A 72089-nucleotide genomic window follows, 5' to 3' on the forward strand; every position below is an offset into this window, starting at 1 on the left:
AGCGGGGCGGTGACCAATCAGGGTCAGGGTCAGCATGCTGGGTAAGATGTACGTGTGGGGAATATGGAGAAATGTATGGGGTATCATGTGGTGGGGTGACTGAAGTCGAAGGACCTGCTGTGGCTGGCGCTGAACTGGAAGGCACTGACGTGGACGGGACTGATGTGTCTGGAGCAGCTGCTGCAGTGTGTACACCGTAGTCCCCAAAATGCAGACGATCTACCCGATGGGCATGCTGGATCCCCTCGTACAATAACTCTCTGATCTCTACAAGGGCCTGCAGACCAAGCTGTCCATCACGTCTGAAAATGGCGTCCTCAGCCAAGTGATATGACCTCCCAGCTCGAACCACCTGTAAAAAAAATAGATATATTAGGCTATAGTTGACTGAAAATAATCAATTATGATATTAACAATTATCGGAGATATAGTACGCTACTCACCAATGACTCGAGAGAAGGCCCAACTCCCTGATATCCGGCCTCGGACAGGTGGCTCGGATTACCGACAAGTAGGTGTGTATGTCGCCGATACCACAACATGTAAGGGTCGGGAGAGGGGAGGACCCCATCGCTCCAGTCAGCCTGTACAATAGTGTCGCGACGGGCATCCCACAACTGTATGTATCGCATATGATGCTGACTCCAGTCAGTGCTGGCTCGGCCACGTCTATCCGTCGCATGCAACCGCCACTCGGTGTCACACCGATCCGGCACGGCCTGGACCCGACCAAACTGTCGGAGGACACGATCAGGGAGATGCCACTCAACCACGTCAAAACAAATGAGTGGTACTCTCGCCATCCATATATCCTCACCTAGGCGGCAGTAGTCTGGGAGCATGTGGAGGACATCAGCATAAGGCTGCCAGATAAACTACAATAATGACAAGTCTATTAAAAATCGCTCATAAACATATACAATCCATATGACAATTAAAATTTAGGTATTTAAATTTGATACCTCGCCGTCTATCATCCGGTCAAGCTGGTCTCTATACACGACCACTACGTGGGTCGATATGACCTCGTGGCTCATGTCAACCCTCCACCGGCTACCTCGAGGTCCGGCCGGCATCTGCATGTCTCCCTGCCCGATAGGAACCTCACCAGGAGCAACTAGTTGCCGCCTAGACGGGGCAATGCGAATCAATCTCTCCCACGCCCAAATCTGCAATAGTTTGAACGCAATTACAATACTGATATATGTCATACAATATGAATTGACATGTAATAAAATTCTTACTAACCTGTAGCAAGACAAGGGGTCCTCCGATCTGAGTCACACCCACCTGAGTGGCTCGATATAACATCCTATACAAGCATGCCAAAGCCGCGGCGCCCCAGCTGTACTGGCCGATGACGTCAATGTCTCTCAACAGTGGCAAATACATCAGCTTGAGCAGGTTCTATGACTTATCAGGGAGAAGTACCCCCCCCAATAAGCCACAGAATATATGCTCGCGCATGCTGCTGTACTAACTCATCTGCAGCATCATCTGGAAAATCGCCCTGAAAATGCTCCGACAGCCACCTCACCCTCACTCTACCTGCCTGTAAGTCTGCAGGTGTAGGTGCTACTCCCAATAGCTCAGCACATAGCACTATCCACTGCTCCGTCGTCAATGATGGGTCAAGCCCAGTAACTGCTCGCCCATCAATCCGTAGACCGTATAGGACAGATACGTCCTGCAATGTGACGGTGGCCTCACCGGTCGGGAAATGAAATGTATGAGTCTCTGTGCGCCATCTCTCTACGAGAGCAGTAATGAGTGGGTGGTCCAGTCTAATATGGCCTATACGATATACACCATAGAATCCCGCGCGTAGTAGACACTGCAAGACTCTATGATCCAATGGACGATCCCACAGGCCGGAATCTCCCCGTCGGCATGCCACCACGGTGCGTGACTGGTCCTGCATAACAGAATGAGTATTTTAAATTATAGCATTATCAAGGAAATGAAAAACAAAATGCAGTGTATTTTCATTGTACGCGTAAAGTCCAACAAACGTTATTGCATACCGGGTCCTCCCATATACTGTCAGCCCGATGTGGATGACTCAAAAGGGGGACCTCATCAGGTAGATGTGCCATGAAGCCTGTACAGTTGAAAAACAAATACATTTTGAAAAACTGTATTGGTGAGCATGTAATTTAACTATATCAATTAAGCTCAAATTATTATGTACATGACGACTTGGAAAATAAATGTGGTCGATTATTTTAAAAGTATAAATTTGTGTGCCATTAACATGGAAGCAATTAACTAAAATCAAAATTTTGCATATTATGTGCCATTAAATATGATAAGCAATTCAACATAACCTATCGTTATCTATGCTTCGGACTAATATAAAAATCTTTTACAAAGTCATTTTACGATCTCAGTTACATAAGCTTAATAATGACCAATAACATGTGGATAGTTTTTGTATGTCAATATTTACAAACAAAATGGAATGATCATTTTTTTTTCAAAACTTCATTATTGATTTTGGCATATTTGACATAACCTCATTATTGATTTTGACATATTTGACAAAATTCGTTACATTTATGGCATATTCGACAACTTCATTATTGATTTTGTAATTTTTGTTTTGCAATAAAGTAAAAAATTTGTAAATTACGTACATGTAATTCATAAATTCTAAATGTACAAAATGCTTGAATCAGTCGAAATATTAAAATCTTAAAATGAAAGAAGAACTATGTGATTTTAAATAAAATTCTGTAATAAACATTTTGAATGAAGTAGAGAATAAAAACTATGATAGTTGTAAATTTTGTCAAGCAAATAAAACAATTACAATATATAAAGAATTAAACAACAGAAATGATCTATTACAAATAAAAAATGTTCTATTAAATGTATGACCCCGTTTACAAATAATGAATTACAAAAGAAAAGAAAATGATCTATTACAAATAAAGAATTACAAAAAGATCTATTACAATATGTAAGTATTACATAGTCTTCATCGACCAAGTCGCGCCGGACATGTTCGCCTGTCATGACCTGTCTGCTGGCACTCACTGCAACGAGCGGTCAAACGCCTATCTGATATGTCCATCTCATTCGGAATACGAGACATAGATGCACGACCCCGTTTCACTTGTCGCAAACGCAGTACATTAGGCATTAAAGTCCACTGCGGATCAGCCCAATAATCTTGATGCGGTATTGGATTGAATTTAGTTTCCCAAACCCTCATGTATACAGGAAGCCTATATACTAGATCAACGTACTCGAATGGATTGCCACCGCATTCAGACATTACAGCGAGCATATGAGAACATGGATAGTGTCGTATCTCATATTTCCCACAACTGCACGTGGGTTGATTCATCCGCACAATTTGTGTATTGCGATCTCGTCCATGGCGAAAAGATGTTTGCACCTCAAACACGCGGCGTGGCCTATAAAAAAATTGTAATAGAAACTAATGAAGTTCATGTTTTTAGGTGTAGTTAAATTGACAACATAATAACAATAATTTAATTTATATTACAAACTAACCTGTCATATGATATCAACTTGAAAGTATTTGCCCTTGCGATGCCATCCTCAATAGTTTTTTGCATCTGTCTAGGGTATTGGAACTCATTTCGTACATCTAGTTCAGCTTGGGCTCCCATCTCGTCAAAATATTTTACAAGCCGCCGAAATGTAAATTCAACCATAGCTGAGATAGGTAAGTTCCTTGCACCTTTCAAGACGCTATTGAAGCACTCTGCATCATTGCTAGTCAATACCCCCCAGCGATGTCCACCGTCATACGAAAGGGCCCACTCCTCAGGATTCATCTTGTAAACCCAAGTGATGGCTTCTTGGTCAATAGCCTGTATTTGTTGTAAGTAACCATTACACTTTCGTCGTTGATGAGCACTTCCTGCTTTCCATAGAAGTTGTTTCAGCTCCTTATTTCTGAACGTAGTGTTAAAGTTACTACAAACATGTCAAAGGCAGTGCCGATGATATCCAACAAATTGGAGCGAGGGATTCAACCAATGCCGCCTCACAGCAGCTAAAATACTCTCAGCTCGATCGGATATCAAAGTCACTCCCTGTCGGTCCATGACAATATGTTCCTTGATATTTGAAATGAAGAACGACCAAGACTCCAAACTCTCCTTGTCGACAACAGCAAATGCAAGCGGTAGTACTTTGCCATTGGCGGTGACAATCGTTGCTACAAGCAACACACCAGTGTATTTCCCGTATAAGAATGTACCATCTATGGTTATAACAGGCCTACAATGTCTGAATCCATCGATGACGGGTTTGAAAGACCAAAAAACAAAGTGGAAGACGGGCATAATGGTTGTATTTCCGGTATATCTATGCTTCCATTGCACGATGGTGCCAGGATTAGATGTTTGTAATGCATACATGAATTTAGGCAACATCATATATGATTCATCCCAATCTCCGAATACCATTCTAATTGCCTTTGCCCTTGCATGCCACGCCTTCTTGTAATGTATAGTATAGTTCATGGACTTTTTTATGTCTTCGATGACATTCTTAATGGGCATATCAGGTTCGTTCTGCATACAACAATACTTATGAGTCAGATTATTTTGGTGTGAACACTTAAAGACACAATTTTGGTGTGAACACTTTAAATAAACAATGTGTATATAAATGTAAACATTTATTTTGTATACTCACCGCAACTTGTCCCAAAAGATGAGAAGCAATGTAACTGGAGCTAATATTTGTGTGGTCCCTGTTCGTTCGTGGGTATAAACAATGGTGAGGACCCCTATACTGCTTTATTTCAAAAAGCCCATGTCTTTTACTAAGAGATGCACGCAACCACCATCTACAGTCGTGCTTGCAAGCACACACCCAAACGTCTCGCTTGGAGGTTACGACTTTGTACTCTCGATTATTTGTTGCACGGTACAATTTCACAGCATGTACGAGTTGCTTCTTATCAACGAAAACCATCCCTTTGTCCAACTCTGGATTTTCAGCATTCCAGATTCGGTTACGGGGAACGACATCGCGGTTACTAATGTCAAAATCACCACCCATGTGAATGTTTTCAAAGAAAGGGATTTCAGGTCTAGGTGGAATGGGGGCATTCTGAATATCAACGGGAGCGTCGACATCATCTTCTTCATCATCATCATCATCTGATCTGCCCAATAAATTTTTTTCATCACACATTTCATTCTCATCATTGTCTAGGGCGACATCAGGACTGTACATGTCACTGTCAGCAAACTGCACAAAATTAACCGTTTCAGCCATATTACCAGCAACTTCAACTGGAGTCGTATGATGGCTATAGGTGGGCACATCTTGGGTATTATTGTGAAATTCAGTCTCGTATCCACCATGTGAACTTGATTCTCCACCATGGCCATGAAATGTCTGTTGTGTGTAGCCAGCTGCATAACATTCATTTGATTCATACATAGGAGACTGAAATGCTGTCGTGTCAACCCCATGTGTCAGCAATGTAGTGAACGGATGCGAATCTATCTGTGTTATATTCGGAAGATTCTGTACAACCTCTTTCTGAATGTACACTTCCAAACAATTTGGTGGTTCGAAATTTCCACCGATACTTAAAACGGTGTTCAACGCCTCATCGTCATTTATCGGTAATATTTTGTATTTGCTGGTTGCTTGCCACTGGCGATAAGGATATCTACATTTGAAGATCAATCGGACTGTTTCCCCGTAACTTGCGACCTTGGACATAAACATCACCTCCAAATTGCCAAGTGTGGTGCCAAGTTGCACCATATATATCCCTTTCGGCTCAGCATCATATGACACACCTTCATCGGGATCCCGAATTATGTTTCCCCCCCAGTAAAAGATAATTGGAACAGTTGCCATATACTTGCTTCAATGAAACAATAAATATTAAAATATCAACAATATACATATATCGAATTGTACTTGTAAAATAAACATTAAAATTTGCAGAAGCCACAAATAAAAGCAATCCTCTAATTTTTTATCAATTTATATTTTCCAGGGTTGAAGGAACTGTAGAGGTGAAACATTAATTCAATTTGTATTTTGTCAACTATATATTTGTGTCTCAACTTGATTATTACTGTTTATTTTCTCATTTTTTTCACTTATTTTTATTCGTATAACAGAACAGCTGAGATTTCATCTATACGTGGAGTTATAGATTGTGTCTCATTTACTTCCTATGTGAAGACTCTTATCTTTTCAACGTGAATGTTCTTTGTTGTCATTGCTCTATTGTCTTAATCTAAAAAACACATAACAAGAAGTATACTTGTTGTCTTAATTCTTTCGAATTAGTGGCGAAAAATAAAATAGGTTGAGAGATATTTAGTAGAGGGTGACGCGATTGATTTGGACAATATAAAATACAGGGTGCAAACATTGAGAGAGATTTTTTTAACCTGGTGATGTAATTGTTCAGATTTATGGAAAATATAAGTTAATTTGATTTACTCCAACTTGTGCCATTACGGACCTTAATGACAAAGTTATTTCCTATGTGAACTAGTAACCCTCGTCCATTTTGTAGAGGGCATAGAGGCTTTCTTATAAAATTAAAACAACAAACTGATTTTGGATCATTTTGGATTGTTCTGAAAAGTAAGAAAAAAATTAAATTTATTTACTCCTTTTTTTTCTTACACATACAAAAACAAAAAAATAATTACAGAGATAATTTATAATGGCCAAAAATTAGAGATAATTAAATTGAAGTTGGTGGTTAAATGTATGGACTACATTTTGGATAGTTATCCATGTGAATCTATCGGGCCATCCGTACCAATTATTTGGTATTACAAAACACATGCTTACCCATCAAAGTGCCAATTTTTTTTTTCCCCTTCTTACGTACGAAATTGCTATGGACTATTAATTAAAATAATTTATTACTCTTTTCATGCATATATGTCTGCACACCTCTATGGACAGAATAATTATGATATTTGCTTCCGCCAACCCCTAATTTTGTAAATCTATTTAAGTGGCCTTCGGTAATCTTAGGATTACTGGCCGGTCATACCTATAGTAGCGGGTTTGGGTCGTGATAGAGTGGTATCAGAGCACGAGTTATACCGTACACATGAGTCTATATAAGCTACAAGATGTCCTAGAAAGAATTAGGGGCATTACATCAGCATGTGCTAGTGTATGTGAAATTATATGACATGTCTGAAACAATTAGACATGAAATGAAATTGAGCATTGTCAAAACTATAAACGAGCTATTTGCCTATGTTTATTAATGCTCTATTTACCTATAGCAAATGGAGAGAACAAGAAGTGATGATGTGATTGAATCCTTTGATGCTAGAAACTGAAAAATTATTTGAAGTGTTTCCATGTTGGATCATTTTGGATCGTTCTGAAAAGTAAGAAAACCTGATTTTGGATCATTTTGGATCGTTCTGAAAAGTAAGAAAAAAATTAAATTTATTTACTCCTTTTTTTTCTTACACATACAAAAACAAAAAAATAATTACAGAGATAATTTATAATGGCAAAAAATTAGAGATAATTAAATTGAAGTTGGTGGTTAAATGTATGGACTACATTTTGGATATTTATCCATGTGAATCTATCGGGCCATCCGTACCAATTATTTGGTATTACAAAACACATGCTTACCCATCAAAGTGCCAATTTTTTTTTTCCCTTCTTACGTACGAAATTGCTATGGACTATTAATTAAAATAATTTATTACTCTTTTCATGCATATATTGTAACTACTCTAAATTTATTACTCTTTTCATGCATATATTATACAAACATGAATAAACATTATTAAAACATAATGTTTAGATTTTCCTTTTCAATGGTAGTGGACAATCACAAAGTGAAAAAGGCGATAAGTTAGTTCGTTCAATACCCATTTCAAAAACTTTTTCAAATTTTCTTCAGTTTTCTCAGAAAATTTTAATTTGTACTAGAATACTATTATATGTATTACAAATTCAGCTCATTAAATGTTTTAATCATATTTTGGCTGCCTGACCCCAAATATAGTGAAATAAACCAAACGAAATTAAACCAATTTTTTTTTTTAAAAATCAAATAGAGTCAAATTTAAATATTTTGAGAAACCAATAAAAATATTTCTTTTTAATAAAATAGAGTCAAAATTAAATATTTTGATAAACCAATAAAAATATTTCTTTTTAATCAAATAGAGTCAAAATTAAATATTTCAGAGAACATGATCTTTTATTTGAGAGAACATGATCTTTTCATGGAGAGAAAATTAAATATTTTTTTAATACATGATACATTCAAAATTAAATATTTTTTTGTTTAATAATTATATTTTGTAGAAATTAGACATTAACAATTTCTGAACCATAATTTGATTCAACAAATGTAGACATTTTGATTCACAAGCATAATTTCAAAATTCTAATTTCTGATTTCAAATTTCAAAATATAGACATTTCATAATTCCAATTCAACAATTCTCAATTACATGAATTTCGTAATATGACATTAACAATTACGAATTATATGAATTACAATTTTTACTATTTTTATTCTTAATTAAACAAAATTACTTTTAAAACCATAATTTGAAACCCTAATTTCCTTTTAATTCCTGTTAACAAGCAAAAAAAAAAAAAAAAACTCACAAGCATCATTTCAAAATTCCATTTTCTGATTTCAAATTTTAAATTTCAAAATATACACATTTCATAATTTCAAATCAACAATTCTCAAATACATGAATTTCATAATATGACATTAACAATTATCAATTATATGAATTTCGGATTTTTTAATCGCAATTCTTAATTAAAAAAAATTACTTTTAAAACCCTAATTTCCTTTTAATTCCTCTTCACAAGCAAAAAAAAAACAATTTCCAATTCAACAAATGTACGTTGGTTTATTCAATATTCAAAATATAGACATTTTGATTCACAAGCATAATTTCAAAATTCTAATTCCTGATTTCAAATTTAAAAATATAAACATTTCGTCATTTCAATTCTCAATTCTCAATTCTCAATTATATGAATTTCATAATATGACATTAACAATTATCAATTATATGAATTGATGATTTACGAATTTCATCATTCCAAATTTCAATTCTCAATTCTCAATTCTCAATTCTCAATTATATGAATTTCATAATATGACATTAACAATTATCAATTATATGAATTGATGATTTACGAATTTCATCATTCCAAATTTCAATTCTCAATTCTCAATTCTCATATTTATGATTTATTTAAAAAATTCAAAAAATTAAAAAAATTCCAAACCCGATTTATGATTCAAAAGCATAAAAATTCAAAAGCATTACAACCCTTAATAATGTGAACCCTAAAATGATATCCTAATTTGAACAATCCTAATAATGTGAACAATCTGATATCAAACCCTAATTTCATCACCACAACCACACTGACAAAGCATAAACATTCATAACCATATTCAATTTCATAACCACAATGATAAAAACCCTAACATTGACAAAAAAATACATTTAATAATTCCAAAAAATTCAAAAACTAACCCTGATTCCAAAAAATTCAAATACATTTAAAAACCCTAACATTGACAGAAAAACCCTAACCCTGATTTCAAAAAATTCCAAACCCTAATTTCATAACCACAATGATAAAAACCCTAACACATTTAATAATTCACATGTAAAACCCTAACATTGACAGAAAAATACAACACATTTACAAACACAAAAACTAAATACATAAAATTAGGGTTAATGTCATACCACGGAGAGAGAGAGAGAGCAGAGACAGAGAGTGAGAGCAGAGACCGAGAGCAGAGAGCGAGAGCGAGCTGAGATGGAGGAGGGTGAGAGATGGAGGAGGGTGAGAGATGGAGAGGCTGATAGATGGAGAGGTTGAGAGATGGAGAGTGAGCTGAGAGCGAGATGCCGAAAAACCTAAGTCTGAAAAACATATTCTGAAAAACGTATGCAAACGAGGGGGGGCTTCGTATATATGAGGACTGAAATCGCTATTAGAAATAGCGTTTTCATTTAACTGAAATCGCTATTAGAAATAGCGTTTTTTCTGGAAATTTTTTTTTGTTAAAATCACTATTAGCAATAGCGTTTTTTTGGCAACAAAATTGTGTAAAAAGCGCTGTTTAGAACAGCGTTTTTATTGGGAAAAAAACTAACGCTATAAGCGCTATTCGTAACAGCGACTTCTTAATCAAAGTCGCGATTTGTAATAGCGATTTTCCTGTTCATCTACTTTTGCGCTCCTAACAGTAAAAGCACGAATAGTAATGGCGCTTTAGCTTAGTTTTGGAATTCCGTCAGAAGTTGGCCTAGTTTTGGAAATACAATGTAAAAAAGGCTTATATTGGGAAAAGCCTCTAGATTATCACGAATTAAAAATATCTTCAATTAAGATGTCAAATCTTAAGTGACAACTCAGAGTAATATTTATAAATCTATAAATTTTAATCAAAATGCCATTTCCTCAGTGGCATTTGGCATATGAAATAACACATAAGAATTGTTTTATTTGCTGTGTTTGTTATGTAGGATCCACATTAAATAGGTTTTGTCTAAAAATTTGAATAAACAAATTGAAGTTAAGTAGAAAAAAAGAAGATTTAAAGTAAAAATATAACGAAATAATAAAATTTAACATATTGGGTGGAATATTTATTTTTAAAGATGTCAACATGCCACTTAGGCTTTCAAAAAAAATTAGCAATTTTATATTTGAAGGTTTGGTTGAAGATAATCTTGAAAGGTTGTGACTATTATGATGAAACAAATCCAACAAAACAATGTCCCAAGTACTCAAATCTAGTTTAAGGAAAGAACACAACACTTGCTTTGTCTCTTTTGACAATATCTAAAAAAGTTAATTTATTGACTTATTGGCTTATTTAAATTCTATTATCTCTTTACTTTTATGTACTTTTTTTCACAAAAAAAAAAAAAAACCTTCTAAACCATATCCAAAACAAAAATGACTTGATCCAAATCACTACAAATTAAACCAAAATCCAAAAATAGATAATTCATGTGTGAAAGTTATTGGATCATCAATATTATGACAGTGAATAATACCACATATTGATAAAAAGAACTCAATTAAGAAAAAAAATCGTCTACACAAGTTTGTTTTGTAAATAGGATTAAAGGATAGTAAATAAGTACTTTTTTAGTATCATAAAATTATTTGAAGTTATTTATATATCACGAATTATTTGGTTAAAAAGTAAGATAACGAATGAGAGAAAATTCAAGGAAGAAGATAATCCAAGAGGGGAGTCCTAATCCCTTGAATATTCCCTATATGGGCGATTAATAATCTGGTTCTGATGGCTAATCCGACCAAATAAAACTTAGGATTGGTAGTCCCTTGGAGACAAATTCTAAACCATAGGCCTCACATGCTACCCTTAATTCAATACACCCCTCTAATCCCTCCAAACAAATACAGCCTATCTATAACAAAACAAAACTAAACAAAGTTTACTTCTCATTCAAAAGCTAGGAAGAAAATAACGAAAAGGAAAATAAAAGAATACCAAGAAGAAGAAATAGGAGGTAAAATAAAAGTTTAAAAGAACTAACCGCCTAACAACATTAAAAAAGACCGTGATTTCACGAAAACATTACCAACAAAAGTAACTTTTTTCCATTTCTTCTGATATTTGATCTCAAGTGGCAATGAAGGCCTACTTGTATATAGATGTACTTTCAGAATCACAACATAAAGAGCAACGTAAGCACTTTGCCAAGAAGCTATTACTTAAAATGGCATAGACACCCTAGCAAACTAGGATTGCAATTAACAAACCTAACATTACACAACCAAACACAAACTCATTTACAGTCCCAGCCAGCACTCAAAACACGCTCTTGAGTTACCTAAAACATGAAGCTCTATGCACAGGCGTCACGAAGTCTGCCTTTAACTAACTGGATCTGGAACCCCAGACAAAACCGCTTCGCTTCCTTCAATGGTTTCCACAGCAGATAGAGCCACTGGGCTACTACTTACAGGTGTCATGTCAGTGTCAGTCATCGTAACTCTACCAATGTTGTTGATGGGGTCAATATTGCCTCCTGTTATCAAGGAGCTCATACCAGGCAAGTCGGAACCAGAAATACCATTTGGATGTTTTGACCCATTCAGGGCATTGCAGTGGGGGCAATAGTACGTTATGTATGGGAAATCTTCCTTCCTTGCAAGCCCTATGCAAAAACAAAGAGGACAAATTATTTCGTTCTTTTCACCACATTCTGCAACTAAACTGTATATGGTTGGCAGTGTCTCTCTTTTCTTTATTTTAACACAAGATTTTTTTTTTTTTATTTGAGAAAAAAAGGTTATCCTATGTTAGGTTGCATCATTGAAATTAATGTACTAATGGATGCATTAGTGGCGGTGGTGGCAGCAGTGAAATGGAAGTGATGGGGTAGTGTGGCGAACGTGGTGGTGGTGGGGCGATGGTGATGAAGGTCGTGGTAGTGGTGGTGATAGTGGTGGCAATAGTGTGGTGACATTATTAAGACTTCAATTTGAAAAACGTTTTCCACCTTTAGAAGGGGAAACAATTTCTGCCCAAGTAGACATTTTTCGTTGGCTTTTGATTTCAGTTGTACCAAATGCCAGAAAATACAAAAAAACATTTTCCAGCCTAAACAAACAGTCCACTTACCATTGTGTTTATGACAGTTCCCACATATAAGTGCATAACACTGTGTTGGATCCTCACCCACGAGCAATGCTGCAATCCGAGCAAACCATCCTCCATCAAGTGCGGTGGTCGATCCTGGATGATGTTCAACAACCATCTGATTAAGATTAGAAGTAATCTCAGGACTGTTATTCCCTGTATTATGGAGTATTTCTTCTTCTTCATCCCAATGTTGTTGTAATACAGTACCCCCTGTGCTACTGGATCTTGTAAGTGACTGTTTTCGATTTCGGAGCCCACTAGAGTGAACAAATTCGACATCATTGCTCTTTCCTATGGGGGCATGGGCATGGAGCTTAGACTCATCTCCCACATACACTTTCAAGCCAGAATCTGAACCTAACTTGAATGCAAGGACAGTTGCAGCAGCTGCCTTCGCTGCTGGGTCAGTGTCATACCTCTGCATTCAAAATTTTGCAATAAGCACACAATTCAGTTTTAGGTATAGCAAGTTTTACATTTGCAGAACATTTGTACAGTAGACAACACGATGCAATGCTAAAAGATAACCCCTCAAAGATCAACTGTACAAGCATGAATATAGAGACATACCATTAATAGTAAAGAAAAGTAGGCCCCACCCACTAAAACTAATTACACAAGGGGAAATTTCTAATAAGTCCTAATTTTCTCATGAAATTTCCATTTAGTTCTATTAACACATGGAACAGACCTCTCAACCTGGTGATAATAGGGGACTAAATCAAAAATTCATGAGAAAAGTACGACTTATATGATATTTTCCCAAAACAAAATGATAATAACTCAAATACTCTCAAGTCCATCCCAATTCATTTTCCTAAATGAATTTCTCCAACATTTCATTTTTATGAGCTATTTCACCTTGAATATATAAATTCTCATTCCTTCTAACACTCAAGATTTATTTGGTAGATATCTAAAAAACAAAAAATAAAAATCATCAACCTACAATGCATTTCTTCATTAAAATTCTTCACAAAATATCCAATCTCATCTATTAATGTAGATAGAGCAAAAAGAGCCAAAAAAGATGATAAATCTTATGCACTTGAAAACTAATTGCAAAATATAAATATTACAATAAATCTCCACAGGAAGGATTTATCAAATAGTTGCAGGAAACAACAATGAAAGAATAGAACACTACTTGCTCCTTAGTTATATCACCTGAATCAACTGTTGTGTAGTGTAGTAATTTGTCTTCTCTTTAAGATCATTAATTTTTTCTTGCCTTTCAGCCCGAAGCCTTTCCAAGGTTTTCTGGTCTTTACGGTCGCCTATATGATCACATAAGAATACATGAATAAATGAGAACGTCAATATCTAATCACGATACCCTTGTATGGTATTCCACTAAAACATCAGAAATGTGACACATATCAAGCCCTAGACCAAAAGCATCAACATGCAGATGCACAGGCAAGTATCTTTTGCATATCAAGAAGCAAAGGAAAAAAAAATCTTGAATCAATATCATTTTTGGCATGGAAATTGTTCCCATAAACTATTAGAAATAACAAGTACACACAATGACAAGCAATTTAAGAATAACAGGGCAGCACCCGTTTAACCTAGCTCCTGAAATAGTAAGTATGATGAGGGTAAAACACTCGATTATTTAAGATTTGGCAGATAGCAAGATGGTTGCATAAGATGGAGAGTCAAGTTTAGTAGCTTGTGGCAGGAATTGGATTACAGTGAGAGTTCTCAAGTTGTTTGCTCTCAAGATGCACTGATTTTTCAAAAGATGGTAGAGAAAGAACGAGTTTATGACTTCCTTGTTGAACTTAATAAGGAGTATGATCAGATCTAGGTTCAGATTCAAGGTCAACATCCTTTTCCTACAGTGAGACGGGCTTATGCCATTGCTATGCAAGAGGAGAGCAGATGCAGTGCTATGGTTCATGCTTCTACTCAATATCACTCTGCTTCGGCAGTTTCTCCTACCACACAGAATGGAAAGCCAAATCAGCCCAAGTCAAGTGGAAAGAGTAACAATAGAGATCATGAGAGGCTGAAATGTGATTATTGTGGGAAGGATCGTCACACTAGAGAGTACTGCTGGAGATTGAACGGTCATCTTACCCGAGGGCATAGTGGCATTGTGTGTTCCCATGTGCATGTCTGAGGCTTCTTTGAGCACTTCTTGTTCTAGTGATGACTATCAGGTGCATGACGGTTAGGCTTGATTCTTCTACCATAGCTTCTGATCCTACCCCTTCTTCCCACTTTGTTCGTATAGGTATTCTTATGAGTGCATTTAGTGCTTCTTCATCTTGTCCTCGGATTATAGATTCTGGAGCTACTGTCCATATGACAGGTTTGTCTAATCTCTTCTATTCTTACTCTCCTTGTTTTGGTAAGTATAAAGTAAGGGTAGTTGATGGCTCCTTATCTTCAGTGTCTAGAGAAGGTTTCATTCATTGTTCTACTCTTTCCCTCTCTTCTGTTTTACATGCTCCTAAATAATCTACTACTTTAGTTTTTCTTAGTAGTCTTACTCGTTCTTTGAACTTCTCAGTGATATTCTTTGTTGGAAAAATGGTTTAATATAGGCATATTTTTTAGCTCAAATTTGAGTGGGCCCCAAACATCTTTTGGGGTGGGTTCGAAGAGGTGATGTGTTCCTTGCCGCGTGGCAAGTCACAAGTGGGTCCGAAGAGGTGATGTGCTCTTTGCCGCGTGGCAAGTCACACGGTAAAGACGGAACGTCAAAACCATTTATAAGTGAATGGGAAGTTGACGTCGTTTTCAGATTTAACATTAATTTTTTAGATAAAAATTCTTTTGAATTTTTTCAATAAAAAATTATTGTGGGAATTTAATTAAATTCTAAATTCAAATTTTGGATTCCTAAGTGGTTTCCTAAAATTTGTAATTGTGGGAATTTAATTTAATTTAATTTAATTCTAAATTTAAATTTTAGGTTCCTAAGAAGTTTCCTAAAGTTTGTACCTCTTTATTTATTTATTTAACTATTTCAATAGTTTAATATATATATATATATATATATATATATTCATTTAGTATATTATATATATATCTCAATATTTGAGATAGTTTAAATAAATTCATGCTCCAACAGGTTTGACTTGGTCCACCATCAGTAAACAATTTGAAAAAGAAAGTGTTTAAACTATTCAAATAGTTTAACAGTTGCTTTCATTTTGTCTCCAACGGTTTTCTTTTTTTTTTTTTTGAATTGTTTAAATAAATTTGAAACTGTTGAATTCAAATCAGGTGGCACCTGTTGACCACTGTTCATGCCTGTTCGGGCTGTTCTAACAGGCATGAAGTTGCCTATTTATATTGATCCTTTTCCAGCAGTCCGGATGAGATCAGAAAAAAAAAAAAACAGTCTCCAACTTTCTATTTGCTGTCCAAATTATTTTTGTTTGCATTTCTCTACATTCTAGTTTTAGAATTAAAATTAAGAGAGTATAAGAACACAAGGTTTGGTTCGCCGTACAAATTTGTTTGGTGTGCTACAACAATTTTGTGAAGATCATTGTATCCTGGGAGATAGACGCCACTCAACCGTAAGCACCGTAGCGGGGCGAATCTGTCTTAAGGACAGAGTGTCACACACTCGACTTGGTCTTGTAATTTTTATTTGGTTCGACAAAATAAATCCGGTATGTTATTTATTTATTTTGTTTGAATTTATTTCTAGTTATTTTATTTACACAGAAGATTGTTCTCACAATCTTAAGACAGATTCGAATTATTCTGTTTACAGAATTTTTCGTTTGTTTTCCTTTTTTCTTTCTTCGTAAATAATTTCGGAAGAAAATTATTTTCTGTGAATTTACAAAATAATATTCTGATTGGAAAAACAAATAGTGATTATATGCTATTTGATAGATAGTAGTAATATACTGTCTCTTTTCTTTGACAACTAGTAGTACGATACTGGTGTCATTAACAATTCAGAATATATTTTTGTGGAAATTTGTCAGGAAATTAATTTTGATTTTTTAGAAATTATTTTCTGAGTTTTCATTAATTAAAATTCTGTTTTCAGTATTTTAATTATTGAAGTGTTACTGAAATTAATTTTCTGTGTGGAATTAATTTGGTTAAATAAAATTTTATTTTATTTCCAAATTAATTGAAAAATAAAAGTTATAGTTTTATTTCTTTTATTTTACAGAATTTAATTTTCTGTGTGGAATTAATTTGTTTAAATAAAATTTTATTTTATTTTCAAATTAATTGGAAAATAAAAGTTACATTTTTGTTTCTTTTATTTTTACAGAATTTAATTCTGTGAATTTGGTTTAATTTTCTATGTAGTGTAAATTCTAATTATAATTTTGTTTTATATATTAGAATTGATGGCTACTGAAACTAATGCCCAAACAAGTACTACTGTGGTGGCTGCAATGACGCCAACCCCCTCTCCTGTTGTAACAGTACCGGTAAATCACGGTGAAAAGCCAGAGAAGTTTTTAGGAACTGACTTTAAAAGATGGCAACAGAAAATGTTGTTCTATCTTACAACTCTGAACCTGGCTCGTTTCCTCCGTGAAGATGCTCCTATCCTGAAAGAGGATGAAACCGACCGGCAAGTGGTTGCTGCGGTTGATGCCTGGAAACATACCGATTTCCTTTGCCGGAATTACCTCTTGAACGGACTTGACAACACATTATACAACGTCTACAGTCCAATCAAGACAGCAAAGGAACTTTGGGAATCGTTGGAGAAAAAGTACAAAACAGAAGATGCCGGCTCAAAGAAATTTGTGGTTGGCAGATTCATGGATTTTGTAATGGTTGATTCAAAAACTGTGATCAGTCAAGCTCAAGATTTCCAACTCATTCTGCATGACATTCACGCAGAAGGTATGTCTCTCAGTGAATCCTTTCAAGTTGCAACCGTAATTGAAAAATTACCAAAAGGCTGGAAGGAATTCAAGAACTACCTCAAACACAAGGGCAAAGAAATTTCTATGGATGAGTTAATTGTGCGTTTGAGGATTGAGGAGGACAACCGCAATTCTGAAAAGCGGGCTGGTAAGCTTCCTATGGAGTCTAAGGCAAATGTGGTGGAACATGCTTCAAAAACCAAGAAACGAAAGTCTTCTGGAGAAAGTTCATCACAAGGCTCTAAAGGGAGGGAAAATAAAAAGTACAAGTTTAATGGCAAATGTTACATCTGTGACAAAAGGGACATCGGGCCAAAGATTGCCGTAGCAAAGGCAAAAGCAAAAGAAGAACAAGCAAGAAGCCTGCTCAAGCCCACATGACTGAAGTGGACAATATTTCCAATGGTGTCGATGACATCAATCTTTCTGCAGTGGTTTCCGAGGCAAATCTTGTCGGAAATCCTAAAGAATGGTGGGTGGACACTGGTGCTACTCGTCATATTTGTGCCGACAAAAAGATGTTCACATCTTATTCTTCAGTGGACAATGGTGAACAACTTTTTATGGGCAACTCCTCAACTTCCAAAGTTGAAGGACAAGGAAAGATTGTACTCAAGATGACATCTGGAAAGGAACTCACTCTCAACAATGTGCTGCATGTACCGGACATTCGCAAGAATTTAATATCCGGATCTTTGTTGAGTAAGAATGGGTTTAGGCTAGTTTTTTAAAGTGACAAGTTTGTACTTACCAAAAACGGGATGTATGTAGGAAAAGGTTACATGTCTGATGGCCTTTTCAAATTAAATGTAATGACCGTTGTACCCTCAGTTATTAATAATACATCTTCTTCTTACTTGCTTGAGTCTTCAAATTTATGGCATGGTAGACTAGGACAATTATGGATCTTTGCGTAGATTAATTAATATGGAATGTTTACCTAAATTTAACATTGATTCAAATCATAAATGTGAAATTTGTGTTGAGGCAAAATTATCTAAAACTCCTTTTCATTCAATTGAAAGAAGTACGGAACCACTTGAATTAATTCATAGTGACATTTGTGATTTTAAATCAATTCAAACCAGAGGTGAGAAAAAGTATGTAATCACTTTTATAGATGACTATACTAGATATAGTTATATTTATTTAATTCGAACCAAGGATGAAGCTTTGGAAACTTTCATTCAATATAAGAATGAAGTTGAAAATCAACTTGGTAAGAAAATCAAGAAACTTAGAAGTGATAGAGGTGGTGAATATGAATCACCTTTTGGTGAGTTTTGTAAAGAACATGGAATAATTCATCAAACCACCGGTCCTTACTCACCTCAGCAAAATGGAATTGCTGAAAGGAAAAATAGGACTTTAAAAGAAATGATGAATGCCATGTTAATCAGTTCTGGATTACCTCAGAACTTGTGGGGGGAAGCAATACTTTCTGCTAATTATATTTTAAATAAAGTACCCCGAAAGAAAGTGAATCAAACACCTTATGAAATGTGGCATGGTAGAGTACCATCCTATAAATACTTAAAAGTGTGGGGGTGTTTGGCTAAAGTAGTTATTCCTAGTCCTAAAAAGACTAAGATAGGTCCTAAGACCATTGATTGCATTTTCATTGGTTATGCTAAGAATAGTAGTGCATATCGGTTTTTGATTCATAAATCAGAACATATCGAAATGCATGTAAATACTATTATTGAGTCTCGGAATGCATAATTCTTTGAACATGTATTTCCAAAGAAGACTGGACAAGAGACTAGTACTAATAAAAGATCTTTTGATGCTATTACTAGTCAGGATCAAGAACATGATCAAGAATAAGAGTTAGATCAAAATGAGGAAGAGGAACTTAGACGTAGTAAACGTACTAGAACCTCAAAATCTTTTGGTCCAGATTTTCTAACATATTTGTTAGAAAATGAGCCTTTAACTTTTAAGGAGGCTATGTCCAGTCTTGAAACTCCTTTATGGAAAGAAGCTGTCAATAGTGAAGTTGAATCCATCTTGCAAAATCACACTTGGGAATTAGTGGACTTGCCACCAGGTTGTAAACCTCTTGGGTACAAGTGGATTTTCAAAAGAAAATTGAAAGCGGATGGATCAATTGACAAATACAAGGCAAGACTTGTGGTCAAAGGGTTTAGACAAAAAGAAGGTCTTGATTACTTTGACACATACTCACCGGTTACTAGAATAACATCCATTAGAATGCTAATTGCCATTGCATCTCTATACGATTTAGAAATTCATCAAATGGATGTAAAAACCGCTTTCTTAAATGGTGAGTTAAATGAGGAAATTTACATGGAACAACCAGAAGGGTTTTCTGTTCCAGGAAAAGAAAAAAAAGTGTGTAAATTGGTTAAATCATTATATGATTTAAAACAAGCGCCAAAGCAATGGCATGAGAAATTTGACAAGGCAATGATGTCAAATGGATTTAAAATTAATGAGTGTGACAAATGTGTTTATATTAAAAACACGGACAAAGGTTATGTCATTGTATGTCTTTATGTAGATGATATGCTCATCATAGGTAGTAATAACGACATGATTAAAACTACCAAGAAAATGTTGAATAAACATTTTGACATGAAGGACATGGGCATTGCTGATGTAATTCTTGGTATGAAAATTACCAAAATATCAGAAGGATATGCTTTGTCACAATCTCATTACATTGAGAAAATACTTGACAAATTCAACAAAGATGATGATCATCTTGCTAGAACACCTGTAGATATTAATTTGTATCTTTCTAAGAATGTACAGGAAAGTATTTCTCAATTAGAGTATGCCCAAATTATTGGAAGCTTAATGTACTTGATGAACTGCACTCGCTCAGATATAGCTTATGCAGTAAGTAAATTAAGTAGATATACGAGTAATCCGGGAGTAGAACACTGGAAAGCAATTATAAGGGTTCTAAGATATCTCCGATTTACTCGTAACATTGGGCTGAATTATACTAGATATCCAGCAGTACTTGAAGGATACTATGATGCAAATTGGATATCGGATACAAGAGACTCAAAGTCCACCAGTGGGTATGTCTTTACTCTTGGTGGGGTGGCTGTATCTTGGAAATCTTCCAAACAGACGTGCATTGCTAGGTCTACTATGGAATCAGAATTCATAGCTTTAGACAAAGCAGGGGAAGAGGCAGAATGGCTTCGCTACTTCCTTGAAGATATTCCAATATGGCCAAAACCGGTGCCTGCTATATGCATACATTGCGATAGTCAATCAGCTATAGGTAGAGCACAGAGTCATATGTATAACGGTAAGTCACGACATATTCATCGTCGACATAACACCGTGAGACAACTACTCTCTAATGGAATTATTTCCATAGAATATGTTAAGTCAAAAGACAACATAGCGGATCCACTAACCAAAGGGTTAGCAAGAGAGTTAGTTGAGAATTCATCGAGGGGAATGGGACTCAAGCCTATTAAATAAGAGTTACCACAATGGCAACCCAACCTAGTTGACTGGAGATCCCAAGATCTAGGTTCAAAGGGACAACCGAGTTGTGAATGACTCAGAAGGATCACTGGGGGGTCTTACTCCTACACATTTCTTTGATGAAATAGTGATGTCTACAGCGTTTGAGGTTAAGTAAAATTTTAATGATTCTTATATCTAGGTAAACCTAGTGGAGTATGGCAGGATACTCTTCATAAGAATTACCTATGTGAGTGTGAACTGGGCCGGTTCTATAAGACTTGTGAAGGGCTACAAGTCTTTAGAGCACTCATGAAGACCAGGTTGTTCAGGGCCAAAATGAACACAATAGTGAGAACTAAACTGTGTCTAGAGATATACTGTGTGAGTTCTATTGTCTTGGTTTACACAAACGGCTGAACAGTTCAAGACATCATGTTCACTGGTTAGCTAGTAAATCCGATAGTGTCTCACAAGGGAAGGTTCAAAGCCAAAAGCTACCTATCCTTTGCAGAATATTTCCAATTTCTGTACTCTCTGTAATAGATCATGTTGTTGCATTTTCTCTCCGTCAAATTCCACTCATGTGGGGGATTGTTGGAAAAATAGTTTAATATAAGCATATTTTTTAGCTCAAATTTGAGTGGGCCCCAAACGTCTTTTGGATTGGGTCCGAAGAGGTGATGTGTTCCTTGCCGCGTGGCAAGTCACACGGTGAAGACGGAACGTCAAAACCATTTATAAGTGAATGGGAAGTTGACGTCGTTTTCAGATTTAACATTAATTTTTTAGATAAAAATTCTTTTGAATTTTTTCAATAAAAAATTATTGTGGGAATTTAATTTAATTCTAAATTCAAATTTTGGGTTCCTAAGTGGTTTCCTAAAATTTGTAATTGTGGGAATTTAATTTAATTTAATTCTAAATTTAAATTTTAGGTTCCTAAGAAGTTTCCTAAAGTTTGTACCTCTTTATTTATTTATTTAACTATTTCAATAGTTTAATATATATATATATATATATATTCATTTAGTATATTATATATATATTTGAGATAGTTTAAATAAATTCATGCTCCAACAGGTTTGACTTGGTCCACCATCAGTAAACAATTTGAAAAAGAAAGTGTTTAAACTATTCAAATAGTTTAACAGTTGCTTTCATTTTGTCTCCAATGGTTTTCTTTTTTTTTTTTTTTGAATTGTTTAAATAAATTTGAAACTGTTGAATTCAAATCAGGTGGCACCTGTTGACCACTGTTCATGCCTGTTCGGGCTGTTCTAACAGGCATGAAGTTGCCTATTTATATTGATCCTTTTCTAGCAGTCCGGATGAGATCAGAAAAAAAAAAAAACAGTCTCCAACTTTCTATTTGCTGTTCAAATTATTTTTGTTTGCATTTCTCTACATTCTAGTTTTAGAATTAAAATTAAGAGAGTATAAGAACACAAGGTTTGGTTCGTCGTACAAATTTGTTTGGTGTGCTACAACAATTTTGTGAAGATCATTGTATCCTGGGAGATAGACGCCACTCAACCGTAAGCACCGTAGCGGGGCGAATCTGTCTTAAGGACAGAGTGTCACACACTCGACTTGGTCTTGTAATTTTTGTTTGGTTCGACAAAATAAATCCGGTATATTATTTATTTATTTTGTTTAAATTTATTTCTAGTTATTTTATTTACACAGAAGATTGTTCTCACATTCTTTTCAACACATCACATCTTTCAAAAGCTAGGTACGGGGAGGATAATTAGCAGTGGTGACGCACATGGTGGCCTATACTTTTTAGATGCTACATCTCCATCCACACTTCCACCTTTGTCCTCTAGGTAGACTCTTTTCACATATACTAGTTCAACTTTGCATCAATCACATCAGTGCCATCAATATTTGGGCCATCCTTCTTTTGATGTTTTGGAGAAGCTCTAAGGGATTGTTTGGGGTGTTCTAAATAAGTGCACTTTTTGACTTTTTGATAAAAAAAGTAGAAGAAAAAAAGATGTATGTTTGGGATAATTTTTTGACTTTTTACAAAAAAATGTGTTTTAAAATATTGTATAAAATAGAAAAATTACCATATTACCCCTAATATAGAACAAGGCGTATTGACAGTGATTGAGACTTATAGCCAGTACGGTGGGCAGCATACTTCAGAACATGTATAGGAGAAGCTTGCCTCCAGTCCGAGATTGGATTGAATGGTGCTGTTCGGTCCGTAAGGGCCCACCACGGGTCCCATTTTAATAATCAGAACCGTTTAATGTGTAAAACTCGTTGAATACTATATGCTTGTAAAAAATCACGTTGATCGGATATTGATAGCTATCTCATCGGATTAGTTTTTTGTGAACTGTTAATTTGTTCACCGTCTTTTTTTATACAAAACTGATTTGATCATATAACTATCGATATCCGATCAACGTGATTTTTTATAGGCATATATTAGTCGACGAGCTCTACACATTGAACGGTTCAAATTATTAAAATGGGACCTGTGATTGGCCTCCACGGGCCGAACAACACCGTCCTGTTTGTGCACCCGCCTGTGTAATTTGTACAACCAAGTCAGATTGTACCATCACTTCAGAAGTGAGTTGGCTTGTATTTTTTTGTGTAAATTTATTTTTTTTATATTTTTAATTTGTGAATAGTGATAACATTTTGACTTTTTGTCTATTTTAGGTTTACCCAAACTAGCCCTTAGTTAAACTTTTTTTCATAGGAGTTGTATGTGATGCATATGAATTTGCAAAAAATAGATGCTCTGTTTATTCTTCAGTTAATAGAAGTACTTCTCTTTTTATGATTATATATTCTGATGTGTGGGGCCCTTTGCCTATTACTTCTATTGATGGTTATTGATGGTTTGTCATATTTATTGATTGTCATTCCCGTGTTACATGGTTCTATTTATTTCATAACAAAAAGAGTCTTTTCTTGTTTTAGAGCTTTCCACAAATTGGTAAGCACTCAATTTGATACAAAGATGAAAATTCTTCAGAGTGACAATGGAACAGAGTATATTGTGGAGCTTTTTGAGCCTGCATGGATGAACATGGCAATCCCTTTCAAACGAGTTGTGTTGATACTTCTGAACAAAATGGAATTGCTGAACGTAAGAATCGTTATTTTCTCGAAGTAGGTCGCTCCTTTTTGTTTACCATGAATTTTCTTAAATCTTCTCGGAGTGAAGCAGTTCTTAGTGTTGCCTATCTTTATTAATCGTATACCGTCTAGTGTTCTTCAGTTTAAGACTCCCTTTGTGCTTCTCCTTGGTAATCCCTCTGTTTCTTCCCTTTCACTTAAGATTTTTGGTTATGTGTTTTGTACATGTCTTTAAACACCCACGTGGCAAACTAGATTCAAGCATTGTGAGATGTGATTCAATGGGTATTCCGCTACTCAGAAAGGGTATAAATGCTATGATCCTCTCACTCAAATGCTTTTGATTGAGTCCAAGGGTTTTGGGAGCAATGATAAAGCATTATTCTTGTGGATTGTATTTTTTACGCAATTTTTTTGGGTAACTTGGTGGGAGCTTAATAGTATGATCTTTGAGTATTTGTTTGACGAGGAGGGCTCTTCATGGGATAATATCTGTTACTTGACATCATCCTGATTTACTTCACGACTTGTTGTCTCTTTCAGATCGTGCCTTTGTTTCCTCCTTGTATTCTATGTCTATTCCACAAGGTTAGAAAGAAGCACTCACAGATCCTAAGTGGAAGGAAGCTATGGTAGAAAAGATGACAACTCTAAAGAAGAATGGCACATGGAAGTTAGTGTCTCTTTTAGAGGGAAAAAAGCCTATGGGCTGTAAATGGGTGTTTCCTGTGAAGCAAAAAGCGTATGGAATAGTTGAGAGATACAAGGATGGCTTGTTGCCAAGGGATTTGCATAGACTTATGCATTGATTATCAGGAGACCTTTGCTCCTATAGTAAAGACAGCCTAATAGCTAACAAACCTTCTTTGCACCTGATTTATATATTGCGTGCCAATGTTCATCAACACTGATGCTGATTTGCTTATTGGTTCATATGCTGCCATTTTTCTCAATCATCCATCTTCTCTCTCTCTCTCTCTCCCTCTTTTTTATTTTTTATTTTGTTGTGCTAGATGGAACGAACAACACGCCTAGTATGCCCAAAATCAACTGAGATAGCTGAGATATACTAACATAGTCCGTATATACATCAGAATGAAATTGGAGGTGGTGTATACAATTTTTCTGTCATAACAGTATATCTAAAATCGTGTCTGGCAGTACAGTATGAGATTCACAACATTGGTTGAGTAATATGTTATTGGTGATAAATTGCTATTTTTGTAATGAGAGTTTACTATATTCATGCTTAATAGTTTAAGCGGTAATGTAAAATGTAGACTTTATCATACACATTATAACTAAGCAACAAAAATATTTTATATACAAAATTCATTAATGTTCCCTAAGGCACTCCCACACTTACTCTTGTATGTTGCTCGCTCCCACTTTGTGCAACTAAGTTATAAATATTTTTTTAGGGGATCTTGGTGAGACTAGATGTTGGTGAGTGTGCATTGGCAATGCTTTTAAGTTTGCAAGTAACCTTAGTTTCTAGTTGGGAAATTGTTAAACATGATTTGATAGAAGTTTTTGCAGAGTTGAAAAAAGAATGCAGTTGTTAATGATTGTACAAATGCATCATTTATATGTTTGATTCTCAACAAGGCCAACTGTTATAGGGTAGGGTTTAGTTTAGTTCAAGAGGCATTTATGTACTTTAGATCTTACTAATAAAAATATAAACGTCTACGGAGAGAATCCTAATTTTTTATGGGTTTCTCGCATTAGCCATACACTGTGTTCTATTTGCTTTCTTCCTCTTCTCTTTATTTCTTCTTTCTATTGTAAATTAAATTGCAACTCTTGAAGATTATGAATTTTAGGCCTATCAACGTAGTTACCTCATAGTATAAAATTCCTGCTAGTGTTTTAGCAAGGCGGTTGAGAGTTGTTTTTGGGGGGACTATATCTTCTTCTCAAGGAGCCTTTGTTGAAATGTTGTCGGATTTTGAAAAAGCATATGATCGTGTGGAGTGAGTTTTTTTTTTTTTTTTTTTTTTTTTGGCAAAAGAAGGGATTTGGGGTTAGATGGAAAAGATGGATTAAAGATTGTTCATCATCATGTAATTTGTCAATTATAGTCAATGGTAAGGTAGGTGACAATTTTAAAGCATCTAGATGTCTTAGGCAGGGTGCTCCTTTATCCATTTTTTCATTTACCTTAGTGGTTGATGTTTTGGGTAGGTCTATTGATTGGATCAAGGATTTGGGCCTAGCGGATGGCTTCTTTGTAGGGAGGTATAGCATTTTTGTGTCTCATTTACAGTTTGCATCTGATACCATTTTTTTTTCCTCTTATGGAGAGAAGAATAAATGGGTAATCTATTATCTATTTTGAAAATTTTTTAATTGGTCTTTGGGCTTGAGGTAAACATGAGAAAGAGTACCATGGTGGGAATTAATTTTCCATGTCACATCACAGGTTGCTTAGATTGGCTGGTTTGTCGGGATGTTCCATTGAGTCTTTGTCTAAAGTATTTTGAGTTGCTGATAAAAATAAGTATAGAAAGTATTTAGAGTTACTTGAAGGGGGTAATCCTATATGCGAAACCTTTTGGAATCCATTAATTGACAAGATTGGGAAAAGATAGAGGGGTTGCAAAGGCTTTGACTTCATGAGGTCAAAGATATACTAGGTTCAATCTATTTTGTCTAGTGTACTTATTTATTATTTATACTAGTTCAAAGTTCCAATGATAGCTAATAAGATTGAAAAAATAATGAGAATTTTTTTTGGGGAGGTAGTGATGAGGGAAAGAAAGATCATTTGGTTTGTTGGGATGTGGTTCCCTTCCAAAAATGAAAGCGGTCTCATTTTCAGTAACACTGTAACTAAGAATATGACTTTGCTTGAGAAGTGATTATAGAGATTTCCAATGAAACATAACTCTTTATGGCATTCGTTATCAAGAGTAGTAAGGGATTCAAGCCAATGGATAGTAGTGTACGATTCAAGCCAATGGATAGTAGTGTACGATTCAGGCCAATGGGTGGGACTCTCATGTGATTACTTGGGGGAATTCTCGTTCTCCTTGGAATGTATTTCTCAGGATCTTAATTTTTTCGTTTCATTCATTTTTCACCTGCAAATGGAGAGAGTATTCGCTTTTGAGAGGATGTTTGATAGGAGGAGATTCATTTGATCTTTTGTTCCAGCGGTTGTATCTTTGTCTCACAATGTTCATTGTTTCTGTGGCTTCTTCTTGATGCCAATTACTTGGAAATTTGATTTTTGCTATGAATATAAACGATTGGGAAGATGATGAATTGGTTTCTTTGTTGCCTACCTTGAGAGAGTGTCTTTCAGTGCAAGGCTATTGACGAAAGGGTGTGGATTATTCATTCTTCAGGATTATTCAATTGCAAGTCTTTTTTGAAATATTATTGACAATCTAAATGTACCTCTCACAAGTTGATTTGGGCAGCATGTGTGCATCTTAAGTTGAAATATTTGCATGGTCTCTAGCTCATAAGAAGCTTAACACCAATGACATGATTTAAAGGAGACCTAATTATATCTTACTACTTCCTCAATGGTGTGTCTTGTGTAGAAGGGATGAGGAAAACATGGACCGCTTATTCTTTCATGCCTTGTTGCTTACATGAAGGAGATGGAATGTGTGGCTTCACTCTGATGTATTCAAATACTTCACATTGATTATAGGGGCTTTGACAGTAATAGGAAAGCAGGAGTTCTTTGGATGTGTGAATTGGAGAGCTGTTTGTGAGATGAAATTTTGTTTTCTTCTTTCCTTTTTCTTTGGTGGACTTCTTATCCTCCCTCTTGTACTCTTTTTCACATTTCCTTTTATTAATAAAATGTCTCATTGTTGATAATAATATATATATCCAATAACAAGTACCTATGTTGGATGGACTCTTTTTTAATTGTATGGAGTACCTGTATCCAGCACTCAACACTTGGGTAAGTGTATAGAATGTGTCTGACATATACAAATGAAATTTCGCCTAGCAAGCATATTTTTTAATTCGAGTTAACCATATATGTAGCACGGACACGTCCCCTAAGGCAACGTTTGGGTGTCAGACACGTGTCGGACACGGACACGCGGTGGACACGTGTCCTACACTCTACCCAACGTGTCCCTTTTTTTTTTTGAATTTTTGCAGCCGGACACTCGTTTGGACACTGTTGGACACGCTATGGACATGTTATGGATAGAGAGGGAGAGAAACCCTAACCTGTTGAAGACAGAGAGAGAGAGAGGGTGAAGAACCTGTTGAAATGGAGCCCTAGATCAGGTATGTTCTTCGATTCTTCAAATCTCTCCTTCGATCTTCTTCTTTTCTTTTGTTTTTCATCATTTTTCTTCTTCTTTCTTCGTTTCGTCTGCGTCGTCTTCCTCGTCTGTGTCGTCCTCCTCGTCTGTGTCGTCTCCCTCTATGCTCTCTCTCTCTCTCTCTCTATGGTGTTTCGGCCCTCTCCTTTGACTATCGATCGCTATCTGCTCTCTCTCTCTCTCGCTCTCGCTCTCGCTATCGTGTTTCGGCGTTTGACCATCGATCGCTTTATATATCATATACTAATAATATACATACATATATATATCATTCACTAAAAATATATATACATATATATATTTATATCCTAATAATAATAGTATATATATTATATACTAGATATATATTTGAATTTTTTTTTTTCTTTTTTTTTTCTTTTCCTTTTTTCTATTTTTTAGATATTATTATTTGTTTAAATAAATTATTTTTATTTATAAAAAAAATTTAATTTGTGAATAATATTTGATATTAAAATAAATAAATAATATTTATATTTTTTAATTTTACATATAATAAATAAATAAAAATATATATATTGAACGTGTCCCCAGCGTGTCGTGTCCCCTATTTTTTGAAAATTTGCGTTTTCGCGTGTCCGTGTTGTGTCCGTGTCGTGTCGCATGTCGGTGTCCGTGCATATAACACATGAAATCCTCTACGACACGTGAAAACCAATATACCTAGAAAATAAAATAAGTATATTAAAATATGAAGATTTTATCATGTCTTCTCAGTCTCTCAGTCCTCTCTTGGTGTTCGAACTCGCCTCACACCTCGCTTCTTTGGTTGCCCATTTCAGTGCAGACTCGGATCGGAAAGGTGGTTCTTTGGCTGCTATTCTCTGTTTGGCTTGTTGGGTCTCTGCTAGTCTTCTTACACATCCAGCTTTTCTGCCTTCACAACATGATTGGCTTTTGCTATAGCATCCCGAGCAGCAGTCCGATAATCAAATGGACACTCATGTTTATCAGAGTAGCGATGAACTGTGCAGAAAAGATTTCCACACCTGCAACTGAAACCTGTTAAACCCACACGCTTGCGGCAAGTGTTGCACCTATTTGGACCCTCTTTTACTTTCACCTCTGAACTCTGGCTTGAGGATGAATCACACAATGCTTGTGTTCGCTTCCACTGGTCCAGCTTGCACATCTACAGCAGCACCAACTACAGGTTCCTTCCCATTGTTGCCTGAGCCACCATTCACAATATTGTCGAAGGAGGTAGCTGCAAGTTTGGCCTGCTGCTGCTTCAAGATCATGTCCTTGTGGCACTTGGAACACATGTTCATGGTGGCTGCACTGCCAAAAAAAAAAAAAAAAAAAAAAAAAAAAAAAAGCCACAGTTGTTGATGCAAAGGATGGGTCCTTCTGGAGCTTGGCATCCTGTCTTATCGGAAGACTCCATTTATTCAAATGTCCTGTTTTCAAAACGAGAGTTTTTGGCCGATCTTGACTCGCAAAAATCGAACCAGGTTGTTCCTTAATCGAGGTTTAATAGTGCGATGATCGGAGAAATTGAGGGGTATATCAGAGACACACGGCAGCAACCTCTTCATCATTGAACACACACACAGGTAGCAGCACACACAGAGTTTACAGAGAGATACCCCACTCAACTTTCTTTTTCTTTTTTTTTTTTATTATTTTACTCCATCTTTTGCACACACAGTTTACAGAGAGAGAGCCCACTCAACTTTCTTTTTCTTTTTTTTTTATTATTTTACTCCATCTTTTGCAATAGCAAACGAAACACAAATTGATTTGCACATGTATCTCCACTCTCTTTTTTTTCACTTTCCAATCCCCCGAGGCACATGCTTTCGCCATTAATCTATTCTTATTATTATTATTAAAAAAAAATATATATATATATATATACAAACACAACTACCAAACCCATTGCAGGTTTTCACAAAACCGTGGGCCACGAAACTTTTTTTTTTTCCTTATTATATCTTTGCAACACAAAAAAAAAAAAAAAAAAAAAAAGAAGAAGAAAAAAAAAGCAGAAGAAGAAGACGAACTGCACACCACACTCATTTTATTCCTGTCGGGGCTCACCCCGATCACAATTTTACAACATAAAAAAAAAAAAAAAAAACAAACAAACAAACAAACATCACCCCCAAACACCCATCCACAGGCGGGATTTTTCTTCTCTACTCTGCAGCTGGTCTCTTCTTCTTGCCTCCGTCCTGGGCGGCTCTTGACGGTGCTACCTCAGTACTTCCTTGTCCACCGAGCACGTTCCCTATTCCCTGCTCCTCCACTGCAGCATATGGCGGACCTCCGAATCGGAACATCACGGTGGCCTTCCGCTTCAGCTCCTTGTTTTCTGCCTTTAGCACACTTATCTCTGCTCGCGCATCCTTATACATGCGTTGGAGCAGAGCCAGCTGGGAGTTTAACTGTTGCACCTCATTTGTCTTGCTCTGCAGCCGGTGCGACAAGTTTGTGACCGCAGTCATGGTTTCCACACATGACTTCAGAGTATACTGATTGGCCTCAATATCAGTTTGCACCGCCATCTTTTGCTCCACCGACCGCATCGGAAAGTTCAACGGAGCAAAACCAGAGGTGTTTGGTTGAGGTTCACTGGCCACCGCACCAGTTATTTCTCTTGTGGACTCGTTCAGTTCTGGAAAGAGCGTGAGCAGACCACGGGACGAGGAGGCCATGTTCTGGGTAGCTGGACGGGAAGAAGAGGCCATGTTGCTGAGTGTTTTCAGAGACGGGTTGGTTACCGAGTATTACAGAGTTTCTCTCTCAGCAAAGGAAGAGTTTTTTTCAGAGGATTTTCAGAAGTTTTTTGTCTGCCTCAGCCTCAGCATCAACCTTGGTTAAATAGCCAAGGCAGCCACGCGCATCATGCGCCGCTCGGCGCTCGACGCCAACCTGGACACACCTTTTTATGGCACGCCTTTTGATGGCACGCCTTTTGATGGCACGCCTTTTGATGAATTGGGCACGCCTTTTGATGGCACGCCTTTTGATAGATTGGGCACACCTTTTGAGGGTGCGACTTTTTAAGGGTCCGACAAGACTCTGTAAACTGTCCCGACATTGATTCCGGTTAGTTTCTACAAGGGTCCAGCAAGACTCCGTAAACTGTCACAACAACTGTCACAACACCTTTTGAGGGTGCGACTTTTTAAGGGTCCGACAAGACTCTGTAAACTGTCCCGACATTGATTCCGGTTAGCTCCTTCATGGGTCCGACAAGACTCTGTAAACTGTCCCGACATTGATTCCGGTTAGCTCCTTCATGGGTCCGACAAGACTCTGTAAACTGTCCCGACATTGATTCCGGTTAGTTTCTACAAGGTCTAGCAAGACTCCGTAAACTGTCACCACAACTGTCACAACATTGTCTGCTACAACGGTCCGACATGACCCCATAAACTGTCTTCTACATCGGTCTGACACCGCCATCCAGTGTCCTCTACACCGTTATGACACCACCATACAGTGTCCTCTACATGGTTATGACACCCCCATACAGTGTCCTCTACAAAGTTATGACACCACCATCCAGTGTCTTCACCAATGGTCTGACACGACCATACAGTGTCTCCTATCCTCTTTTATTTTTATGTATTTTCTTGTTTTGTAACTCTCTCCAAACTCAAGTTGGTTAGTTCCTATCCCCCTTGAGTTTGCGGGGGGCTGTTAAAATCCACCCACTACACCACTACCACCTCACCTACTCCACTAAACCTAACCCACTACACCACTATCACCTCCACTTCACCTACTCCACTAAACCTAACCCACTACACCACTACCACCTCCACTTCACCTACTCCAACTACCACCTACTACCACCTACTCTTCTATATATAGGAATCATTGTAACATATCATAACAATCAATCAATAATATACATCAATTTATTTTACACCTGATGAATCAGACACTTAGATATATACCAGTACCCTAGTTCATGTAACATAGCTGGGTACTGAAGTTGCAATCCTGAATTGCTTCAAAACAAACTAAACAATTTAAGCATGGCTTCTGATGATCATTGAAAAACAAAAGGATTCAAAGAATACAATTTGAAATTATGGGGATTCAGCATTCTATATTTACTGCAAACTCAGCAACAATACAAAACCCAAAACATAAAGACAGGACCCACATCAAATAAATCATTAGCCACGTTATTTTAAGGGAAAAAACAAGAGAGAGAGAGAGAGAGAGAGAGAGAGAGAGAGAAAAATTTAAACAAATTAATAAAAAGAAAAACTACAATGAACCTGTAAGATACACCTTAAGGTTGAAACAAAATTCTGGAAGAGTTTTCAGATACTCACAAATTCTTGTGAAGGTGACTACTGCTGAGTAAGTAATAGAAGATAAAACTGGCAACAGAAACATTGGCAGAACTCGTAATGCCCTCATTTTCCAGTTTAATTCTAACGACCTTGTTGTCATGATAGCATAACCCACTGCAATAAACTGACGATGGAAACTATCTTAATACAAAGCCTCAAAGACCAAGGGAAAATACTGCATAAAGTATAATATGCTATTGCCAAGCAACAACACTCTGAAAACCACAATAATAGAATAAATAAATTTCGTTTTGTCAACATCAAAGGAAAATCAAGCACTCCTCTATCAAGGAAGATTAATTTTTAGTTATCAAAGTCAAAAAGTACTTCTAACTTCGAGCCCCTAGTCTACTTAGCGATGCAACTTGGGCAGGCTTGGGCGGGTTGAGAGTTTGTCCAAGCCTAGCCTGAGTTGTGCTAAGAGCTGCCTAAGACTGCCTTAGCCAGAATTGTTACTTGAGATTGTATGTCCAAGCCCGACCCAAGTTAGGCCTAAGTTGCCCAAATTGTCATAAATTTGAGTGTTTTTTTTTTTAGCAAAGTTAATTAATTTGCTAAAATTAGACTCTATTAACATTTTCTTAATAAAATTATTAATAACATTAAACCAAATAACAATGTGCGAGAGATAAGAATTGAAGAACAATATGCCGCTATGGCGGTCTTTATAGTTTCTAAACGAGAAAAGAAAAATGTAAGGTTTTGTGTTATGTTACTTGTGTATATAATTATATTCAATATGATCTAACAACTTAAATTACTTTAACATCATCCAAAAACAAATAATTTGTATGTATATTTAATATTTTATATATTTATAATTTAGGTTTCAGGTTGTTTGGTGTCTTTACCTAAGCCCACCCAAATTTAATTCAGCCTTCTAAATTTTTGCTAAAGCCCACATTAATTCAAAAATATTTTGCACAAGCCTTAAAAAAATTCGAACTAGGCTCGGGTTGAACCTGCCTAAGTTGCACCCCTAAGTCTACTAGCAATGTAAATTTAATGGGGCAAATTATTTACATGTGAAATCAGTCCTTTAGAAAAAATAAAAATAGAAAAAGAAAAAAATGCACACCAGTACTTCCTCCATAGAGAGAAGCTTGTATTTGAGAGAACCAAAAACTAACCCTATGTTACATGGACTCGGGTACGGGTGTCGGATGCGGGTATGTATCTAGAGGTCAGACCCATCAAACAATAAATTTAAGGATACGTGGACTCGGCCAAAAAAAAATCATATTTTTATATTTTTAATAAAGTATGTGAGATAAAATAGGGTTATATGTAACTTATAGTGTCAAAAAGATATTTATAGCAATTATACAACAATATATACATATAATAATAGTTTTATATACAAATTATATAAGAAGTGTTCGTTGAAAAGTAGCCGACACATATCCCATACCCTTGTCCGAGTGTTGGGTGTCCGACATGAGTATTTTATTTATTTTGAAGAGTCCGTGTAACATAATCAAGAAGCATTTTGTTACAAAGGAAAACTCCATGGGAATTGTTCAGCCATTAATACATTTTAAGGTTACTTCAGCACTCTGGGGCAGTTTTGAAACGTTAAGAAGTAAATGTATCTAATTCATCCAAATTGAAATTTTACATACGTTCGTCACGGGATAGAAGTTGTAGACCGGTTCTTCCCAGTTGATGTTTGGACGGACTACAAAGATACGCTGTTGGGAAATGTTGGAAGCATTCAAAAGGGTGCCATATATTTAGTGGCTGCTACTGTTAGTGGAAAGGAATGCAAAATTACTTTAAGGAGTCAAATGTACTTTAAAACTAGTAACCTTTTGAAAACCCAAGCCAATACAGAACAGCATAATTACCTACTTTTACACAACTTTAAGGGAAAATTATCTTTTGGGTATATTGGTATTATATTTACTAGGTAAAAAGACATAAGGATGCAAATCAAGTAAACAAGATAAGGGACAAATCAAGACTCTGATGTAAAGCACACCTTGGACATTACACAATCATGTTTAGCATCATTTGAGTCCTTTTTTTAAAATATATTTTGTAGGTAATAATGCTATTGAACAGATTTAATGACTTTTTATTAGGTTTTGTTGGTTAGTGGTATTTGGTAATTTTGCAATATGTTGGACAAAGATGCAGAAGCAATAAGAAGGAGAAAGAACATGTTCACAATGAATTAGTGTTTAGTACAGGGAAATTTTAAGGATATTACACGTTAGGCTGTTTCATGCCCGCTTTGTTGCGGGTCTCTTATTTCTGTTGTTGAATTAATAAATTATATGAGTGTAGAGAGTCATATTTTATGGAAATTCTTACTGTTTAGGAATTTCTATGTTTTCTTTTTTCAAACAATTTCCTATTGATGGAGTTCTTTTATGAGATGATCAGGAGTTCATTCTTGAACTATAATCCAGCCTCTTACTTGCTTTGAAACTACCTGTTTAGCTAGATTTTGAGTCTTTTATGGTTTCTATATTGTATGGGGCAATTTTTAGGGAGTTTTTAGTTTCTCTACAATTTTCTAAGTATTTAGATAAAGAGTTCTTATTGTATTATGAATTTATGGTGGAATAAAAGTATTTCTTTGTTCAAGAATGAACGTGAAACTCTGCTAAAAATTTGGGTGTGAATCTACAATGGTTGGAAGAGTTGCTCGTGGATCATATTATGTTGCTTTTATATGGTTTTTAGTAGGTATAAAATATTTAATTTAGTAAAATTTTGCTTGTTTAATTTAATTGAGCATATTGCCCTTGATAGAGCTGAATAGAAAAAAAAAAGGTATTCATGTAGCTTACTCTACTTGATTGAGACACAAGGCTTGGTTTGATTTAGTTTGATTTAATTAGTCAAATTTTTCTTGTTTTCCATTTGTGAACCAAAGTCTCAGCACAGGGGCCCGTGGGACTGGGACTGGGACAGGAGTACATAGAACAGTGTTGGAAGAACCAAGGGGAACACAAATGTAATTTATATATAAAAATAGTTTGTAGAAAATATTTTTGTTAGTTGTAATGTATATGTTAAATGTCTACATTATCAGATGCCTGATCATCCCTTCCAATGCAAAATGCCAAGTTATCAATAATAACCATTTTTGCAGAGGCAAGCCAACAGTTGAATCCCCCGCAAGAACCAATCCTTAGTCCCTATTTAAAGACATAAGGAAACACAGGTTACCTCAAAAATCACAGAGAATATTATCACATGCTTGGTCATCCTTCTCCAACGTCGAGATCTCTTCTTCATTCTAGCTAGAACAGCAGCTTCTTCCTTGAAAATGTGTTGCAGTCTCTTTTCAAAATCATCACCATGTACTCTAAAGATTTGATTCCAAATCCGAGATATTACTCCTTTCTGCTTCTTTACAACAGTCTCAGAGTCTTTCTTTTCAGTAGCTGGCACATCCAAACTTTCCCCTATGTCCGGGGCATTATTGGACTCTCCAGCCATTCCCTAAAGTAAGTACAAGAAATAGATCCGTTTTCCACACATGACATCAAAATCTACACTACTAAGAGATATTTAAAAACGACAAAAATTACACAATCTTCTCTACTAGTTACGAATGGATATATTAGGAATAAAGTTTATCATGGAAAAGCAGTGACTTGGGGGAATCAAAGGTAATAGCCTAAATTCATTGAGACATGAGAGAAAGGCGCCTTGCCTCTTGCTTGCCATAGAAAAGCAAGCGTTAATTATTGAAAGTAAACGACAATCATCTTTCTGATAAGTTTTAAAAAAATGCATTTGATAACACGGATTTTAAAATTTGCCCTTTTGATCAAAAATACAAAATGCAAGATCTTCAAATCTACTTTGTGAAAATTGTAAAATTCTAGCATACATAATAAAAACAAAATACAGAAGTTCTTTCAAGGAGAACATAACCAACTCCATCAATACAATGTTGCAACAACCCAATAATAATAATAGTAATAAAGGCAGACAAATATGAAGTTGTTCTTTCTATAATATAACATAACAAACAACATGTTGAAAAAAAAAAAATAACACTGTCAAAAAATCAAATATAACATATATTCTAGCTTACATTACAGCTTGTTTGGTTTAAATCATTTTTCAGAAAATTGAGTTTTTATATTCTGTGTTTTTTTTTGTTTTTACTAAATTTTTTTAATATTTTACACAATTTTTTTTAATATTTTTTTAGATACAGATATACTTGGAAAGTATAATCTATAAAAGAAAAAAAAATTAAAAAATAAAAAATTCACCAAATATAAAAAAATACAAAAAAATATGAAAATTAAGTATATTTTCATATGTTATTGTATTCAATGAATTTTTACAAAAATTTGTAAAAATTTTATATTTTTAAATATATCTCGATTAAATGAAACTAAAAATTAATTAAAATATTTTTAAAAAATCACTAAAAAGTACCAAAAAAAAAAAAAAAGAATTTAAAACTCAAAAAATTATTTTTGAAAACTCCAAATCAACACGCTTCAATTCAAATTGGTTCACAGAATTCTAACAAAAATAAACAAATAAATCATTGAAGATGAGTTCTGTCATCATTTAAACGGTCAATCGAGGGAATTCGAAACAGAAAAAGACAAATCAGAAAATTTAAATTTTCTCCTTCCTTTCACCAGAGGCCAGTTCCGAACAGTCGTTGATTTTACTTTTGCTCATATTTCATTTTCTTGCAATCTCAAAACTACATTCAATTGCCTTTCTGATCCTCCGCTTTCATTCTCTTTGAGAAATCTCAGCTTTTATGGGTAATTAGGTCAATATTGAATTTACATGCACATTTTAAGAAACAACAAAATCAATCACGACGAATCAAAATCAAAATCAAAACCAAAAATTTGTAACTCACCTCAGCGCGGTGGGCTGACGGCGACCGTGAACACGAAACCCAGCAATATTAGCGGCGGGGCGTGAAGGTAGGTAGGTGGGTATGCATGTGAGATAGTATTGGATCAAATGAAATCTGGGGTATGTTTGGGGTGGTGATGGTTGATGATGTGAAAGGTTATTATGGTTGCTTCTGCTTTATGATACGTGACGCAATGGGGGCTGGTCAATTTTTTTATTTTATTTGGTAGAACCGTTTATTTTTAAAATTATAACGTGTGTTTCTTTATTTTAAAATATTAGGCTTTGTTTGGTAAAATTTTTGAAGTTTAATTCTACTTCTTAGTTTGAGTGTATTGTTTGGTTACAGTTTTAGAAAATTAATTTTATACCCACTTTTCAAAACACCCACTTTCAATATCATATGTCACATCACTCAATTCAAACTGTTTTCAAAACTCATAATCAAACAAATTTTCTACACTCAAATCATAATTTCAAAACTCACAAACTCAAATTACAACTTTATTCTCAAATCATAATTCTAAAACTCTACCAAACGCAACCTTAATTTTTTAAAGAAATTTAATTTCTTTTAGTAATATGATTATTACATTTTAAAAATATTTATTATTTTTTAAAATTATTTTTTGATAGTACAATTATTACACTTTAAAAATGAATTTAAAAGAATGATAAAGTAGAAAATTTATGTTATTTTAATCCTTAATTCTTGAAATTTGACTAATATTTTGAGATAATAAAAAATAAAAAGTGTTTCCATTTTAGCACATGTCTAAATTCTTTAGACTCTCTAATTTCTTTTTTTTTTTTATTATAATTATACCCTAAAGTAAAATTACATTAAATACATCATTTAATGGAACACTCACCTACCAAATAAGAACTAACACTCTACAGTATTGTACATGTACCTACACCCTCATCCCCATCTCCAGCTATACGTATTTCACGTTTCTAAATTCTAAACTTGTTACTTTTCATAACCAACCAACATAAATCCTAAACCTGTTGCTCTTCATAATCATCTTAAACCTTGAATGTATCATCTTCATTACCATCATAAACCCTCCTAAACTAGAAACCTTGAACCAAAACGCTCTTTTCAAGTCCAATGTATTACTCTTCATCAGTTATTTCACCTTGTAAAACAATAGAGGACAATGATAATAATTCTGATGAGACTGGCATTCCATTAATAAGTTTATTTGTCTTGCATTAACATTTTCGGTCATTTTCAATTGTTCTCGTTTTGTTCAAGCTATTCGATACTAGTTTGTCGAATGTTAAGATTGTGTTCGGTAATACAGTACTGAACACAAACATTTAGTTCAATATATGAATTCTAAATAGTAATGCAGATAATCAATACTGGTGTGCCAAATGGGTCGATTTTTGTATCTTCAATACCAGATTGTGTGTTTTGTGAGGGTTTTACCTAAGGAATTTTCACCAAGTTTTCTACAATGGTAGACAGGAATTTTTGACAAGTTTTTCGATGGTATTCTTTGGACACCATCGCATCAATTTCTCCTTTCATTAACAGTTGATAGAAATTTTATTGATTGACTGTTGATGCAATATTTTTCACTGAGGCAATGGCGTTTTATTGATGCAATGACTGTCAGCCTTCTTTTTAACAAGAGATTGACTATCAACAAAAGGAAAAGAAGAGAGGGTGTGCAAAATTAGGTGGGTGTGCCGTTGGGTATGATAATATTATGAATCAGAGTAAATTTTATATTAAGTGGAGTGTTCAAAAAAATCTTATTGAAATTTAGGATTTAGGGTAGGGGTTTAAAGAAATGTGTGGTCCAAAGAATTTAAGCAGGTGCTAATAGCAGCTCTGAAAATTAAAAGAAAATTCTACTTACAGAACATATTTACCTCTTTACATGCTCTATTTGATATATATATATATATATATATATTTTCTCAATTTTACCTATGTGTGAAATTAAGGTAAAAATTAAATAGATTTGATTATCTTTTTACACCTATTACGTTTCAATCCGTATTTATTTTCTTCCTTTCTCATTTATTCTTCTCTATTATACATCTACCTTCAAAAAGTGAGAATCATAGTATTTTGATCATAAAAGAAATTAATGGATGAAGAAATGGTGATGAAGGACCAGCAAAAAAGTGAAATAGTGAGTCTTTTCTTTATTTATTTTTATTATATATTTTTTATGTTTTCATTTGGTTTTTGAAAAAGACTGTTCGACTTTTACACTACCGAACAAAAAAATACTTGTTTAGTAACATACTACCAAACGAAAAGTATATGCCCAGTAGCTCATTGCTAAACGTTTTTCAGTTTAATTTTTTTAACAATTTTGTTTTTTTTTTGCTTTGAAGGATTATATTGTTGTTCATTTTAGTAAGGCTAGTAGTGCATTGTTAATGGTTTGTTTGATTTATTTGCTTCCTGGTCATCTAGTACCACCGAAAGCAAGTAATTGGATTCGTTTTCATCATCTGTGTGCTAAAGGATGGGAGAGAGCATGTACTATTTGTATTGATCAATTTCATACGCTTGTCAGCCCTAATGTAGTAACTACTAAAACTATCAATATAAATGGATTGTGATAACATCTCAGTGAGTTTTTATAGATATTTGTATTAACAATTTTGAAGATATTTGTATTGACAAGTTTTATGAATATTTTTATAGATGTTTGTACATTTCATATTTTTATGGATGTTTGATATTTTAAGGAAAGTGAATATGTAAACCTGCGGCAACAGATGGTTGAAAAAATCTTGTTTGTTAGGCAACATGATACCGAAATGTAACAAATTGTTTGGCAATGTATAATCGAACAGTCCCATAATAAATTTAGGGAGGAAAATGATATTTATTTGAAAACATGCGACAATAGATGGCTAAACAAATATAGTTTGTTCGGTAACATAACACCGGAGTAGTTCAAAAGGAATTGATGTAATGAGAAAAATCTATAGGGGTTTTGAAAATGATTTAATTTAGGGTTAGTTTTGGTATTATAAAGTGTGTAATGAGAATTTCAATTATTTCTTAATGGTGTAATGAGAAACTAGGTGTATGAGATAAAATTATGGTGTAAGTAGAATTTCCCAAAATGAAATAAGAGACTAATATTTTGGGATGGAGAGAGTATTATTCATGAAAAAAACCAAGTCGATTCGATAGCCGTAACCACATTAATTATATTTGTCTTTCAAAAAATTAATGGTCTAGTTTTCAAATAATATATGCCATTCATTCTTTTGCAAATAATGTAACGCCACCAAATTAATTAAATTAAAACATTACTCATAACATGATTAATCTGAAATCTTACCATACCAAACAATAATATTAATCCCAAAACCCCTCTTTTCTATTGAACTACATATCAAATATTTACAAATTTCCATATTTTTGTCTTAGTTACAACAATATTAACATAGTTCAAGAAGCTAAAGGATAAAAGTAATAATGCCTTAATGGCATACAAACATCAAGGCAAGGCCTTGTTACAACAAAATGGACACGCGGTCCCAAAACGCATATGCTCAGAGCTTCCACATAACACATCCATGAGCTTTCGTGCCCTAACAAAACAAAAGAGTCCCCCTCCTTCTCATAGGGGTGGTTGCACATAACCAATTCTTGAAATTCTTAGATAGGAATGAGTTAAATGCCCAATAGAAATACTTTTAACAAAGTATCTAGTTATTTAAAAATCCACGTGACATTATCACAACAAAACATTTTTAATTCAATTCATAGTATTAATTTAAGAAAGAATATATGAATTTAGAGCTTCCACTATTTCACAATTTAACGACGGGAGGTAAATACGCCATGAAATTCCTAAAGAGAGTCCCAATACATACATATACATAGGTTTATATCCAAAATATCCCCCCATTTGCCGCTATTAATACGGCAAGGAATGGACACCCAAAATCATCCATTTTTCCACTTTTACTGATTACAATACGGCAGAACCAGTAGACCCCCAAAAACACTTTTCCACATTCGTCCGGCAATAAACTCAAGACAGGGCAATTGGACACCTAAACTTTCCCCCGTGCGGATACCAACAATGCACAATTCTTTCCAAAAATCGACTCCCTACCCGGACTCACATGCTATTTACCACCCCTTAAACAACCTTTCCAATATTTTCAAGTATTCATACATTCTTTAGATAAAGGGTAATATACACCACTCAAGTAATTTAATGGAGTAATGAGGAACAACATTCACAATTCAAGAAAAATCTTCAGAGGTTTCAATTTCACAAGTCTCAATTAATACATATTCAAAATATCATAATCTATTTATCAATTTTAAAGAATTAAAAATCAATTTCATCTTTTTCCAAATTTTATAACTAGGGTTTTCATAAATTTTGGGTTTTTATCCTAAATCATGTTAACTGTTATTTTTCAATTAAAATCTTCATAATCCATAGCTATTAAAAGAAATCTTAAGAAAATGTAGAGAAAATTTTATTTTTGAAACAAAACCCAATTTTGTAAACTCGAACATTAAATTATAGCATCAATGCTATATAGCACCCTATAAACATCCTCAAAATAAAGAGATACAAGATTAAAAGTAATCTTACCTTAAAGATAAATGTAGAGAAGCTAGATCAAGAAAATTCCTTCAAAAAATCCAAAATTCAATTAGTCAAAATGTTAATCACTTGTTCTTTATCTTTAATGCAAGATCTATGGTGGATTCTTGGTGAAAAATAGATGAAATCAAGGTTTGGAGGTCTAGGGTTTCAGGTATGGAAGAGAGGGAGAGAAGAGAGGAAGAAAGAATGAAAAGTTTGGGCCAAAAAGTGCCTTTAAAGTGCATGATTTCGAACAGACCGCTTGAGTGTTGAAATTAAGCTTCCAGAATCTTGGAATCCCACACAGACCGCTTGAGCGGTCAAAAGTTCGTTCGAGCAGACTTGACACAGATACTCAAATTTTAAATGGGCATAACTCCCTCGTCTGGACTCCATTTTAGGTTGTTCTTGTGTCCAAATTGAAGCCCCGAAAACAAAATTTCCAATGGTTCTAGCCTCATGTATAGATTTAAAGTATGGAGAGATAGAGGTAAAAGAGTGAAGACTGCTCATGGGACAATTATCCGAATAAATGTTTTTAGTTCAATCCTACTTTACCATTCTGATATCACCCCAATCAATACTCTAAAATCAATCAAAGAGGCTTCAAGTACAATAATAAGAGAGTAAAAAAAAAATCCTACTAGTCCAAAGAGTATGAAGTGTTACAAATAATGTGTCATAAAATAACATAGCTATGGTAATTAGATCGACTTATTTTTTTTATTAATAATTTATACTTTATAATCTGAAAAATAAATTATTTAAATCATCGATACAAAACCAACAATGAAGACCCCAGACCAGACAACTTGCTGCCTTTTTGTTTTATCAGTGCTGCTAATGGCCCCTGTCTCTTTATTTATTGGAACCCAGCCCATCAAAATTGCTTTAGACACCTACCTTATTTTTGAGTAAATTATTGCTTTACACGTATTTGTACCTTTTCATTTGCTAAAAATATTACCTAAATAATGATACATGGTATTTTGTAAGTATAAAAAATTCTATTTATACAAAAAAAATTACATAAAAGTGATGATGCTATTTTCATAAATAAATTCATTTTTATGAGTATTTTGATTTAATTTTTTTTTTCAATTTGTCACATGATTTAGTTATTAGTAGCGATGGAGAACAATACAAATATATCATACTTGTTGATTGAAAACATATATGTCAAGCCATGTCACTCTGAATAAAAAATTATATATAAATTTTATGTTTATGTATAGGAGGTAGATTTCCTCCAATCTATAATCTATACTGGAGGACACTGGTTGGGCCCATGAAACCTACTATAAGTTCTGTTTCAATGATTCAAGCCATTTATTTTGTTGGACACTTCGTGTATATTATTCGTAAAAAAAATAGGTCAATCTTATTATCATAACCTATTTAATTTATCATTTTTGTCAAAAAAATGAATAATTTATTTTTAAAAGCACAATTATCGTTTTTATTTTTATTTTTATAACAAACATGATAAATTAAATATGATACAATTATCGGATCAATACAATTTTGTATGTAAATGATATACATGTTATGCCTCACAAAATAAATTGTTCGAATTATCGAAACGAACCCTATGATAGACCATGTAGACCCAAACATATGGATTGGAGGAAATTCACCTCCTATCTATACTTCCTCTTTAATAATTTTTCCTCCCCATGTTTTCATTGCCAACAAAGCCTAAAGCGAAAGCACTGCCAAAAAAAAAAGAAAAATGAAAAAATGAAAGGAACATCCTCAAAGCCAAAAGTTGATCATGTTGATGTATTTCCAGAGATCACTCTGAGGTCGTTAGATCTCTCTGACACTGATGACTTCATGGTATGGGCATCAGACGATAGAGTGAGCCAGTTTTGCACTTGGGACAGATACACTTCAAAGAACAAGCCATTAATTTCATACAAAACATAGCAATTCCTCATCAATCGACGAGCAATATGCCTAAAAAATAGAGCAATTGGCTCTGTTTTAGTGAAACTAAGCTCAAGCATTGGCAAAAGTAGAGCAGAGCTTAGCTATGCCACGGGCTCAGAGTACTGGGGCAGAGGAATCATCACAATGGCGGTGAAAATGGTGGTTTCCATTGTGTTTGGCGGGTGGCCAGAGTTGGAGAGAATCGAGGCTATAGTGGTTGCTGAAAATTTGGGCTCATAGAGGGCGTTGGAGAAAGTTGGGTTTCATAAGGAGGGTGTACTAAGGAAATATGTCTTTCTCAGGGGGAAGACTCGAGATTTAGTCATGTTTAGTCTTCTATGCTCGAATCTCCATCATTGATTTGGATTCTTTTATGTTGTGTTTGGATCTTGTGGATGTAGAAGAAAAGAAAAGGAACTTTTTCCTCCATAAATTTAGTAAACTTGGATCACTAGATAAGTTTCCTAAATGACCATCCATTTGGATGATTCCTTACTCGCTTGCGTGAAAAATAAATAAATAAATAATTGTAATGTGTCACTATTGTGTTTGGATCAATAAAAAATAAAAGAGGATATATTTGTGTGTATTTTTTTTGATACTTTTGTTGGCAATAAAAATTATATTCTCTGTCGATTGATCATCACAGATGTAGAAAAGTGATCCAGTGGAAGTTGAAGATGAAAACATAAGTTTGTTGAGGAGTATAATTCCCAGAATACAGAACAAATGATGGCAGTAAAGCAAGCAAGTGGAAGAGGCAATTTTTTCCTGTTGATTCATCTGATAATACACTGAAGTAAGGCCAAACATGGCCCAGGTGTTAAGACATGAGATAAAGCATGCAAGTAAGGTAGAATACGTGACCCATTTACAAGGAAAAGGATTGCTGCAGTAAAGAAGCAGCTACCAGCAGTTGCGGAAGATCATGGGTAGTTATGCAAAGGTGTGGAGATACTTCATAGTGAGACACATGGCATCAAAGAAATGGCAAGGCTAGCAGTATAAAGGCTGGAGATTGGAAGAAAAGGACACACAACCTTCACTACATATGTGAAACTAGGAGTAGTTTAACTTAATTAGCAGTAGTCTTTATACTTAGTAGTAGTTCTGTTCGTAATTTAGCTTCTATAGCTAAGTTTTATTCTGTTGATTGTAGTGTAATTGAAACTTGCAATTTAATTCCTGCAATTAAGTAACGGGTTTTCTTGTTTCTTCAATCAAATTTAGTTTATTCCCATTTGTTTCTTCGCATTACAACCTCCAAAGAAGTCCTTAAATCTGTCAAGGCATAGGACATTTCAAACCACAATTGCTTGATTTGTTTTGTTTGTGAAATTCTGGGTTTTCTGTCGAATTTTCTCTGTCGATTTGGCCCAAACCAGATTTTTGATAACATATTTTGGCATGCCTAGTGGGACCTGTCTAATTTGGAGTGATGGCTAGGAAGAAACAGCATGAAGTCTTTGAAGATCCTGAAAAAAAAATTGAAGATGGAGAAGAGTTGGAAGGTAAGTTGGAAGGTAAGCTTGAAGGAGTGCAAGACAACCTAACTGATGGCCATTAAGTGGCCAGGCGGGAGATAGGCCAAGGAAATGGCTAGGGTATGGTAAAAAATGGCCAATCTAGTTGCCCTTCTGTTGATCCAAGAAAGGCTCTTCTGTTGCACACCCAACAAATAATTGGTTCATGTCTGCGTATGAGAACCAGGTGATGATAGACGACCTACTGTCTTTGTTTGAGAAAGCCAATATCAAGCCCAGTAAGTCAAGAAGAGTTGAGGATGAGACTCAGGTAAATAAAGTACAATGTATACCTCATATGGTCCCTCAACAGCATGAAAGTATAAATGAACCTATGTCATTTTACAGACCTCCCACACTTCAAGAAAGATATAAGGAGGGAATGACCATAAATCCTGTGTTTGAAAGGGAATACCCCACAAACTCAGTGTTAAATCACAATTTGCGAATAGGACTTGGGAGGCAACCAAGGCCACAAATGTATGGTGTTTATACATTTGATGGGCCTATAGCAGGTCACCAGGTTATGGTAGAACAAAGAAATAGGCCAATTAACCAAGTGAGGCCTCAGAACATATGAGATCATGTCATGCAGCAACTGTATTATGAACCTAACATAATGCATCCAAGGCCTAGAGGGTCTAGTCCTCCTTTTCCTCACTTCCAACCAGAAGTTCAAGGAGGAGGACAACAACAGCAATACTTAGAACCCCAGATTAATAATATGCAGCAAATAATGAATATCATACAAGAAATGTATGGCCCAGGCCTGAGAAAGCCAGAAAGGCCAATGTTGAGGAGTCCTTACCCTCCATGGGTTGAAACAACCTCCATTCCAAGAAACTATAGGATTCCAGAGTTTACTTTGTTTACAGGAGAAGACAGACAATCAACCATAGAGCATGTAGGCAGGTTCATTCTCCAGTGTGGAGAACCTGGCTATGATGATAACTTAAAACTAAAACTCTTTCCTCATTCTTTGTCGAAAGTGGCATTTGCATGGTTTATTAACTTACCTAAAAATTTTGTCCATACTTGGCAAGAAATGGAGAGTCAGTTTCATGCCCAGCTCTTTAGAATTGAGCCTGAAGTGACAATGGTAGATTTCTCAAAATTTAAACAAAAGCAAGGGGAAGGTGCAGAACAGTACATCGACAGGTTTAAAAAAGCAAAAAACAGATGTCATGTGTACATGCCTGAAATAGAGGTTATAAGGCTAGCCCAAAATGGGTTAGACTTTGAACTTAGGAAAAAGTTTGAAGGCATGATGTTTAGAGACCTGTTTGAGTTGTCTTCAAGGGCAACTAGTTATGAGGCTATTCTCAGTGAAGAGCAACATAGAAATGCAGCCTCATTAGGAACTTATTACCAAGAGGTTGAATTTGACATGAATATCGACATAGATGTTGCCCAAGTAATAGGTAAAAAACCTGTGGTTTGTGAAACATGAAGGAAAGCTGACAACCCTGTAAGTATGCCAGCAACACAGCCAGCCAAAAAGAATTTGGCTATATCACATAGGTAGTATTCTTTTGATTTATCAAAAGCAGATGCACTATTTGATGAGTTATTAGCAAATAAATTTTTGACTTTAACTCCAGGCCACAATATTCCCAAAGAAAGGGATCGGGTTGGCAAGGAGTACTGTAAGTGACATAATTCTTTCAAGCATTCCACTAATAATTGTGTCACATTTCGTAATTGTGTGCAGGATTGGATTTAGAAGGGAATGTTAAAGTATGTTGAGAGAGATAAAGGGGTCATGGCAATTGATAGTGATCCATTCCCTAATATGGTGGAGATCAATATGGTAGTAACTGATCTTCACTCGAATGACCAAAATAAAAAGGGGAAAAACCCTAGAGTTCTATTGGTAGAGTTAGAAAAACTTCACAAAGAGAGAATTGAGAAAATGACAAAATAAGGAAAAGGAAAAAAAGTTCAAGAAGAGCCTAGTGAAAGGTTCATTTGTTTCAGGTGTGGTACTGAAATAGAAAAAGCTAAGGCCATTGTGATTAATGGAATTCAGAAAATTGGAAAAGATGTTGGCCTGAGGTTTAACACTATGGGTAGTGGTGATTTTCATATTTTCGACAATGATTGTTTGTTTTATAATGGGACAGATCCAGGAGTATTTGGTCCTGCAGAGAACTATGGTATGGATGATGCTCCATTCTTATTCCAAGGAGCTCCTGTTCATTCATGCCTTGGTGGATCAAGCAATGTGAGGGCTATGCTCAAACAACACAAGGGTGCTAAGTTTCATGGAAATCCAAGAGTTGTGACTAGGCCATATAGTGGCCAGCAACAACAATCTGTTGCATCACATATTGGTCATCAACAGAGTGGAAGGCCATATGGAGGTCAGCAACAGTTTGGAAGACCATATGGGGAATTTTAACAGCAGCATCATGGCTCAAGAGCAAGGCCAGAGATGCAACTAGTTCAGCCAAGGATGGTAAAGCCTCCAATACCATCTCATCTAAGATGGCAAGGAGTGTCTCACCTAAAGTTCCCTGTGAGTGGTTGGAAACCAATTGGAGAAACAAGAACTCAAAAAATGAGAGAACAAAGAAGGTTCCATGCTATGATGTCTACAGCTGTAGGGGATAAGACAGTTGGAAGGCAAGACTTAGTATGAACGAGAGATGGACTGGTTCCTACTGTTGAAAGGAAAGAAGGGAAGAGTTCAACTTCTAGAGCCCATCCAGTTCAACCAGTTCAGATTCTAAAAAGGAAGATGGAGCCAGAAAAGGTAGATGATAGACCGGTTGTGAAGTTCTTTGAGACAGCTTTGTTGAGGCAGAAGCTAAAAGAGTTGGAGAAAGATTTGATGTCTGATGAAGATGACAGTATTGAGAAAGAGGTGGCACTGAAGGATGATTAGGATCAGGAAATGGTCACTAACAACATTAATGAAGAAGTTAAAGAAGATGAAGTCAAGACAGATAGTTCTGATGGTGACTTTGGAGAGAAGTTGGTTGCTATTCACTTTGGCTCTTTACCTCCATCCAAGGAGTGCAACATGATTATGGCCATTCCTCAGAGGTTTCAAGCCAAGCCACACTAGTCAGCTAAATTAGCAGGTGATGTTGAAGATTTGACTGAACCGGTAGTTCAGATAGTAGTGGTTGAGTAATAAACCAAGCTACTGAGGTCAATTGAAGTGGTTAGGTCTGTCGATGGAGAAAAAGTTGTATTGTAAAAACCAGAAGATAAGCTCATTAGGCATTTAAGGCCTTTATATGTTAGATCTTATTTGGAAGGGGTGCCAGTGGAAAAAGTGTTAGTTGATAATGGAGCTATTGTCAACATTCTTCCTTCTAGGACACTGAAGGCTATTGGGAAATCTGTTAATGATTTGCTCCCTACTGATGTGAACATATGTAATTTTGCTGGTGGATTATCTGAGGCCAGAGGAGTGGTGGCTTTGCGACTTCAAGTTGGTTCTAGGTCAATGGGAACAACTTTCTTTGCAATAGACTCCATTTCTAACTACAATGTGCTACTAGGTAGAGATTGGATACACCTTAATGGTTGTGTACCCTCTTCTCTACACCAGGCTTTGATTTTCTTAACCAATGATGGTAAAAGAGGGATGAAAGTATATTGGGTAAATGGTGATGTTAATAACATAGAAGCTCTGCTGTAAGATGAGGATCTGGGTCCAGTGGTAATTAATGAAGAAGAGGTTAAGTCCCAGGGAAAGGGCTTGACAAATGAAGAGTTCAAGACCTTCATACAGGAAGGGTTTAAGCAGATTGGCCATGAATTGGCCAAGCCAAGCTTGATGCAAGAGCAGAAAAGGCCTGTGATAGAGGAGGTTGCTGAAGATGAAGAGTAATGGAAGTACAAGTGACAGAAGAAAACAAGTTGGATGAGACAGCTAGTATAATTAGATTAACTTTTTCTAGGCTTTTTTATTTCTTCTTAGAAAGTAAGTTTAACTCTAAGCGTATGCCCAATTGTTCCTGGGCAGAATGTGTTATCGACAGTGGCCCTCTGAGTTATAAAGAGGTGCAATTGGAACATCTAAGGGCTGCTCCTACCAAGCTTGATGACCTCAAGGCAGATGTGCAAGATCCTTTAGAAGAATATAACCTAAGGAGGAGGGCCTGTAAAAGGCCTATCTATATAAATGCTAATCTATCTAATGAATGTAAGAGTAAACTAGTTGGTTTGGTTTTTGAGTATGTGGATTGCTTTGCATGGAATTATGAAGAAATGCCTGGATTAGATAGAACATTGGTGGAGCATAGGCTCCCAATTAAAGGGAATTTCCTTCCTCATAAGCAACCTCCAAGAAAGATGACTAATGAGGTCACCTTATTAGTCAAGCAGGAAATCGAAAGGCTACTCAAAGCAGGTTTTATTAGAACAGCCAGGTATGTTGAGTGGCTATCTAATATTGTCCTTGTTATGAAGAAAAATGGCAAGTTAAGGGTGTGCATAGACTTTAGAAATTTAAATCTAGGAACTCCTAAGGATGAATATCCCATGTCAGTGGCTGATTTGTTAGTTGATTCAGTAGCCAAAAGCAGGATTTTGTCCTTTATGGATAGTCATGCTGAGTATAATCAGATTTTTATTAACCCAGAATATACACATAAGACAGCCTTCAGATGTCCTGGCGCTTTGGGGACCTTTGAATGGGTAGTCATGCCTTTTGGATTAAAGAATGCGGGAGCAACATACCAAAGGGAAATGAACTTTATTTTCCATGATTTGATTGGAAAATACTTAGAAGTCTACATAGATGATGTAGCCATCAAGTCTGACAGTTTTGATGAACATTTGGAACATTTGCAGCGGACATTTCAAAGAATGAGAACTTACAAACTCAAAATGAATCCTTTGAAATGTGCATTTGGGGTGTCTGCTGGAAATTTTTTGGACTTCTTAGTGCATCACAAAGGGATAGAAGTGGATGCCAAAGCAATTCTGGAGGCAAAACCTCCAGCCAACAAGAAAGAGTTGCAAATTTTTCTTGGAAAAGTAAATTTTCTGAGGAGGTTCATAGCCAATTTAGCCAAGAAAACTTTAGCATTTTCACCATTAATAAAAATCAAATCAGACCATGAGTTTAAGTGGGAGGCATGCCATCAAGAAGCTTTTAATTTACTTAAAAAATATTTGGCAAACCCTCTAGTGCTTATGTCCCCAGTGGCAGGAAAGCCTTTGAAGTTATACATCTCAGTTTCTGGCCTGTCGATTGGTTGTTTATTGGCTCAAGAAAATACTATGGGTCATGAGCAGGCCATTTACTACCTAAGTAGAAGGTTAAACGATGCTGAGACTAGGTATAACTCCACCGAGAAGCTGTGCTTGGCACTTTATTTTGTAGCCATTAAACTAAGGCATTACATGTTGCTTGCAGAGGTATATGTAGTAGCACAAACAGATGTGATTAAATATATGTTGTCCAAGCCCATTTTGAGAGGAAGACAAGGTAAATGGATCCTAGCTTTAATTGAATATTGTTTCAAATATGTACCACAAAAAGCGGTTAGGGGGCAAGCCTTGGCTGATTTTCTAGTGGAACATCCTTGTTCCTTTATCAATTTAGACCTATATGAGGTCAATGTGGTGGAAAATGAACCTTGGAAGTTAATGTTTGATGGTTCAAAAACAGATGAAGGAGTTGGTACAGGTGTTGTGTTGATTGCACCAAATAAGCAAATTCACCAATTTGCGTATCAGTTGGAAGCCCAACATATTCAGTCTTGCAATTAAGCTGAGTATGAAGCTTTGGTAGTTGGTCTAGAGTTGGCCATAGAATTCAAAATCAGAAGTCTCCAAGTTTTTGGAGATTCACAGTTGGTTATTAAACAAGTTTGAGGAGAATTCAAGTGTGTAAGTAGTATTTTGGAGGAGTATCTAACTGAGGTTAGATGGTTGATCAGTTTCTTTGACCATGTTACATTTACACACAGATATAGATTAGAGAATAAATTGACCAATGAGATGGCTCAAGCAGCTTCTGGTCTAAAAATACCTAAGAGAGCTCAAGAAAGGGTGATTCGAATTAAAAGAAGAAAATTTTCCACACTTAAAAATAGGTGTAGAAGCTTTCTGCCCATTCCCACTTTGGACGTAACAGAGGAGGATTGGAGATTCCCCTTAATTAAATACCTGTCGAATCCTAGTGAAGGAAGTAATAGGCAGGTAAGATATCAAGCCCTAAATTATGTAATCATGGGAGAGGATTTATTCAGGAAAGCCCATGACGGTTTAACTTTGCTTTGTATTGGCAAGTTAGACCAAATGAAGGCCATGGCTGAAGCACGTGAAGGAATCTGTGGAGCCCATCAAGTTGGTGACAAAATGAGGTGGTTGATTAGCAGATATGGTTATTTTTGGCCATCCATTAGGAGAGATTGCATAATGTATGCCAAGGATGCTAGAGTTGCCAGAAACATGGCAATATTCAAAGGGTTCCAGCCATAAACCTACATTCCGTACTGAAACCTTGGCCTTTTAGAGGATGGGCCATGGATTTAATAGGGCAAATTTTCCCACCATCTTCAAAATGAACATGTCACTAAGCAGTATCTTGAGTAGGAGTAGTACACCACATATGAACCCAAGGAACTGCAGTATAAGTCGTGGCTAACTTAGGAAAAATGTACACCACATATGAACCCAAGGAACCGCAGTATAAGTCGTGGCTAACTTAGGAAAAATGTAACTAGGATGTTAGTTATAACACTTTTGGATGACTTTTTGTAATATGAATATAGATGATGTAAATTTCCTTTTGTTAATCTAGTTTTAGAACTCTTGAGTACGTGCTTTATTCATCATATTCTTTCCTCTCTGCTATGTGGATGCAAACCTTTAAGAATTATTTGTGCGTTTGATTGTCAATCCCCAAGGCATGAATAGGTTCAACTCCCAAATCATCTTGGACACAGATTGGTCGCCTGTACACCTAGTCGTGATCGATTACAACTAGAAGAATGAGATGACTTACGCATTCATTAGGACGCTTTTATTGTTTACGGGGGATAGACCAACTTCCCTGATTACCACAAATCAATGAACGTAATGACACCAAAAACCTAGAGAACGATCATCACGATACATTCACAGTGAGTACGTGGACTACCACATTAGAAATTGGCAACAAGGGTTTTCACAATGATGCAACGACATCATTACCTATACAACGAGTAGTTAAGAATTTTTGCAAAAAAAAAAAAAATGATTAAAATACGTTGACAGAATCTACCTAGGAGCACAATGATGTAATACGGGTAAATTATCCACAACTTTTCGCTGGCTTAAAATTTCGAGGACAAATTTTTTTTAAGGGGGATAGGTTGTAGAGACCCTAATTTTTGTAATTACCATTAAATTTCTAACCTTGAGTTTATTTCAATAAAGCCCTTGAATTTTCGCCTAATTCGTTTTAAACCCTAGAATCGGGAAGCATCACGGATTAATTCGAGTAAACCCTAATCGATCCCGGTAGATTAACAATCACCTTTAAAACCCTATTATTAGACCCTAAAATTATAGATTAATCACTTTAAAATCTTAATTCCCGGTAACGCCGTTTTCGCTCGGTTTCTCGCTTTTGTTTGCGCTTTAATTTAACGGGACCCGAATTTATTATTTTAACTATTTTTTTAAAGTTAGTATATTGATAGTAAATATCAAGGTTTCATAAATTTAGACTTGGTCCCTATATACTTCTATTTTATTTCATTCCAAACCTTAATTGTAATATTTTATTAATTAATGTACTTATGCCTATTATATTATGTTTATAAATACAAGTCTATATATATATTTCTTGGTGCCCAAGTAGCTAGCCATGTGAGGGTTGAAATGGCCTTGATGGACAACTTTGACAAATTACACCTATGGAACTTGGCCCCTAAGAAACCTTCTAATCCTTTCTCTATATATATGCACACTTCTTCCCCTCATTTTACACATTTTCAGCCTTGCACTAGAGGATTGAGAGAGTGATCTTGGAAAGAGAGAGAGAGAGAGAGAGAGAGAGAGAGAGAGAGAGAGAGAAGAGAAGAAAAAAAAGAAAAATTGTGTTGAGTCTTGTATAACAAAGGGAAACCTACATCATTTCTTCTCTCAAGTTCTTTTACCACTTGTTTTTCCCCTCCTAATACATGTTCTTTGTATATATATGTTGTAATCTAGGCCTAAACTCTTGTATAAAAGTGTATTAATCAAGAAATGGCGTGCTTCTCTTTCTTTCTTAAATTTCCAGCAGCAAATCTTTTCCCTCTCTTGAATTTATTTTCCTATCAAAACTCCATAAACTAAAAAATATGTTTTTATGGTGTAATATTTGGTATGTCTAGAGTATGTGGTAATTTTGGTAGGACCTAAGGATGTATTTTCATAACCTAAACAATTTTTCTAAGTTTGTTACTCACAGAACCAGAAAAATAGTCAACTTTCTCTATTTGTAGAAAATTCCAAAAAAAAAAAAATCCTGAGTCCATTTTTATGTCAAAAATCTTAATCTTGGTGTTATATTTCAACTAAAATTGTTTGAACTCAAGAGAGTGAATGGTTTGAGAGAAAAACCGATTTGCGTAACGGTCAACGAATCTGGATAGATCTTGGTAATTATGAATTATCTTAAAATCTAAAATAGCTATCCTAGTTTCGTAAATTGAGTTTGAAACTAGACTTATTTATCTACAAACTCACAAGAGGCCAGGTACTTAGGGCCAATAAAAGTATTTTTTTTATAATTATTTTCAAACTGGTTCAAATCTGGAAATCTGGAAATTTGCGTTAATATGCTCTTATTTGGTTTGCAACTCTTATATTCTATGTTTCTTGAATGTGTTTAGTCTCGATATGTAATCTATGATAGATTGTGAATTTTCTTTACCATGAATAAATTACTTGTTGTTTAGTTTGGATTCATAATTATACTGACCATGCTTTGCTGTAACTGAGAACATAATGCACTTAATAAAGGGAAAATCAAATGGGATGGTAATGGGTTACGATCATTGTATTAAATTTTATGAGATAATGAATGGTGGATTTAAGGGTATGATATAGTGGAATGTGTTCCATTTTTGAGAAGTCTTGCGCAAGTGTGCTTTCGAACCCTAACATGGCACGGGAGGTATTTTGGCTGTTTAACGAAAATGGGAGGTATAAGGGTGGCAATGAGGGTCTTACACAGGGAGAGTATCCCTGGAAGCCCGTTCCCTTGGGGCAAACCGTGATGTCACCACTCGGGTATGTAACCTAGGTGCGTGGGTATCATTGGTAATTGTGCAGTAAGCGACGCACTGGTGGTTTTGCAGTAAGCGACGCATTGGTATTGTATTAACCAAAGGGGAGTCAGAATTGCTCGTGGCCAGTGTTAGTGGTTGGGTAAGAACGGAATTTCGCGGGGAGTTGCCTAGAACTAACTAAAATTGACTATAATTCATGAGAACTGAAATTTAATTATAAGCTTTGCTTAATTATTGCTTTTGTTGTATGTTATGATCGTGCCGTTATGTTACTTGTGTATTTAGAATGGGAAAAGGGTCGGGGTATGTGTGTTTACTGGGCAATCCAAGCTTATGGCATTTTATGCCAGGTGAAGGCGAGTTTTACACCGAGAACGGAACCCCTAAAAGCTTTGCGGAACCATGGCTGCCTTAGAGATTAGATTTTATATTTCCTGTATTTTGGATAATCTTTTTGTATCAAGGAACTGATCTATATTTAAAGACTTGAAGAATTTTATCTATAAGTATTATTAATATTTTCTTTTAGTGTAATTATTTGTATTTTGTGCTTGAAAATGATGTGTATCCGCTAGTTAAACCCCGGTGTATCGTTGTATTATATTATTAAAATTTGGGGCGTGACACAAGTTATTGAGTTTTTAGAAAAGAATGTGATCCACCGATTTGGTCTGCCCCAATCTATTACTGTCGATCAGGGCACAGTGTTCAATGGGGATGAGGTTAAAAGGTTTGCCACAGAGTATGGCATTCAAATATTAAATTCCTCACCCTATTATGCTTAGGTAAATGAACAAACTGAAGTAACAAATAAGATTGTTAAAAACACTTTAGAAAGGATGATTGAGGATAATCCTAGGGATTGGCACAATCTTCTGTCAAAAGTGCTCTGGGCTTACAGAAATTCTAAGAGAAATAGTACAGGCACAACCCCGTACGAATTAGTTTATGGACATGATGTTGTATTACCTTTAGAAGTAACAGTTAGGTCCAATCGACTGGCCAAACATTTGGACATTCCTATGGACGAATATGCAGAAGCCATGACAATTGTTTTGCAAGACTTAGAGGAGAAAAGGGTTATGGCTTATAATCATTTGATAGCTCAGAAAAAGAAAGTTAAAAGAAGCTACAACAAGAAAGTGAAAAGTAAAGTGTTTTCTGAAGGAGAATTGGTGTGGAAAACCATTTTAACTGTTGGTCTAAAAGCCCCAGAATATGGCAAATGGTCTCCAAACTGGGAAGGTCCATTTAAAATACATAAAGTCCTTAAAGGAGGAGCTTATCATCTTGCTTCTATGGAAGGTGAACCACACAGAAGAATCATTAATGGCAAGTATCTTAAAAAATACTATCCAACCATGTGGGAATGCATGAACAAACCATGAAAGCATAGAAAAACGCATGCATAACAAGCCAGAATGAAACATGATAGACTTTCCATTAAGAAATAATGCCAAAAGTACAAATCCCAATAGGTACAAATCAAAACAAATGTATTTGGATTAATCTTTATGAAAATACATAGAAAGTCTGCTCCAAGCTTGAAGGGTAGATTGATGTTTGATTTTATTCTGCCTGAGTCTGGTTTGGGCTTGTCTAATGGCAAGAGGGCCACCTTCTGCTTGAGCAAACAGAGTTGGGATTTGTTGAGAAAGAATGGCTTGTCTTTGTTCAGCAGTAACTCTCTGAGCTCTCACAAGTGCTAGTTAAGTTTCTAGTTGATTTTCTGCTACTACAAGGTTAGCAACTTGAATAGTGAGGGCCTGTGGTTTGGTGGAGGCCTCAGTCAAGGCAGAGACTTCTTTCTTCATTTGATCCACTTGAGTTTTAGTAGTTTTTGGCTCAGAGTGAAATTGTTTGATAGCTGCCAAATATTGGGGAAGTTCCGAAAGGAAGTTTTGGAAGGCTTGCACTTGGTCTGGATCAAACAATTGAGGCACTAAAGGTGCAATGGCTTCTAGGCATTCAGTTAGAAATATGGTTTGAGAAAGAGCCAGATCTTCTAAAGATTGATCAAGCTAGTTGAAAAACTGGTCCATCAGTGTTTGATCTTTATCATAAAGTTGTTTTATTTTGCCTTCGACAGAAAGACTGGCAATAGTCTCTTGTACAGCAGGAATGCCTAGGAGCCAGTCTCTGATTGCAGAAAAAGGTACAACTGTAGACTGTGGCAGTAAGAAAATAAAGTTACTCATCGATGAAACCCAAAAAGAAGGGAACAATGACATTCGATGTAAGAATTGTTACCTCTGTGGGAAATGTAGTAACAACTTCAGTTTCAGGAAAGGTTAATTCCTCTCTTGGAGGATTTTGGGTTGGTGTGGTTTGCACCCCCGTCTCAGTAAACAATGGTATAAAAACCTTGCAGGACAATATGAAGAATGTTATTACATTAACAGAGAAGAAAAATTTGAAAAGATGAGATATATGAGAAATGTTACCTGTGATTGTTGGGCAATGGAGGTATTAGTGGCCATAACCTCTGAAGTTAGTCCCTTGCTGGGATCATGAAGATGAGAGAATTGGTCCTCCATAATGGAAATTTCAACAGGATGAATAATGAGTTCAGGAGAAGTTCTTTCTTCATCCGAAGGTGATTCACTCTCCAAAATTTCAGTAGCAGCCTTGTCAGTGTCATCATTTTGATTAGAGAGTGAGACTTGGTTGTTTTGGTGTGTATTGTCATTTGGCTCAGATGTAGGTTCATGGATAGGAGGACTTTTGTCAGCAGGAGTTGTTTGGTTATCAGGGTTGATAGTCAAGTCCATAGAGTTTTCTTTGACATAAACTGAGTTAAGAGGAGCTTCTCTGGCATGGTTAGGAGCTTCTAACTCATCTGAGGAAGAGGCCACACCAGGGAAATTGATGACCTCATTAGTCCCATGGCGCACTCCCCTAAGAGAAAAGGCCATTAAGTACCCTAGGGCTATTTCTTGAGGGATGTCAGCCAGGAGGTGTGCCAATTCAAGGACCAAACCTCTTTTGCCTACTCTATCTGGACCAACTCTTTCTGGGCTAGTTTGTTCTTCCCAAATGTTGGCCTGTGCCGCTTGAGTAGGCTGAGGATCCAGATGCTCTGAATAAGGAGAAGGCACTTCAGTCTGGTCGGTCTAGATTACAGCATAGAAGGGGATCTAGGGTGAACTTCAAATTGTTTTTCATTCTTAGGCATGAAAGAAGGTAATATGGTCTGAGTTTCAGGCATTCTATCATGAGTAGAAGGAGACATAGCTGGAGAAAGAAGCCTTCTCCTCTTGTATGATTGAAAGTATGTCTGGAAGAGAGAAAATTCAGTACATTAAAACATTAGTGTATTTTGATATAATGAGAGTTTGAGTAAAAGTTATACCATTATTGGGTGAGAAGAAGAACTGCCAGAGGAAGAAGATGCTGGTGTAGCAGGAGTTATGATATGAGAAGGAGTTGGTATTTCTTGCTTTCTTTTTGACCTTCTCTCAAGAGCAGTATCATCTTCTACTTGAAGTTGATCATCTTCAATTTGGAGTTGAGAAGATTAGATAGCTTGGATTTCTTCTTGCCTAGTTCTGAACCTCCTTTCATCGTCTACAACCTGGTTGTATGGAATGAATCCTTCACAACTAGTGTTTAAAGGATTACCTTTTGTTTTCCTTGGAAGGTTCATTGGAGCTTTGCCTTTGCCCTTAGGAGTTGGAATAACATGGGCATGCATCTCTATGGCCAGAGGAGTGGCCTTGACAGGAGGTTGGGCTAAACATAAACAACAAACACAGACAAATAATGAACATGTGTGACAGGTATGACTAAATAAGTGTTAGCACAAACTCAGAGCAGTGCATATAAGAAAAGGAAAGAGGTAGAATTACCAATGATCATCTCTGCTCATTTTCTATTGTCCGGATGCACATTCCAGAGACAAGCCTGAAGATCTTCATCAAAGATTAAGGCATTCATTAAAGACCACCATTCACTGAACCTGGTGGTAGTAAAAGGGGTAATCTGGCAGTAGAAAAAGCTGGATTGATCAAATAATTGTTGATTCTCAGCCAGTAGATCTTTCACTTCTTGAGAGATTTTGAACTGAATCCTAGATCCAACTTGTTCATAAATGATAGAATGTAAGTACGGGCAAGGGACATTTTGATATAGTCCTATTTGTCTGGCCCACTGGCAGGGATTATAGCTTTCAAAGCTACAGTTGGAAAGCCTACTAGTAGAAATGGATCCACCTACTCAAATATATCTGGGTGTAAGAACTTGAGCCCAGAAGTCTTTTTGTTATTGCCTCCAAGTATCACTCAATGTTTCAGGAGCAGCATTGATATATGTTAATCCGGTGGAAGTAAACTGAAAATCATGGAAATGGAGGAAAAGCTGTGGGTCTCTATCGACAGGTAACTCGAATAGAGTAGTGAAAACCTTGGTGAATGAATTGGATGAGGCTGGTCGAAAAGATAAGAAAAATTCAGCATAACTCTCGCAAGGAGAGAAGTAAGGTGTTTGAGTAGTAGGCTTAATTTCAGGGAAAAAAAACATAGAGCCAGGCTTGAAAAAGCCAAAAGGGACCTCCTCCATTATGGTCTATCTCTTTATCGACTAAAGAGAAAAGACCCCTATATAATGTGCCCAAAAGAAAAGGGGCGAAAGCCAATTGCATGCCCTCTTGAATACAAGTTGCTAGGAACAAATACTCTTTGGTAATTTTGAGACCTGGGACACATAGAAGATGTTGGGAGAGCCACAACAAGTAAAAAGTTGTCCTTTCTGTTTTGGATGGTTCATCAGAAACTTGTTGATATTTTGATTGGAACTTTCCATAACACAGATCAGTGTCAAGTGGGACTTTTGATTGAGGGGTTAAGAGGGCACTGATATGTTAGCTAGTAACAGGGAGGCCAGTCAAGTGTACAATATCAAGAATGGTGAGAGAGATCATACCAAACTTTAAAATAAGTGAGTTGCAGGATTGAGACCAAAAACAAGTCGTAACTCCAATCACCCATTTGTCCATATCCAGGGCTAATGTTGACAGTTGAATGGCGTCATAAATGCCAAGAGCTCTTCAAAGGTCAACATTATAAACCATCATACGATGAACCCATAATCTCCATTTAGGGTTTGGTTTCTGCCATGAACGTAAGGGATTAGGGCTTGAATGCCATTGGTTCCATGCTAGTTTCGCTTTTTTGAAGAGCATCACCTCAGTATCTGCTACGGGATAATAGAGGGTAAGTTCATCTGGAATTTTGGCAAAAAAGGTTGGACCTAGTTCCCCTTGAGCAGAAGTATTGTTGCAGGGAATAATACAGCCGTTAAAAATATGTTGGCGGAGTATTGGTTGGAATTCAAGTGGGAAGCGCTGCACAAATGGTGTCTCTGTCTGTTTCTTTCCTCTGGTTTGAGTTCGTTTGGGCGCCATTGGAGTGTATAAGCAAAAACAAGGGTTTTCAAAGAAGCAAAGCTCGAAGAAGAAAGTGAAGAACAGGGTAGAATAGAGGGTATGATAGTGATAAAGTAATGATTTGAATTCTGATGTTCATATAGCTTATGGTGGACCCTCTTGATTAAGTTTGGGCTGGTCACTAACAGTTGGGCCTGATGGCTGGGCCTTTTTTGGATTCATGTTAATTTAAACATCTGAAGGTTGCTTTAAATATTTGGGCCTCAATTTGTGGGCTCATTCTTATGAGTTTAAGTGCATTGCTCAAAATATAAGCTTTATTATTTTTTTTTTTTACTTTCTGACATTCATTTAAGACAAAAACATCTTTTGGTCTTGAATAAGGGGGGCATTGTTGGCAATAAAAATTATATTCTCTGTTGATTGATCATCAAAGATGCAGAAAAGTGATCCAGTGGAAGTTGAAGATGAAAACATAAGTTTGTTGAGGAGTATGAGTCCCAGAATACAGAATAAATGATGGCAGTAAAGCAGGCAAATGGAAGAGGCAGTTTTTTCCTGTCGATTCATCTGATAATACACTGAAGCAAGGCCAAACATGGCCCAGGTGTCAAGACATGAGATAAAGCATGCAGGTAAGGCAGAATATGTGACCCATTTACAAGGAAAAGGATTGCTGCAGCAAAGAAGCAGTTACCAGCAGTTGCGAAAGATGATGGGCAGCTATGCAAAGGCATGGAGATAACTGGCTTCATGGTGAGACATGTAATATTAAAGAAAGGGCAAGGCTAGCAGTATAAAGGCTGGAGATTGGAAGAAAAGGACACACAACCTTCACTACATATGTGAAACTAGGAGTAGTTTAACTTAATTAGCAGTAGTCTTTATACTTAGTAGTAGTTCTGTTCATAATTTAGCTTCTATAGCTAAGTTTAATTCTGTTGATTGTAGTGTACTTGAAACTTGTAATTTAATTCCTGCAATTAAGTAACAGGTTTTCTTGTTTCTTCAATCAAATTCAGTTTATTCCCATTTGTTTCTTCGCATTACAACCTCCAAAGAAGTCCTTGAATCTGTCAAGGCATAGGACATTTCAAACCACAATTGCTTGATCTGTTTTGTTTGTGAAATTCTGGGTTTTCTGTTGAATCTTCTCTGTCGATTTGGCCCAAACCAGATTTTTGCAAATAACTTTGTACTTATATGAGCAATTTACGTATTTAAAAAAATTATAAGTAATTTTGGTTTCTTAGCAAATCTCACAAATGTTACCAGCTTTCTCGAGGCATATGGACCGTCACTATGGATGAGGTATTGCAACCTCTCGGAGGTACTTGAGAGCCTCTTTTAGGGAAGTGATTGTGCTCCATCTTAGGTAGTGTGTGACTCTTTCATCTTTGGCCCATGACAAGAAATTGTTGGCACATTAGAGAGTTTAAATCTCCTCAAAGAGATTTTGGATGAGTCCATTGTCTATATGTTTGACAAAATTGGAGATTTCAAGATGGTTTTAGGCTCAATTGGTTCAATTCAAATGGGCATATGCTAGTTTAGCTAAAGAGCATGAGTATATAGAGGCAAGACATTCATATTTCTCTCTCTATAATGGCATCTAAAGTAACTCTCTTTCTGCCAAGCAATGGCAACAATGACCGATCCTTTGAGGATGAGGATCATCTGGTGTGCAGCACCAAGAAAATCAAGAGCACCACAATTGAGAAAGGAGATCAAGACCTGGAATAGATCTTGGTGCAACTTGAGGCAAACTAGAAGAAATCTTTTAACCAAGTTCTCATAGTAACTAAGAACAATGAGAAGGCTTTTGACAATGATATGGATGACAATTTTCATTGGACTATTTACTGTTAGGATTAGAATGTGAAATGACCATTTTGACTCTCTACTATTTAATTATGTATTATATTTAGTAAAATTCAATAAAATTTAAATGTCTCAATGTAAAAGTAAAATAATTTTGTTTAACTTTTTATTGATGTTTTATTTATTTAATTTTTTATAGATATTTTATTGATGTTTTATAAATTTTTTTTTATATTTTATTTAATTTCATTATTTAAATTTTAATAGATGTTTTATTTACTTTCATTGTTTAATTATTATTATTTTTAAAAATAAATTTATTTAAAATTTTAATTAAAAAAATAACATATATTTTTACTGATATTTTATTTATTTAATTTTTAAAAAATAAATTTATTTAATTGTGTAAAAAATAAAATAAAATAAAATTTTATTTAATCTAACTAAAAATAATTAAAATATTAAAGATATGTTTAATATTGCTAATACTTAGTAAACAATTGAAAAAGGGTAAAATAGTCTTTTGCTCATTTATCCTGTCCAGTCTGTCCAACCAAACATTGAATTTACTAAAAATAGTCATTTCCAAGCATCTAATCCCATGAAAAAACAAACACGGGATACACATCCAATCCAACCAAATAGTCCGAGAGATTCACAGTCCCAGGATTCAAGTCCGATGGATTCTAATCTGCCCCTATCCAGTCCGTCCAATCAAACACACCCAAAAGGGGCAGGGCCGGCCTTGAGATTTTTGGGGCCCAAAGCCGATAATCAACTAATAAATATCGCTAGATCATTTGGGGCCCTTCACATTTTTCTTTTTCATTTAACGGAATTTTTTTTTTGAAGGTAAATGACAAAAGATTTGTGTCAAAATCACAACAAATACTTAGCATTACATTACAACAATTAATAAGTATCACTTGATCATCGCTCTTCTTGCATTTTTATAAGCAAATAAATCAATCATACTTGTATAATTTAGTTTTTTTTTTTTTGCATAATCATTTTTAATGGATAACAATTCTAATCCATTCAATCTTTCTTGGGACATGGTTGATTGGAGGTAATTTTTGATCATTTTCAACTTTGAAAAGCTTATTTTTCCCCAATATTATAATAGCAATTGAGCAAAAGACATGACAAATATTTAATTAATTGAATAGAAAAAAAAACCTATTTGTGCTGTGTTGTTGCTCTGAATTCTTGAGAAATTCGTTAGTGCTCTGTTGTGCTGCTTCTCTCAAAATTTTGGAAAAAGTGAATTAAGAATTAGGGTTAGGAATTAGATAGGGAGAGAGAATGGGCCCTTTTAATTTTGAATGAGCCTTTTTATTTTTTAATGGGTCAATTTATTTTAAGTTAGTTTGGGTCTTTCTTAATTTTTTTTAAACTTAAAACATACCTAATATATTACACTAAACTATACTAAAAGGGGCTCTCTTTTTTGGGTCTATTTTGAGGGGCCCTAAGTCATGGCCTGGTGGGCCTATGCCCAAGGTCGGCCCTAAAAGGGGGGAGAGAGGAGGAGCCTTTCAATAACAAATGCAAAATTCAATTTCTGCAAAACTGCCCAACTAATGCAGCAAAACTAATGGGAAATAAGTGTGTAAGTTACATACTTTATATACACGTGTGTGTATATTTGCAGCCACCAAACAAACCTAGTCCAAAAAAAATAAATAAATTAGGTTGATGGGCCACCAATCTAGCCCACCCCAAACCCATTCCAGCAAGCTTCAAGTCCCAAGATCCGCGGACCACGGACCCGATCAGAGCTGGCCGCTTGTGACAATTTTTGCATAACCAACTTAGACCATAGTTTTGGCCCAAGCCCATCCTTCAAGCATCCATAACTCCTTTCATTCGAAAAATTTAGATGTCTCAAAGGCTCATGCCCTTATAAAAAACCTGGGATTTAAATACCCATCAATGTTTTGCTCTGCAATCAATGTGGGATAGGTGGTTATACACCATTCCAAATACATTCATGAGGCCAATTTTATGAGACATTTTCTCATTCAATTCTCAATATTTTTTGTCATTCTTTTTGTGATGTAAAGATTTTGTTACAAAGAATCTAAACTCATTTGATCCCACCTCAACCGATAGTTGGGACCCACTTTAATTTTATATTAAAGTCACCATAAAATAATTTTTTCCAACAAATCTCTCAAGAGCACAATGTGTTTCTACTATTAACAAATGATCAATTATCAAGTTCATTTATTGTTTTTGTGCTCTACACAAAACCATAGATCTCATCCTCTCAATCAATCACAATGCTCTATCTGGCCATGTTCAAGAGCACCAAATAACTTCTAGGCAATGACAATCTTAAAAAGGAATCAAGACTAAAAAAATTTAAAAATGTAGAAAATCAGACACAACGTTCTTACATAAGATAAAGCTTACAAAATATGTAGGTCTCACCCAATGTAAAAGAGTTTTATTCAATTATCTTGTTCTCTCAAGTTTCAACTCAAAAATTCCTTTTGAATTTTCATTTTATTTTCAAGTCACTTCTCCATCTTTACCACTTCACAACCAACTTCATTAGTGTTATAATTGTATATGCCAAATCTCACGGGGTTATTGATAGGGTAAATAGTTCATTTATTTATTTATTTTTTGAGCAAGTAGAAAATAAAAAGATATATTAACATAGATTCATTACAAACCTTGCAAAGTTTATGTGTTGGATCGACCACTGAGCTATTAACTTTCGAAATACATAGAAACTCAAAAAGATAACAATAAAGGCCTATTTTGAGAAGTTGATTAAATGTTAATTTTTTGGTTTGTTGGCTTTTCTAGAGTACATCACTTCTATATTTTTTTGTACGTTTTTTCAAAAAAAAAAAAAAAAAAAACTAAAAAGTCAATTTTTAATCTATTTCTCAAAATAAGCCAAAATATCATAAAATGTCATAACAAAAATCACAAAGCATGCCTTTGCCTCCGCAACTAGTAGCAACGGAAGGTTAGAGCATCCACATCAGGCTCTCTACAATGGCTTTGAAGCTATTGTAGAGAGCAAAAGCTGTAAATACGTGCTCTATCAGACTCTCTATAGCAACTATTCATTTTCACTTTGCTACAAAACCTCACCTGGTTAAACGAGACATTGTTCATAGGTTAATCTATTTTTATTATATTTTCTGGAGCAAAGCTGGTTAAAAAGCCATGGCTAGTCATCCACTCGGATGTCCTGTGAGTGCCGTGTAACAAAAGAAGGAAAATACTCAAATTTGGCTTGACCAGTCGACTGCCCTTCAGTGGGTTCGGCCCTCCTGTGTTGTTGATGTTCTGCTGTGGCTCTGGTCTTGATCTGTTGCTATCTTGGGCCTTATTTTATACCTGTTTTAACATCATTTTGCACTCCAAAGAATAAAAAAACAATATTTTAATGAAATAGAATTTTAGAATAGAGAGTTTGATGGAGTGTGTACATAAAAAAAAGCTAGCTAAAATAGAAAAATAAATTTTAAATTATAATTTAACTTAAAATTTACTAAAACTATTGCGGATGCTCTAAGCTCTCTAAGCTCAACAGTCCACAAATTCCTGATTCTCCTCGTAGCACACCCAAGGGTAGCCAGCCTTATACCCTTTATATAGGGTCTATGTGAAATTTATACGAGTGATGTCCAGATCTATTTTTAGCATTACTAGATGTGACGTGAAATAACTTTTCTTATTAACTGGTAGATTGTTGATTCTAAACCAGATGTTAATTTGGGAAATTTATTCACAATTATGACTACATTTTATTTCTCATCACTATTAAATTAATACAGTGTGTACATATAGGTCATGTTTGATTCACAAGACTAATAGTGAAGTATTAATAATCCTATTAAATTAGTGTGGTATTCACTATCCAATTGGATTAATGTCCATTGGATTAATAATCCCAACCCTACTCCATTATTAATAATCTTACAAATTTGTTGGATTAATTATCTATTGGATTAATAATCCTAAACCAAAATGTTAAAACAAACATAAGATAATTAGACATACGGATTAATAATCCCAATCCCATACTCTAATCCACCCAATCAAACATGCCTATAAGTTAATAAACATATTGTGATTTCTTTTGAAATAATACTATATACACTAATTATTAATTAATAAATCTTATATTATTTATTAATTAAAATATTAATGTAAAGTAATAGATCCCAACACTGCATATATAGACTTATTCTAACTAAACTAAATAATTTAAAGTGAATATGTTAGTTTAATTTTAATCATTAAAACTTATAAAAACATTCAGAATTTTGTAGCAGAATATGAGTGAGCACATTGACCAGTAAATTAATGCCAATTAAAATATGAACGAGAGAGACACAACAATTTTTGTGCATTGATTTGATTCATTTTATGCTAGCTCATTATTCAATTTGGGTTCGGTTTCTTTTAAATTCGAAAATTTAAATATGTCATATTTCAATAATTTAAAATGTTCATTTTGTGTAACAATTTATTCGTATCATCTATGAAAAAATATTAAATTAATTTGATAATTGTTATCTTTTTATTTGATTGCGTTTATTTCCAAAAAAAAAAAAAAACGGATGGTCTATTTTAAAAAATACACTTGTCGTTCATATTTTTAAAGACAAACACAATAAATAAAAATATTATAATGATTATCAAATCAACTTAATTTTTACTATGGATAATATACACTAAGGATCCTGCAAAATAAAGATTCATACCATAGAAATGGAGTCTTTGATGGATTCCACGGGCTCCTCAAATTCTCTTAAGTTCATATTTGAATTTGAAAGAAACTCGAGTTCCCATTTCAATATCATTTTGTTGATAATTTCGTTTTAAAATTAAATTAATTCAAATTAAAAATTTTAAGAATAAATTTGCAAAATTAAAACTTAGAGAATCATCTAAGTGATACCTAACACAAACATAAGCACTCTGTATCTTGGTAAGAAATTATAAGAAATAACGTAAAAGATGGTGATACATCCCCCCATATCTTTCCCCCCACTCCAACGAGGTGGCTGAAAAAACCCAAATTTCAATTTGAGTTGCAACACAGTGTGGGAAACACACGGACAGCCTCAAAAAAAAAAAAAAAAAAAAAAAAACATATCTTTCAAAACACAACTCCACACTCAATCATAATTTAAAAACTAAACCAAACGGAGCCCTTATCTTTCAAAACACAACTCTACAATTCTAAAATTAAATCAAACCAGGCGTCCTAATTAGTATAACATTTTTGCTTGCAAATGTTAGTTGCGGTAAGATAGTCACCACACATTTATGAACTTTTATATTAAATTTAAGATGCATTTCAAGATAATTTCTATAACATGTCATTAATATTCAAAAGTTGCTACAAAAGTTTTACATACTCATAAAAGTTTTGAACCACATAGCGGCACGTGCTTCCTTACAATTGCTTCTGCTCCCTTTGTTATGCCCCTTACACTACAAGAAACACCACCTTTGCCGACCAAAAAATTGGTCGCTAAAAGCTCATTTTTAGTCGGCAAAAATTATCCGCAACTAATTTTTTTGGTCGCTACTTTGGTCGCCAATTAAGGGTCGGCAAAAGTAATTCGCGACAAAAATTTTTGTTAGTCGGGAAAAGATGAATTTGCCGACTAAATTTTTGGTTGCTAAATATATCATTACTGCGACTAATCCATTTTGTCGCCAAAACACTTTGGTCGCGAAAAGTGATATTTTCCCGACCAAATATCTTAGTCACCAATTATCACATTCCACGACCAAATAGATTAGTCGCCAAAAGTCGAGGAATCGCCAACTAACAATTTAGTTGCCAAAAGGTAAGGTATTGCCGACCAAAGATTTTAGTCGCAAAAGTGTAGAATTTGCCGACCAATGATTTTAGTCGCAAAAGTGTAGAATTTGCCGACCAATGATTTTAGTCGCAAAAGTGTAGAATTTGCCGACCAATTTTTTAGTCGCCAAATCTCTTTTTTTTTTTTTTTGTTGAGAACAATCATTTTTTGTTTATAAACATTCAATCCAATATCGAACAAAATTCATTCAACCCAACCACAACTAAGGAACAATAACATTTAAAAAAGAAAAAGCTTAGGAATAACAAGTAACAAATTTTCTTTCTTGTAACTTCACTAAATCATCAAACAATAATTGAATTCCATTTAAAGTAAAGATGAAAATATGTAACCAACTAAATTACAATAATTAATACAATAATTGAATATGAGAAGAGATGCCACGCTGCAGTTCTGAAAGCACTTCAATTGATTTGCCATGCATTTGATCAATCCTAGCATCTTCACCAACTAAATTAACTCTCAACAGTAGCAGCATACACACACTAGCCTGCCTTCACCAGCATTGCAAATTGACACTGAGAAACAAAACAGAACAGACCAGTAACATTGCAAAAAATAATTTAACACATAGCAGTCCATAGCTGAGTAGAGCAAACCAACAAAATAAAGCCTGAAACAGACCAAAGCAAAAACTGAAGCAAAGTGGCAGATTGCAGCAGAAGAATAGAACCTGAGCCAAAGCAGCAGAATCTGAAGCAACACTGAAAAACAAAGCAGAGCAAATACAGCAGCATTGCATAACAGCCCATCCTCTCACAACAGTAGCCGATAGTAGGTGGTGAGCAACAGAAGTGGGGAAGAAAGGGAATGAAAACTAATTTTCAAAACAAATGAAAACACATTTTTGTTTCAAGATTGACACTGGCAGACAACACTTGTGGCTGTCAAAAAAAAATAATACACTAGTGACCTCCAGATTTTATCTAAAAGGAAAAAAAAGGTTCTTCCATAAATCACAACCAAGTATTCAAAATAACAGACAGCAGCTCAGCCACTGCAATGATGCAATGGCCGGCAACCAAAAGAGTTTCTTGTCCCTTTTGATGAAGACAGCAGCTCAGCCACTGCACAGCCACAGCCACAACACAGCAGCTCCAGCAGAGCAGTAGCTGGAGCTCCAGCAGCACAGCCACAGCACAGTAGTGCCAGCAGAGCAGCAATCACAACAGCTCCAATAAACTGCATTCTATATATATATTTGTGTATATTTTTCTATCGTCAAAGGGAAATCTTTCTTCATCTTACCATGGTTTTTATCCAGTCTAAAGTATGCAAAAAAAAAAAAAAAAAAAAAAAAAACAAAAACAAAAACAAAAACAAAAAAGAAAAACAAAAATGCCACACAGTTCTACTTCTCACCTCATTTCCTCACTCCTAGACACAAGCAAATGAAACCCCCTACATGTATATATTTAATGTGGGGCCCACTGCCTTGAGTATGAGACTGAGACGATGAGGCGAGAAATGAGACGATGTATATATAGCATCACTCATAAATAAATATTGCATGGGTAATTCATTGTTTTAGTTAAGGTGACTTTGTTTTGTTAACTACCGTATGTGGCGTGGCTTGTGGCAACAACTTTTTTTTCTTTTCTTTTTCTTCTTCTTCTTTTTAATTTATTGTAACTAATGGTTTCAAGATTACCATGAACCCATGTTGACTGTGGGAAAAACACTTTCTAGAAGCAAATATAGAACGAACAAAAGAGACCTTAAGTCAAAGTCAATAAGCTGATGTTTAAGGAACACATATATAAGCAAGAAATTAACCTCCAGCTGTTCATGCAATCTTCGCTGGACCTCCATCTGTACTCGCAAAGCCTCAATAACCTGGAAGCCACTGTTTAAAAGATGCAAAAGCAGCAAAATGTGATGGCAAGCAATTATACAAACTTTTGTGGCAGGAAGAAGAAAGGTATAACTGCTTGGCTTCAGTGCTTATGCGCCTCAGACTTGCTAAAATTAAAAATAAAAAAAAGAAGGAAAAAGTGTGTAACATACTCATTTAAATCTTGAGCTAGTTTTGACAATGATGCTGTACATGAACCAGTGTCTTGACTCTCAGCAATGCAAGACGCTGCAATTCCAATTACACTAGCAATGAATCAATAAGAACTTCAATTACTAATACTAATGTCATGAAACATCCATTGTTGTCACTCCCTAATGCATCAGATATTCATCTGCTCCCTCTCTTCAACGACATGCTCCCTCATATCCCACATAAACGACACACACCCCAAAACTAGACCTTCAATATATGAACTTAATGGAAATAAGGATGCCTAATACCAAAGGACAAAAAGTTCTCAGGTTATGCACTGGAGGAGATGACAGGTCAGAAGATTGTATGCAGAAAAAGAATACCAAATAATTCCATAGCCCCTCCATGAAACGTGTTAGAATTTACCTACACCTACCACCACCTACTACCACACCTACTACACCTACCACCAATTTACCCTCACCTACTCCTCACCTACTACCCAAACCCTCTCCTATATAATGAGCCACTCTGATTTGTAATAGAATATAACAACAATTACAAACATCAATCAATAATACAATTCTCTTTTTCTCTTTATACATTAAATTTTTACATGGTATCAGAGCAAGGTTAAGCACTTAGTATTTTTCGCTTCACCGGCGGGCGGCAACCTCGCCTTGGCCGTCCGCCGGACCTCAACCTAATCTGCTAAAATTTTTTTACACATACCTTGAAATTTCCTTTCTGAGTGCACTACTGTTCAGTCGCCGGAGACCACCACCGCTTGCATGTCGATGTCCCTTTGCCAAAGCTCCGTCGCGACACCGGCCTTCCTTGCGTCTGGTTTCAATCCCCTACTATTCCAAGCCACAAAATAGGGCACGACTTTTGAGGGCTCGATATCTATATCCATGTATATCTTTTGGGCAGTCTATATACACACTCATACAGTGTCTTCTACACCGGTAACATGGTACAAGGGCCCAACCCTTCTTGATGCCCTCGACATGATTACAGAGCCCAAGAGGCCATCAGACAAGCCTCTTCGTCTCCCACTTCAGGATGTCTACAAGATTGGCGGTATTGGTAATTTGGCCCACTTTTTTGATCAACACCAGCATATAGTTTCAAAGAGATAACTATATTATATAATTTTTTCTATTTTAAAATATTTTTCCACCGTCCAAACCTTTTTTTTTTTTAATCTTATATATATAAAAAATTGGATGGAACTCACGTGGGTGCTACTTTTTCTTTTTCTTCTTTCCACAGCCCAACTTTTCCTTGAACCTCAATTTTTTATTATTAAAAAAAAAAAAAAAAAAAAATTCATTCCATCTAATTTTTCTGCTCAGTCTTGTACCTTCAAGCCATTCGGATTTGCACAATACACTCATTTTATTTCTATCGGGATTTCGCCCTGATCACAATTTTACACCAAAAAAAAAAAAAAAAAAAAAAAAAAAAAAAAAACAAACCCAAACAACCACATCCACAGGCGGGATTTTTCTTCTCTACTCTGCCGCCGGTCTCTTCTTCTTGCCTCCGTCCTGGGCGGCCCTTGCCGGTGTTGCCTCCGTGTTTCCTACTCCACTGGGCATGATCACTACTCCCTGCTCCTCCACTGCAGCATATGGCAGCCCTCCAAATCGGAACATCACGGTGGCCTTCCGCTTCAGCTCCTTGTTTTCCGCCTTTAGCACACTTATCTCTGCTCGCGCATCCTTATACATGCGTTGGAGCAGAGCCAGCTGGGAGTTTAACTGTTGCACCTCATTTGTCCTGCTCTGCAGCCGGTGCGACAAGTTTGTGACTGCCGTCATCGTCTCCACACAGGACTTCAAAGTATACTGATTGGCTTCAATGTCCGTTTGCACTGCCATTTTTTGCTCCACCGACCGCATCGGAAAGTTCAATGGAGCAAAACCAGAGGTGTTTGGTTGAGGTTCACTGGCCACCGCACCAGTTATTTCTCCTGTGGGCTCGTTCAGTTCTGGAAAGAGAGTGAGCAGGTTCTGGGTAGCTGGACGGGAAGAAGAGGCCATGTTTTGGGTTGCTAAGTGTTTCCGAGCAGGGTTTACAGAGTATTTCAGACTGCCAAAATTCAGAGGTTTCAAACTGGTTTGCACA

The 72089-nt window shown here is 35.6% G+C and overlaps 2 protein-coding genes and 1 pseudogene across 2 annotated transcripts; 1 reads left to right on the plus strand and 2 right to left on the minus strand.

Moving 5' to 3' along the window:
- Positions 1-11614: 11614 nt before the first annotated feature.
- Positions 11615-37805, minus strand: LOC114256593 (uncharacterized protein At2g24330). Its single transcript, XM_028196274.2, has 6 exons — positions 37611-37805; positions 35936-36211; positions 32735-32879; positions 13853-13962; positions 12665-13103; positions 11615-12197 (listed from the first exon to the last, which is right to left on the minus strand). Exons 2-6 carry the CDS (start codon positions 36206-36208, stop codon positions 11914-11916), a joined length of 1251 nt encoding a protein of 416 aa, XP_028052075.2. The 5' UTR covers positions 36209-36211; positions 37611-37805; the 3' UTR covers positions 11615-11913.
- Positions 29158-29956, minus strand: LOC145795137 (zinc finger A20 and AN1 domain-containing stress-associated protein 8-like; annotated as a pseudogene).
- A 17926-nt stretch (positions 37806-55731) lies between the features above and the next one.
- Positions 55732-56280, plus strand: LOC145795862 (uncharacterized). Its single transcript, XM_082880788.1, has one exon. The coding sequence runs from the start codon at positions 55732-55734 to the stop codon at positions 56278-56280; it is 549 nt and encodes a 182-aa protein (XP_082736914.1).
- Positions 56281-72089: the final 15809 nt, after the last annotated feature.

Source organism: Camellia sinensis, chromosome 7 (assembly GCF_055761805.1).
Source record: "Camellia sinensis isolate YWXY chromosome 7, ASM5576180v1, whole genome shotgun sequence".
In the NCBI taxonomy this organism is placed as follows: Eukaryota; Viridiplantae; Streptophyta; class Magnoliopsida; order Ericales; family Theaceae; genus Camellia; species Camellia sinensis.

What these genes read in the sequence shown, in the direction of transcription:
- LOC114256593 (XM_028196274.2), bottom strand. Translation starts at nt 36,208, where the DNA reads ATGGCTGGAGAGTCCAATAATGCCCCGGACATAGGGGAAAGTTTGGAT. An exon ending in CTACACAACAGTTGATTCAG is followed by an intron (nt 13,104 to 13,852) that starts GTGATATAACTA and finishes TTTTGAATGCAG; the next exon opens with AGGTATGACACTGACCCAGC. An exon ending in GAACTGTCATAAACACAATG is followed by an intron (nt 12,198 to 12,664) that starts GTAAGTGGACTG and finishes GTTTTTGCATAG; the next exon opens with GGCTTGCAAGGAAGGAAGAT.
- LOC145795862 (XM_082880788.1), top strand. Translation starts at nt 55,732, where the DNA reads ATGATTGAGGATAATCCTAGGGATTGGCACAATCTTCTGTCAAAAGTG.